The following is a 72089-nucleotide window of genomic DNA, read 5'->3' as shown; positions in this document are numbered from 1 at the left end:
AAACTGATGGAGTTAGAATAGTGGTGTATTTTGCTAACGTGTTTAGCTAATAGATTTACATATTTTGTCTTCCCTGTAAAACATTTTAAAAATCTGAAATGGTGGCTTTATTCACAAGATCTGTATCTTTCATCTGGTGTCTTGGACTTGTGATTTAATGATATTTAGATGCTACTATCTACTTGTGAAGCTATGCTAGCTATGCTAATCAGTGTGTGGGGGGTGGGGGGTGCTCCCGGATCCGGGATTGATACTCGTGAAAGGTTAAATGTCTTGGAATGGCCTAATCAAAGCTCAGACCTCAATCCAATTGAGAATCTGTGGTATGACTTAAAGATTGCTGTACACCAGAGGAACCCATCCAACTTGAAGGAGTTGGAGCAGCTTTGCCTTGAAGAATGGGCAAAAATCCCAGTGGCGAGATGTGCCAAGCTTATAGAGACATATGCCAAGAGACTTGCAGCTATAATTGATGCAAAAGGTGGATCTACAAAGTATTGAGTTTGGGGGGGTGAAGAGTTATGCACGCTCAAGTTTTCAGTTTTTTTTTTAATTTCTTGTTTCTTTCACAAGAAAAAATATATCGTCAAAGTGATAGGCATGCTGTGTAATTCAAATGCTACAAACCCCCCCCAAAAAATATATTTTAATTTTAATTTTAATACAACAAAATAGGAAAAAGGACAAGGGGGGTGAATACTTTCGCAAGCCACTGTATCTACAGTAGCTTTGATTGGACTGATCATGTCAACATCATACTTTCAAAATCTTAGCTAGCAGTCATCATCATGAATCAAGTCGGCAATCTACTGGCAAATCATTTTTAATCCTTGTATTTTGAAGAGAAATAATGAAGAGAAATTCTAGATAAAACGTATCGGTGCTCATCGGCCATTGGACAAAAAAATTACACAACAAGTTGGAAACCGCAAATTCAACAATGAGTGGTTTGGAAGGAGTCAGTGGCTAACTGCCATCATTGCAAAGCAATCATTCGCCTGCTTCTCAGTAGAGTGGCTGTGTGGTCCCAAGTCTAAGATTAAGGATCTCTTTTCGTAGTTTAAACATTCAACATTGGCCATGCTGTCAATGAAGCATGATTTGTGCCGCTCACAAAACAATTGTTAACTTGGATCTGCAAAATCAGACTTCAGTGAGTTCAAAACAACTGGGAACTCAGGAAAAAATTAGCTACGACTGGGAAAACACATTCTGAACTTTCATCCAACTCGGAATTGTAAATCGGGAACTCGGGCCTCATTCTATACCTACGACCTGAAGATCACTGACGTCATCATGATTCAACCTTTTCTATTTCTGCTTTTTGTGACTACTATCTTTTGCTGGGAAGATGTATTGTTTGTCTGTGGCTATGTACTGAGCTAACATAATCATTTGGTGTGCTTTCACCGTAAATCCTTTTGAAATCAGACATGTTGGCTGGATTCACAACATGTGTAGCTTGAATTTGGTGTCTTTCATGTGTGATTTCATGAAAGATTGATTTTTATAGTAATATATTTGAATTTGGCGCGCTACAATTTTTCTGGCTTTTGGCCAAGTGGGACGCTACCGTCCCACATATCCCAGAGGAGTTAACAAACTATAGTTTTGGCAAGTCGGTTAGGACATCAACTTTGTGGATGACACAAGTCATTTTTCCAGCAATTGTTTACATACAGATTATTTCACTTATAATGAACTGTATCACAATTCCAGTGGGACAGAACTTTACATACACTAGGTTGACTGTGCCTTTAAACAGCTTGGAATATTCCAGAATATTCCAGCTCTGATAGGCTAATTGACATCATTTTAGTCAATTGGGGGTACCTGTGGATGTATTTCAAGGCCTACCTTCAAACTCAGTGCCTCTTTGCTTGACATCATGGGAAAATCAAAAGAAATCAGCCAAGACCTCAGAAAAAAATGTAGACCTCCACAAGTCTGGTTCATCCTTCGGAGCAATTTCGAAAGTCAGAAGTTTACATGCAGCTTGGCCAAATATTCATAATTTATGTCCAAATACCTCCTTTTTGTTAGCGCGTTTAGCTCAGTATTACAAATTCATGACGCGCGATCACTAGGAACAGACGAAAAGTCGAGAAAGTTCCGCTACAGTCCGTAGAAACATGTCAAACGAAGTATAGAATCAATCTTTAGGATGTTTTTAACATAAATCTTCAATAACGTTCCAACCGGAGAATTCCTTTGTCTTCAGAAATGCAATGGAACTCAAGCTAACTCTCACGTGAACGCGCATTGTCAGCTCGTGGCACTCTGGGAGAGACCTTACTCAATCCCCTCTCATTCTCCCCCACTTCACAGTAGAAGCATCAAACAAGGTTCTAAAGACTGTTGACATCTAGTGGAAGCCTTAGGAAGTGCAACATGACCCCATAGACACTGTATCTTGGATAAGCAAAGAGTTGAAAAACTACAAACCTCAGATTTCCCACTTCCTGGTTGGATTTTTCTCAGGTTTTTGCCTGCCATATGAGTTCTGTTATGCTCACAGACATCATTCAAACAGTTTTAGAAATGTCAGAGTGTTTTCTATCCAGATCTACTAATAATATGCATATCCTAGCATCTGGGACTGAGGAGCAGGCAGTTTACTCTGGGCACGCTTTTCATCCGGATGTGAAAATGCTGCACGCTAGCCCAAACAGGTTATAATGACTCCAACCTAAGTGTATGTAAAGTTCCGACTTCAACTGTAGCTAGCTAGGTAAACAATGAATCCCAATGCATGACATAACGTTAGTTAGCGAGCCAACCAGCTGACATTAGCTAGCTATCAAGCAGTACACTAACTTGAAATGAAAATACTTTGTCAAAATTAGAGTGGAGTCTTTTGTTTAATGGCTGCAGGGGCAGTATTGAGTAGCTTGGATGAAAGGTGCCCATTTCAAACGGCCTGCTCCTTAGTCATAGTTCCTAATATTTGCATATTATTATTAATATTGGATAGAAAACACTGCAAAGTTTCTAAAACTGTTTGAATTATTTCTCTGAGATTAACAGAACTCATATTGGCAGGCAAAATCCTGAGTTGAAATCAAAACTGGAAGTCAGAAATCTGAGATTGTCTGTATTCAACAGAGTCCCTAAAGAAGTCCAAATGACATAGGAATAGGGTTGCACTGCCTAGGGATTCCACTAGATGTCAGCTATCAATAGAAATTCCAATGAGATTTCTATGGTGTTGTGGGAGAGAATGAGAGCAGAATCAGTCAGGTGTCCATCAAGCAGCCACTCGCGTAACATGCCACTTCCTCATGCAAGCCACTGCCGTTCCATGGCTCACGAAGAGAACAAAGAATACTCCGGTTGGAACTTTATTGAAGCTATATGTTAAAAACATCCTAATGATTGATTCAGTACTTAGTTTGAAATGTTTCTTCGACCGGTAATATCACATTTTGAAGTTTTTGTCCGATATGAAGCTGACCAGAATTAGCGTTTGGATATGTTTACCAAACGCGCTAACAATTGGACATAAATAACGGATTTCTTCGAACAAAACAAACATTTATTGTGGACCTGGAGTGTCTGCTGTGCTTTCTGATCGAAACCAACAAAGGTAATGAAATATTTATAATATATTTTGTTGTTTATAGTGACTCTATCTTTGCAGCTGTGACATGCTAATTTGAGCGCCGTCTCAGATTATAGCGTGCAGTTATTTTTCCTTAAATTCTTTTTTAAATCTGACATAGCGGTTGCATTAAGGAGAGGTATATCTATAATTCAATGTGTATAACTTGTATTATCATCTATATTTATGATGAGTATTCATGTTGAAACGATGGGCTATGCAAAGTCACTTGATGTTTTTGCATTTAGTGATTCTTGTAGCCTCAATGTAAACTCAGATTTTTTGATATAAATATGAATTGAATCAAACAAAACACGCATGTATTGTGTAACATGAAGTCCTATGAGTGTCATCTGATGAAAATAATCGAAGGTTAGTGATTCATTTTATCTCTATTCTGGTTTTTGTGATGCTATCATTAGCTGGGAAAAATGGCTATGATTATTTTTAGTTTTGTGGTAACCTAACATAATCGTTTGTAGTGCTTTCGCTGAAAAGCCTATTTGAAATCGGACACTTTGGTGGGATTAACAACAAGATTACCTTTAAAATGATATAAGACACATGTATGTTTGAGGAATTTTAATTATGAGATTTATGGTTTTTGAATTTGGCGCCCTGCACTTGGACTGGCTTTTGTCATATTGATCCCGATATAGGGCTTGCAGCCATAAGAGGTTTTTAAGACATGTAGTTAGCTAGCTAGCTAAACAATGGGCCAAAATCACAATTCATGACGGTACTACTCTGCATAAATCTGCAGGTACCTAACCAACCACGTTCTATGGCTATAACTAGTCAATCAAATGTGTCTAAGATACAAAGAACAAGATCATGACCATAACATTAGTTAGCAACCCAGCCAGCTAACATTAGCTAGCTAACAGTACAATTTAAATTAAACCCCTTTCTGTCAAAATTAGAAACGTGTAATATCTGAAAATGTATTTAGCTAGATTATCTTACTAGTATACATCATGGTTGGAAGCATCCACCGTCTGATGCCATGCATGGTTGCCCTTAGTTTGGCGATGTATTCCAGACTGGTGTTTTCTCCATCTCCTTAGCTATCATACTCGAATTCCACTGATATCAAAACTCAGTCCTCCACAAAGTGGAGAGCATACACATAACGTTAAACAGCGATCCAGCCAGCTAATGTTAGCTAGCTAACAGTACACTTTAACTTGACATTAGCTTTATGCAGTTTTACTAGATGATACATTTTTTTTAAAAGCTGCGTTTGACACGATTACCTAGACATACTGACCAGCTCCAATAGCCAGACGCGTGTTATATGGCAGACCATTTCAAACTCATCTCTCGGCATGTCCAGCCCACTCATTATCTCAGCCAATCATGGCTAGTGGGAATGTTGCTCGCTTTTTCTGTGGCTAAACCAACTGGGCTCGTAACTTTACATTCTTTTGTATTTACAGATGGCATACACGTTTGATATTAAGGCACATGAAAGTTCACATGTTCGAAAAGGCATTTCTGCCAAAAACATATTTTGATTAAAACAATAGCTTTCCTTCAAACAGCTCTCCTGTGAAGTCATGACTTGCGACATACGCCTAGTTTCCTGAATCGGGTCACATATGGTTAAAGCATTAATATTAGGCACTCATTCCATATGGTTAAGGCAAGGGTTAAGGTTTGGGATAGGGTTAAAACCAAATATAAAAAAAATCTGTGTCCATGACTGGGATCGAACACCCAATTCAACCTTCTGATCCATTCATCGGACTACGTTCATATCAATCAATCAATCAATTTTATTTTATATAGCCCTTCGTACATCAGCTAATATCTCGAAGTGCTGTACAGACACCCAGCCTAAAACCCCAAACAGCTAGTAATGCAGGTGTAGAAGCACGGTGGCTAGGAAAAACTCCCTAGAAAGGCCAAAACCTAGGAAGAAACCTAGAGAGGAACCAGGCTATGAGGGGTGGCCAGTCCTCTTCTGGCTGTGCCGGGTGGAGATTATAACAGAACTATGCCAAGATGTTCAAAAATGTTCATAAGTGACAAGCATGGTCAAATAATAATCATGAATAATTTTCAGTTGGCTTTTCATAGCCGATCATCAAGAGTTGAAAAACAACAGGTCTGGGACAGGTGGCGGTTCCATAACCGCAGGCAGAACAGCTGAAACTGGAATAGCAGCAAGGCCAGGCGGACTGGGGACAGCAAGGAGTCACCACGGGCGGCAGTCCCGACGCATGGTCCTAGGGCCCAGGTCCTCCGAGAGAAAGAAAGAGAGAAGGAGAAAATTAGAGAGAGCCAAGATTTTCAAAATGTTCATAAATGACAAGCATGGTCAAATAATAATCAGTAATAAATCTCAGTTGGCTTTTCATAGCCGATCATTAAGAGTTGAAAACAGCAGGTCTGGGACAGGTAGGGGTTCCGTAACCGCAGGCAGAACAGTTGAAACTGGAATAGCAGCAAGGCCAGGCGGACTGGGGACAGCAAGGTGTCATCATGCCCGGTAGTCCTGACGTATGGTCCTAGGGCTCAGGTTCTCAGAGAGAAAAAGAGAACGAGAGAATTAGAGAGAGCATACTTAAATTCACACAGGACACTGGATAAGACAGGAGAAGTACTCCAGGTAACCAACTGACCCTAGCCCCCCGACACATAAACTACTGCAGCATAAATACTGGAGGCTGAGACAGGAGCGGTCAGGAGACACTGTGGCCCCATCCGAAGAAACCCCCGGACAGGGCCAAACAGGAAGGATAGGACATCTAGGTTCATACACCATCGCCGTCCACAACACCCTAGCAAAACCCAAGCCTACTTGATGGAAATAGCGCTCACTATTGCCCCTAGTGGCCTGTTTTTAAGGCATTCTCAGGACATGGATAGATGTCCAATTTCGACGACAACCTGGCTGCTTTAATTACAATATAACAATACAATACAAAACAATTGATACATATTTATTAAAATATGTTGCATCAACTTTTATAATGAAATATGATGATTGAAGTGCTTGAACTTTATAGCCATATGTCAGTGGGATTCTGCTGTTGTCTTTGTTTATTGTGCCAATGTCTCTCCCAGTCTCCAGTGTTTCATTGTATACTTAAACTGTCAATTTGCTTATAATCACTTAATTATTTGCAAATCCAGGTTTCTTGTTCCATAGTAGAACAAGCCAAATTAAGATATTTATAAACTGTGAAAGGAAATATGTTGGTAGATGATTGTGAAAGTTCTTTTAGTTAAAATGTATTCATGTGTTGAATTGTGTAGAGTAAAATATCAGCTATATTTAATAAACTACAGTATATAAATGTTGGGTTGTTTGTACAGTATTGCAAAATTTAATACAGGTCGTTTTTTTAAAGACTGTTGGTTCAGCCAAAAGGGATAGTGGAAACTTTGTGTACTCAAGGTAAAAAAAACAAATAAATATTGATATCAGTCAATAAAATCACAAATACATACAGGTATTTAAAAACATACATTTATTAATCTAGAGTAAGCTTAATTTTTTTATTTGCAACAAGCACAGTGTCTGCAATCTTGTAATAAACTAAATACAAAGAAGTAGTTAACAATGAGGTGTCTTCTTGGGCCGGATAGGGGCGGGACATGTAGTCCCTCAGGATTTTGTAGTTCAACACTGCATCTGTGGGCACACACCTGAACACCTGAACACCTGCACAGAGAAATAGAAAATACTTATACAGGTAATCACACAATACATACCTGGACACCTTCACAGGGAATAACAAAATATACACCCAGATGAAAAGATAATACACACACACACACACACACACACACTTGGACCTGTGAACCTGGGGTTCCCAAACTTTTTTCGTCCACCACCCCATTTTGATATCTGAAACTTCTCTCGACCCAACCATTTGAAAATAATTATGTAATTGACAGCCAATGTTTACTTTATTATTTTGGGCTATGCAGTCGTTTTGCAAAACATTCTAACAGTATTCCTGATTGTCTTCTTAATAACTCACGATCGCATACTTTTAATGTGGGGCTATGACAGTCAATTGCAAATTAGTCTGACATAATAACTCTTATCTCACCACCACTGATGAGATGGGTGTGCTTCGGAGCTTCTCAAACTCAGGGGGAGTGGTCAACAGTACTCACCTCATCTCTGTTATCACATCCAACGTGGATCGATATTTGGTTTTAATGCAGACGAGAGCACTGCTGAATCCAGCTTCACACAGATATGAGCTGAAGAAGGGTACCATGAGTTTTAATGCTCTGAGGGAGAGGGCAGTTTATTCCCTTGAGTCAGGAACCAAAACTCCTCTGTAATGACCCGTGAATGCTTTGTCTGCAGCATTTGGTCACATGACAGCTTGAAAGAGGGCACTTGACTGTTGCACTTCAATCATTCCGATTCAAACGCAACAGTGAAATGCAGCCTCTTCCCATGATCTAAGGGCACTCTGGTTGAATTGTATCTGTTAGATTTCAATAATTTTAATTTAGATCTTTAAGGTTAACCACATTACAATGACTTTGAGAGCCAAAGACAATATATACATTTTCATATTATTTTTATTTTTGGGAAATTCTCCCGCGACTCTATTTTCATATCAGGCTACATGGGGTCGCGGCCCCAAAAAGCTTTATTTGGGGTTATCGTGATGTGACTATCATTAATGTGATGACTGTTCAATGAAATCAATGAACTATATTTAATTATTATGTGATTAACAATTAACTTCTCTGGGATAAAAAAGCCAGTAAAAATGCAGAGCGCCAAATTCAAAAAATTTACTATAAAAATCTAACTTTCATGAAATCACACATGAAAGACACCAAATTAAAGCTACACTTGTTGTGAATCCAGCCAACATGTTTGATTTAAAAAAGGATTTACGGCGAAAGCACACCAAAAGATTATGTTAGGTCAGTACATAGCCACAGAAAAACACAGCCATTTTTCCAGCCAAAGAGAGGAGTAACAAAAAGCAGAAATAGAGATAACATTAATCACTAACCTTTGATGATCTTCATCAGATGACACTCATAGGACTTCATGTTACTCAATACATGTATGTTTTGTTCGCTAAAGTTCATATCTATAACCAACAATCTGAGTTTAGGCGGGACGCTACTGTCTCACAAGGCCAAAAGCCAGAGAAAATGCAGAGCGCCATATTCAAATAAATTGCTATAAAAATCAAACTTTCATTAAATCACACATGAAAGATACCAAATTAAAGCTACACTGGTTGTGAATCCAGCCAACATGTCAGAATTCAAATAGGCTTTTCGGCGAAAGCAAACTATGCTATTATCTGAGTTAGTATCATAGTAAACAAAGAAAGAGAAGCATATTTCAACCCTGCAGACGCGACACAAAACGCAGAAATAAAAATATAATTATTGCCTTACCTTTGACGAGCTTCTGTTGTTGGCACTCCAATATGTCCCATAAACATCACAAATGGTCCTTTTGTTCGATTAATGCCGTCGATATATTTCCAAAATGTCCATTTATTTGGCACGTTTGATAGAGAAAAACACTGGTTCCAACTTGTGAAACTTGACGACAAAATATCTCAAAAGTTACCTGTAAACTTTGCCAAAACATTTCAAACTACTTGTCACGTTCTGACCATAGTTCTTTTGTGTTTTCTTTGTTTTAGTGTTGGTCAGGACGTGAGCTGAGTGGGCATTCTATGTTGTGTGTCTAGTTTTCACGTTTCTATGTTTGTCCTGATATGGTTCTCAATCAGAGGCAGGTGTTAGTCATTGTCTCTGATTGGGAACCATATTTAGGAAGCCTGTTTTGTGTTGGGGTTTGTGGGTGGTTGTCTTCTGTCTTTGTGTCTATGCACCAGATAGGACTGTTTCGGTTTTTCACATTTGTTGTTTTTGGATTTTGTAGTGTTCACGTTTTTTGTCATTATTAAACATGATGAACACTAACCACTCTGCGCTTTGGTCCGATCCCTGCTACACCTCCTCTTCAGACGAAGAGGAGGAAATCTGCCGTTACACTACTTTTGTAATACAACTTTAGGTATTTTCTGACTTAAATAATCGATAAAATTGAAGACGGGATGATCTGTGTTCAATACAGGATTAAAACAAACTGTAGCTAGCCTTCTGGTCATGCACCTCTAAAAACAGGACACAACAAGTGACCCTGATTCAAAATGGGCGTACTTCTTAATTTCTCAAAGGAAAAACCCTCAAACAATTTCTAAAGACTGTTGACATCCAGTGGAAGTGGTAGGAACTGCAAAAAGGTCAATTAGAATCTGTATTCCCAATGAAAATCTATTGAAAAGAGAGTGACCTCAAAAAAGAAAAAAATCTGAATGGTTTGTCCTGGGGGTTTTGCCTGCTAAATAAGTTATGTTATACTCACAGACATGATTCAAACAGTTTTAGAAACTTCAGAGTGTTCTCTATCCGAATCTACTAACAATATGCATATCTTATCTTCTGGGGATGAGTGGCTGGCAGTTGAATTTGGGTATGCTTTTCATCCAAACGTGAAAATGCTGACCCCTATCCTAGAGAAGTTAACTCATTAGTAACTTGGGGCACCACAGGAAAACATATTTAACGAGTTGCTGTCTCCCGAATTAAACTCTTATAAGATATATTCATATCTATAGATAGCAGTCACTTATTCATGTATCACACCTCATCAGTCTCATTCTGAACGTTGTTGACCTCATAAATCTGCACGAACCCTAGCCTAAATGATGATTCACAGCAACACAAATTGGCTTAATTATTTATTTACTAACTAACTAAATAATCACACAGAAACACATAAAAACACACACAGTATAGGTCATATTGATTACTAACATAATGCAATGAATGTCGCTAGTGGACTAACCCAATAGGACGGCTTGTTACACAATGAAAGGGGTGGGGAACGAGAAAGCGGGAGAGACAAAGAGAGTGGACTTATCGTACAGACATTTGGAAAATACGCTCATCGTAAATATAGATATTTAGCACCCTAACAACTGTTCATTCGGATTTAGAAATGCAACATATATTTTACGCTTAGATGTCTTTCTCTGTCGTCTCTTTGTTGAACTCGATGGTTCAATGTGGTGGTTCAATGTAAGTTTCTGGTGGTCCACCAGAGGTCACAATGTCCTTCGTAGTTGCAGGCTTCTTTTATTCTGGAGTGTTTGTTAGAATGGATACATTAGCTGTACCACACGCGGTGGGCTTTGGTCGAGTTTACTATACTACCAGTAATTAACAGCTGCAGACTGAATGTTCGGTGTAGTCTTTATCTTTTTCACTCGAGAGTTTCAGGTGGTCTTACCATTTTCTGGTGCAATTTTTAACCATTTCAAACTGTGGACTTGCCCTCACGTTCTCTGGTCTCAATGGATGATTAGTCAGTGTACAACTAGGACCACTTTACACATTGGCAGCAACCCAGTGTCACACTCGTCATGAAGATTGGACCAAGGCGCAACGTGATATGTTTCCATCCTTTTATTTGGAATAGAAAACTCAAAGGGGAAAAACAATAAAACGAACAAACAAAACGTGAAGCTCAAAATAGTGCTCACAGGCAACTTTACCTAGACAAGATCCCATAAAGCACAAGGGGGAAATGGCTACCTAAATATGATCCCCAATCAGAGACAACGATAAACAGCTGCCTCTGATTGGGTTCACACCTGGCCAACATAGACATACAATTCCCTTAGATAACCCACCCTTAACTTCTCTGCGCTACGGATCCCTTTTTACGGGATCATTTTCCTAAACAACCGCTGAATTGCAGGGCGCAAAATATTACTAAAAATATTTATAATCATGCAATCACAAGTGAAATATACCAAAACACAGCTTAGCTTGTTGTTAATCGTGTCAGATTTAAAAAAAATATGCTTAGCAGCGAAAACAATCAAAGCTTTTGTGAGTGTATCAATCAATGCTACAACAGCTAGCCCCAAATTAGCATGGTCACGAAAGTCAGAAAAGCAATAAAATGTATCGCTTACCTTTGATAATCTTCGGATGTTTGCACTCACGAGACTCCCAGTTACACAACAAATTATTTTTGTTAGATAAACATTACTTTTATAACAAAAAAACGCCATTTGGGTTGCGCGTTATGTTCAGAAAACCAAAGCCTCGTTCAGTTCGACGAAAATTCCAAAAAGTATCCGTAATGTTCGTAGAAACATGTCAAATGCTTTTTATAATAAATCCTCAGGTTGTTTTTAACAAACATAATCGATAATATTTCAACCGGACCGTAACCTATTCAATAAGAGAGAAAAATAAAATGGAGAGCTACCTCTCTCGCGCGCAGGAACTAATCAATCAATCAATCAAGTTTATTTTATATAGCCCTTCGTACATCAGATAATATCTCGAAGTGCTGTACAGAGACCCAGCCTAAAACCCCAAACAGCTAGAATGCAGGTGTAGAAGCACGGTGGCTAGGAAAAACTCCCTAGAAAGGCCAAAACCTAGGAAGAAACCTAGAGAGGAACCAGGCTATGAGGGGTGGCCAGTCCTCTTCTGGCTGTGCCGGGTGGAGATTATAACAGAACTATGCCAAGATGTTCAAAAATGTTCATAAGTGACAAGCATGGTCAAATAATAATCATGAATAATTTTCAGTTGGCTTTTCAGAGCCGATCATTAAGAGTTGAAAAACAACAGGTCTGGGACAGGTGGCGGTTCCATAACCGCAGGCAGAACAGCTGAAACCGGAACAGCAGCAAGGCCAGGCGGACTGGGGACAGCAAGGAGCCACCACGCCCGGCAGTCCCGACGTATGGTCCCAGGGCTCAGGTCCTCCGAGACAAAGAAAGAGAGAAGGAGAAAATTAGAGAGAGCCAAGATTTTCAAAATGTTCATAAATGACAAGCATGGTCAAATAATAATCAGGAATAAATCTCAGTTAGCTTTTCATATCCGATCATTAAGAGTTGAAAACAGCAGGTCTGGGACAGGTAGGGGTTCCGTAACCGCAGGCAGAACAGTTGAAACTGGAATAGCAGCAAGGCCAGGCGGACTGGGGACAGCAAGGAGTCATCATGCCCGGTAGTCCTGACGTATGGTCCTAGGGCTCAGGTTCTCAGAGAGAGAGAAAGAAAGAGAGAACGAGAGAATTAGAGAAAGCGTACTTAAATTCACACAGGACACTGGATAAGACAGGAGAAGTACTCCAGGTATAACCAACTGACCCTAGCCCCCCGACACAAACTACTGCAGCATAAATACTGGAGGCTGAGAGAGGAGCGGTCAGGAGACACTGTGGCCCCATCCGAAGATACCCCCGGACAGGGCCAAATAGGAAGGATATAACCCCACCCACTTTGCCAAAGCACAGCCCCCGCACCACTGGAGGGATATCTTCAACCACCAACTTATAATCCTGAGACAAGGCCGAGTATAGCCAACAAAGATCTCCACCACAGCACAAACCAAGGGGGGGCTCCAACCCAGACAGGAAGATCACGTCAGTAACTCAACCCACTCAAGTGACGCACCCCTCCCAGGGACAGCATGAAAGAGCACCAGTAAGCCAGTGACTCAGCCCCTGTAATAGGGTTAGAGGCAGAGAATCCCAGTGGAGAGAGGGGAACCGGCCAGGCAGAGACAGCAAGGGCGGTTCGTTGCTCCAGAGCCTTTCCTTTAACCTTCACACTCCTGGGCCAGACTACACTCAATCATATGACCTACTGAAGAGATAAGTCTTCAGTAAAGACTTAAAGGTTGAGACCGAGTCTGCGTCTCTCACATGGGTAGACAGACTGTTCCATAAAAATGGAGATCTATAGGAGAAAGCCCTGCCTCCCTCTGTTTGCTTAGAAATTCTAGGGACAATTAGGAGGCCTGCGTCTTGTGACCGTAGCGTACGTATTGGTATGTACGGCAGGACCAACTCGGAAAGATAGGTAGGAGCAAGCCCATGTAACCCTTTATAGGTTAACAGTAAAACCTTGAAATCAGCCCTTGCCTTAACAGGAAGCCAGTGTAGGGAAGCTAGCACTGGAGTAATATGATCAAATTTCTTGGTTCTAGTCAGGATTCTAGCAGCCGTACTTAACACTAACTGAAGTTTATTTAGTGCTTTATCCGGGTAGCCGGAAAGTAGAGCATTGCAGTAGTCTAACCTAGAAGTAACAAATGCATGGATGAATTTTTCTGCATCATTTTTGGACAGAAAATTTCTGATTTTTGCAATGTTACGTAGATGGAAAAAAGCTGTCCTTGAAACAGTCTTGATATGTTCGTCAAAAGAGAGATCAGGGTCAAGAGTAACGCCGAGGTCCTTCACAGTTTTATTTGAGACGACTTTACAACCATCAAGATTAATTGTCAGATTTAACAGAAGATCTCTTTGTTTCTTGGGACCTAGAACAAGCATCTCTGTTTTGTCCGAGTTTAAAAGTAGAACGTTTTCAGCCATCCACTTCCTTATGTCTGAAACACAGGCTTCTAGCGAGGGCAATTTTGGGGCTTCACCATGTTTCATTGAAATGTACAGCTGTGTGTCATCCGCATAGCAGTGAAAGTTAACATTATGTTTTCGAATAACATCCCCAAGAGGTAAAATATATAGTGAAAACAATAGTGGTCCTAAAACGGAACCTTGAGGAACACCGAAATGCACAGTTGATTTGTCAGAGGACAAACCATTCACAGAGACAAACTGATATCTTTCCGACAGGTAAGATCTAAACCAGACCAGAACTGGTCCGTGTAGACCAATTTGGGTTTCCAGTCTCTCCAAAAGAATGTGGTGATCGATGGTGTCAAAGGCAGCACTAAGGTCTAGTAGCACGAGGACAGATGCAGAGCCTCGGTCTGACGCCATTAAAAGGTCATTTACCACCTTCACAAGTGCAGTCTCAGTGCTATGTTGGGGTCTAAAACCAGACTGAAGCATTTCGTATACATTGTTTGTCTTCAGAAAGGTTTGGCTTTTTCAAGAGAGGCTTTATCACTGCCACTTTTAGTGAGTTTGGTACACATCCGGTGGATAGAGAGCTGTTTATTATGTTCAACATAGGAGGGCCAAGCACAGGAAGCAGCTCTTTCAGCAGTTTAGTAGGAATAGGATCCAGTATGCAGCTTGAAGGTTTAGAGGCCATGATTATTTTCATCATTGTGTCAAGAGATATAGTACTAAAACACTTAAGTGTCTCTCCCGATCCCAGGCCCTGGCAGAGCTGTGCAGATCTAGGACAGCTAAGCCCTGGAGGAATACGCAGATTCAAAGAGGAGTCCATAATTTGCTTTCTAATGGTCATGATCTTTTCCTCAAAGAAGTTCATGAATTTATTACTGCTGAAGTGAAAGCCATCCTCTCTTGGGGAATGCTGCTTTTTAGTTAGCTTTGCAACAGTATCAAAAATAAATTTTGGATTGTTCTTATTTTCCTCGATTAAGTTGGAAAAGTAGGATGATCGAGCAGCAGTGAGGGCTCTTCGGTACTGCACGGTACTGTCTTTCCAAGCTAGTCGGAAGACTTCCAGTTTGGTGTGGCGCCATTTCCGTTCCAATTTCCTGGAAGCTTGCTTCAAAGCTCGGGTATTTTCTGTATACCAGGGAGCTAGTTTCTTATGACAAATGTTTTTCGTTTTTAGGGGTGCAACTGCATCTAGGGTATTGCGCAAGGTTAAATTGAGTTCCTCAGTTAAGTGGTTAACTGATTTTTGTCCTTCGACGTCCTTGGGTAGGCAGAAGGAGTCTGGAAGGGCATCAAGGAATTTTTGTGTTGTCTGAGAATTTATAGCACGACTTTTGATGCTCCTTGGTTGGGGTCTGAGCAGATTATTTGTTGCGATTGCAAACGTAATAAAATGGTGGTCCGATAGTCCAGGATTATGTGGAAAAACATTAAGATCTACAACATTTATTCCATGGGACAAAACTAGGTCCAGAGTATGACTGTGGCAGTGAGTAGGTCCAGAGACATGTTGGACAAAACCCACTGAGTCGATGATGGCTCCGAAAGACTTTTGGAGTGGGTCTGTGGACTTCTCCATATGAATATTAAAATCACCAAAAATTAGAATATGATCTGCTATGACTACAAGGTCTGATAGGAATTCAGGGAACTCAGAGAGGAACGCTGTATATGGCCCAGGAGGCCTGTAAACAGTAGCTATAAAAAGTGATTGAGTAGGCTGCATAGATTTCATGACTAGAAGCTCAAAAGACGAAAACGTCATTTTTTTTTTTGTAAATTGAAATTTGCTATCGTAAATGTTAGCAACACCTCCGCCTTTGCGGGATGCACGGGGGATATGGTCACTAGTGTAACCAGGAGGTGAGGCCTCATTTAACACAGTAAATTCATCAGGCTTAAGCCATGTTTCAGTCAGGCCAATCACATCAAGATTATGATCAGTGATTAGTTCATTGACTATGACTGCCTTTGAAGTGAGGGATCTAACATTAAGTAACCCTATTTTGAGATGTGAGGTATCATGATCTCTTTCAATAATGGCAGGAATGGAGGAGGTCTTTATCCTAATAAGATTGCTAAGGCGAACACCGCCATGTTTAGTTTTGCCCAACCTAGGTCGAGGCACAGACACAGTCTCAATGGGTATGGCTGAGCTGACTACACTGACTGTGCTATTGGCAGACTCCACTAAGCTGGCAGGTTGGCTAACAGCCTGCTGCCTGGCCTGCACCCTATTTCATTGTGGGGCTAAAGGAGTTAGAGCCCTATCTATGTTGGTAGATAAGATGAGAGCACCCCTCCAGCTAGGATGGAGTCCGTCACTCCTCAGCAGGTCAGGCTTGGTCCTGTTTGTGGGTGAGTCCCAGAAAGAGGGCCAATTATCTACAAATTCTATCTTTTGGGAGGGGCAGAAAACAGTTTTCAACCAGCGATTGAGTGCTGAGACTCTGCTGTAGAGCTCGTCACTCCCCCTAACTGGGAGGGGGCCAGAGACAATTACTCGATGCCGACACATCTTTCTAGCTGATTTACACGCTGAAGCTATGTTGCACTTGGTGACCTCTGACTGTTTCATCCTAACATCGTTGGTGCCGACGTGGATAACAATATCTCTATACTCTACACTCGCCAGATTTAGCTTTAGCCAGCACCATCTTTAGATTAGCCTTAACGTCGGTAGCCCTGCCCCCTGGTAAACAGTGTATGATCGCTGGGTGATTCGTTTTAAGTCTAATACTGCGGGTAATGGAGTCGCCAATGACTAGGGTTTTCAATTTGTCAGAGCTAATGGTTGGAGCCTTCGGCGTCTCAGACCCCGTAGCGGGAGGAGTAGAGACAAGAGAAGACTCAGACTCAGACTCCGACTCGCTACATAATGGGGAAAAAACTAATCAGAGGACACCTGACTAGTTTTGAAAAATCTCGCTCATTTTTCAAAATAAAAGCCTGAAACTATGTCTAAAGCCTGGTCACAGCCTGAGGAAGCCATTGGAAAATGAATCTGGTTGATACCCCTTTAAATGGAAGAAAGACGGGCCAGGATACACAGATAAAAAAATAAAATCACTTCCGGGTTAGATTTTCTCAGGATTTCGCCTTCGTTTTGTAATACTCACAGACAATATTTTGACCGTTTTTGAAACTTTGGAGTGTTTTCTATCCTAATCTGTAAATTATATGCATATTCTACGATCTGGACCTGAGAAATAGTCTGTTTACCTTGGGAACGTTATTAAAAAAAATATATATCTGACCCCTAGCGTCAAGAACAAATTCTTATTTTCAATGAGAGCCTAGGAACAGTGGGTTAACTGCCTTGTTCAGGTGCAGAACAACAGATTTGTACCTTGTCAGCTCAGGGATTAGAACTTGCATCCTTTCGGTTACTAGCCCAACGCTCTAACCACTAGGCTACCCTGCCTGCTACCCTGCCCTGTAAGTATGTCTTACTTTACTTCAAAGTAGCCTATGGGCACAATCCAAAATGTGGAGGCAATTATTTTTTAACCTCTTTGGGCTGCAGGGGCAGTATTGAGTAGCCTAGATAAAAGGTGCCCATTTCAAACGGCCTCGTACTCAATTCTTGCTCGTACAATATGCATATTATTATTACTATTGGATAGAAAACACTCTCTAGTTTCTAAAACCGTTTGAATTATATCTGTGAGTAAAACAGAACTCATTTTGCAGCAAACTTCCTAACAGGAAGTGGAAAATCTGAAATTGATGCTCTGTTCTAGGGCCTGCCTATAAATGTGCTTGATATGTATTAGTATACATGCACTTCATACGCCTTCCACTAGATGTCAACAGGCAGTGAGAGAAGAAATGGAGTGTATAACATGATCTGAGGTCGAATAAAAGCTCTTGGCATGACGTGACACCAATTTCCTGTTTTCTGGAACGTGCGAGAAGGGACCTGGTATTGCCTTCTGAAAAGCTGTCGTTATAGACGACTAATATCTCCGGCTTTGATTTGATTTGATAAATGTGACAATATCATCATAAAGTATGTTTTTTCAATATAGTTTTATTAGATTATTGAAATTTTTTCGGGACGTTAGGCGTGTTGCTTTGTCTGTGTTTGTTCACGAAGGAGAGCTTCGCGCCACTTTGCTAGCTTTCCGTGCTAATTGACTGGAGAAGAGGACATTCTAAAACCAAACAACGATTGTTCCCGACAAAGGACCCCTTGTACAACATTCTGATGGAAGATCATCAAAAGTAGGACCCATTTTATGATGTTATTTCATATATCTGTCGAACATGTGTACTATTAGTTTGCGCCCAGATTTTGGGCACTCTCTCGCTATAACTAAGCTGGATGTCGTAATGAAGTTATTTTTAGAATTCTAACACGGCGATTGCATTAAGAACTAGTGTATCAATCAAATAATTTCCTATACAACATGTATTTTTTAGTAACGTTTATGAATAGTTATTTGGTCAGAATAGTTGAGTGTCATAAAAATATCCGTACATTCTGGGAAAAAGATGCTACGTTAGCACAATGTATAACAACTGATTTCAGCTCTAAATATGCACATTTTCGAACAAAACATAAGTGTATGTATAACCTTATAGGACTGTCATCTGATGAAGCTAATCAAGGTTAGTCAAAAATTATATATCTTTTGCTGGTTTGTTACGATCGCTAACTTTTGCTGCTGGTAAATGGCTTGTGTTTCTGGCTATTGTGGTAAGCTAATATAATGCTATATTGTGTTTTCGCTGTAAAACACTTAAGAAATCGGAAATATTGGCTGGATTCACAAGATGCTTGTCTTTCATTTGCTGTACACCATGTATTTTTCAGAAATGTTTTATGATGAGTATTTAGGTATTTCACGTTGGTGTCTGTAATTACTCTGGCTGCTTCGGTGCTATTTGTGACGGTAGCTGTGATGGTAGCTGCAATGTAAAACTGATTTATACCTCAAATGTGCACATTTTTCGAACAAAACATAGATTTATTGTATAACATGTTATAAGACTGTCATCTGATGAAGTTGTTTCTTGGTTAGTTTGGTTGGTTCTTGGTTAGTTAGGTTGGTTTTGTGCATGCTACCTGTGCTGTGAAAAATGTCTGTCCTTTTTTGTATTTGGTGGTGAGCTAACATAAATATAGGTGGTGTTTTCGCTGTAAAACATTTTAAAAATCGGACATGTTGGCTGGATTCACAAGATGTTTATCTTTCATTTGCTGTATTGGACTTGTTAATGTGTGAAAGTTAAATATTTCTAAAAAATATCTTTTGAATTTCGCGCCCTGCACTTGAAGTGACTGTTGTCATATTGTGCCCGGCTTCGGGCTTGCAGCCCAAAGAAGTTAAAGAATTCATAGGCGGCTCGTTAGTTTCAAGTTTGGGGAAGCATACAATTTATACTCCCATTTCTACCATTCTCTATGCCAGTTATGATTTTCATATGCACATTTTTGTGGAAAAGTTTCCTTTAAATAATAATGTTTTTGTTTCTCAAAATCATTGTCACATGGTTAGACATAAAAATCTGAAAAAATTGTACTCAACTAATGCGAGACTACCAGCCTCAGCCAAGTGGACACATTGATACACCGTGATACATTGGCGGCTAAAGAAATGAGCACATGGAACTCATGGTTGAGGCCAATGTAGCAGTATGCCTAGTATGCCCAGTATTGCTCTTTCACACCGAGGATTTTTGATTATCGAGGGGGAGATTTTAGTCAAGATTTTTCAAATAGATTACTGTGAGAAGCTACAGTTTTAATATATTATCATTAGCAATGAAAATCACTTTCCAACATTTCTACACAGCAGGCCAGATACTCCTATGTGTTCTCAGGACTGCACACTCAACATTCTCAGGACAGAGAAACCAGACACATGCTCATATGGAGCGTTCCAACAAAATTTACAAATCTCATGAATTATGGTTATGAAAAAAATGTTTCTCACAGGTGTAGCAGCTTGTGAACTCTGCAAACAACGTTTCCACTCTGAGAATGATAATTAATACATCCATTAACAGAAATTAATGTAACCAAATGACGGGGATTAATGGTTAATTTACTACTGGTGATATAGGTAATGGAGAATTGATCAAAAAATAAATAAATCAAAGGGCAAACAATACACACAATGAAACAATGAATGCGCAAGAATTGGCAGGAGACAGCTGAGCAATTCTGAAAGAGATCTTCACCACAAAACCCTCCCCTTCTTTTTGTCTTAACATTTTAAATTATTCTCAAGACACATTATCTTCACATATATTTTTTATGATTTTCACTGACAGCCGCAAGTCAATAATCAGCTAGGCATAACCCTACGAGCTTGTGATTTGAAACAGTACACAGCTATTTTTTAAAAGAAGCTAACGATCCTCGATTCCTCTGTGGCTAAAATCATTAAAGTATTTTGAATATTTTATTTATTTATGGTATAGACAGGAGTAATTATATCATTTTGGGAAATGCATTTCCATTTCCATTTACTTCCCTATTGGACCCAGCACTATGCCATTTCTCTCCTGTTCTATTAGTTTTCGTATCAACTTTCTATCATTGTCCAGAAGCCAAATGCACAATCCTAGTCATATTAGCAACCCATCCTAGGTGTTGCATCTGTAGATTCCTCCTATTTCTATGTTTCTAACAGAGATTTTAATCTCTGTCATATATGGGACCGCTATCAGGTATGCTGTTTACAATGGTGTAATTGTAAACAACAAAATAGCATTTTGTCAAATGTTTGAAAATTACATTTTATTGGATGCTTCGTTAAATGAGTTGAATGTTCTGCATTACCATAATCTAAATATGATGTCTGTCATTGGGTGTACGCCCTAATGGTTTATGCACCAAATGCATATGGGTCCGGTAAATTTCTCAAATTGCCGGTAAATTTAAAATCTTCCCGGTCACGTTGTCCAGCGCCACATTTTCCGAATGGAAACACTGCGTGGACTACAGGAGACAGAGGGCCGAGCATGCCACCATTCACATCGATGGGGCTGTAGTGGAGCTCCAAGTTCCTCGATGTCCACATCAATAAGTATCATTGTCCACACACACCAACATAGTCATGAAGAGGGCACTAAAACACCTCTTCCCCCTCAGGAGGCTGAAAAGATTTAGCATGGGCCCTCAGATCCTCCAAAAGTTATACAGCTGCACCATTGAGAGCATCTTGACTGGTTGCATCACCACTTGGTATGGTAACTGCTTAGCATCCGACCAAAAGGAGTTAGTGCGTTCGGCCTTGTAAATTACTGGTGCCAAGCTTCCTGCCATCCTTGACCTTGATACCAGATGGTGTCAGAGGAAGGCCCTAAAAATGGTCAAAGCCTCCAGAAACCCAAGTCATAGACTGTTCTCTCCGTTCCCGAATGGCAACCGGTACCGATGCTCTGGAACCAACAGGACCCTGAACAGCTTCTACCCCCAAGTCATAAGACTGCTAAATAGTTAGTCCAGGAAGCTATTTGGTTTACTATTTAACTATCTGCATCGACCCTTGTATATAGCCCATTTATTTATGGTATAGACAGGAGTAATTAGTCATTATGGAGACAGGAGTATCGTTAGTCATTATGTATTTATTATTACGTGTTTTACTTTCTATTATTTCTCTCATTTCTTTCTCTCTGCATTGTTGGGAAGGGCCCGTTATGTAAACATTTCACTGTTAGTCTAAACCAGGGTTCCCCAACTTGCGGCCCGTGGGACAGTTTTATATTCCCCCCCAAGTTTTCTGAGCAAAACACATTTAAAGAATGTTTATTATTATTTTCATTGTTGGACATAATAGACCTGTAAAAACACCAGGAAATCAGCTCCAATTGATTTTTATTTAAGAAATCTTGTGCCAAGTATTCCTACACATAATTGAGAGACACATGGTTGTATCGAAATGTAAGGAAGGTTTAAAATGATTATGTTTTAGTCTGTTTGGGCTTCTTGCGGTCCATTTGCAGTCTACAAATTATTTTAATTATGTTCCGGCCCCCGGACCATCTGCTTAAGAAAAAATAGGCCGCCACTGAATCTAGTTGATGATCCCTGGTGTACAGCTGTTGTTTACAAAGCATGTAACAAATACAATTTGATTTGATGTGACAATGGTCTTGTTAGAAAAGTCTATAGAAGGTGCTAAACAAAATGTTCCCTACTGCCCCCATCATATTTATTCTGCAGAACAAAATAAACAGCAATACTTACTCTTGGACATGTTTCCTATTCCCACACCTTAACAGCAAACACACAGTAATACAGTCTTCATACAGAGAGGAGTGGAAATCTGTCATAAAGTAAGCATATTAGGTGTATCAAATATTATTAACACTACCTTTTAAAGCCATGTCTATCTTTATTTCCCAAAAACATTTCAACAAAATCACATTATCTGTTTTGTATTTTAATCATTTTAAACACCTAACAAACACTTTGTACTTTTTTAAACACTTTTAACATAGGCCAGGCTCTGTTGTTACATCATATTCCAGCGTTAATGTCTTGAATTCCACCTTAGGAAGATCAATTTGCTCAACTTGTCATTGGCTCAACCATTGGCTGCATTTACCCCAAGGCAAACATGTTGACTAGATTAGCCTACACACAGCTACAAGGATGAACTTTCATGCTGGGTCTAGGACCTCATATTGAAGCTGATGGAGACCCCAACTGATGTATAGAAGAATCTTAATTTGCTGTTTCACCATCGATTTTTCAGAAATGTTTTATGATGAGTATTTAGGTATTTGACGTTGGTGTCTGTAATTATTCTGGCTGCTTTCGGTGCAATTTCTGATTGTAGCTGCAATGTAAACTATGATTTATACCTAAAATATGCACATTTTTCGAACAAAACATAGATTTATTGAATAACATGTTATAAGACTGTCATCTGATGAAGTTGTTTGTTGGTTAGTTTGGTTGGTTCTTGGTTAGTTAGGTTGGCTTTGTGCATGCTACCTGTGCTGTGAAAAATGTTAGTGCTTTTTTGTATTTGGTGGTGAGCTAACATAAATATACGTGCTGTTTTTGCTGTAAAACATTGTTGGCTGGATTCACAAGATGTTTACCTTTCATTTGCTGTATTGGACTTGTTAATGTGTGAAAGTTAAATATTTCTAAAAAATATATTTTGAATTTCGCGCCCTGCACTTGAAGTGGCTGTTGTCATATTGTGGCTGGCTTCGGGCTTGCAGCCCAAAGAAGTTAAGCAGACTTTGTTTGTCTATTGTTGTGACCTCGATGAAGCTCACATCAAATTTTATGACCAATTTATGCAGAAATCCAGGTATTTCCAAAGTCTTCACATACTTTTTCTTGCCACTGTATATACTGATTAGCATGATGGTGAAATGTATTTCCATTGACTAGTATTTCCATCAATGAATAAAAAGCCTTAATTTTGCAATGGGATTTGTGGTCAACAGTTTTATTTATCGGCTTTCGTATATATTTTTTAATCGTCCAAATGTTGGCAATTGTCAGCTAATGGAAACCTTGAGTCCACGGTCAACTTGTTTGTCTTGCTGACATTGAAGGAGTGGTTGTTGTCCTGGCACCACACTGATCAGGCCTACCACTGTGTGGTGTTGGCAACTTAATGATGGTGTTGGAGTTGTGCCGTGGGTGAACAAGGAGTAAATGAGGGGACTAAGCAAGCACCCCTGTGGGGCCCCTGTGTTAAGGGTCAGCGTGGCGGATGTGTTGTTGCCTACCCTCAGCACCTGGGTTCGGCACGTCAGGAAGTCCAGGATCCAGTTGCAGAGGGAAGTGTTCAGTCCCAGGGTCCTTAGCTTAGTGATGAGCTTGGAGGGAACAATGGTGTTGAAGTCTGCGCTGTAGTCAATGATCAACATTCTCACATAGATGTTCCTCTCATCCAGGTGGGAAAGGGCAGTGGGGGCTTCCAGCAGCAGACATAGCTTGATGATGGGCCTACAAAGTGTGGTGGTCTGGGTTTACAATTACATTTTAGCAGACGCTCTTATTCAGAGCTACTTATAGGAGCAATTAGGGCTAAGTGTCTTGCTCAAGGACACAGCCAGATGTTTCACCTAGTCAGTTCGTGGATTCAAACCAGCAACCTTTCAGTGACTGGCCCTCCTAACTGCTAGGCTACCTCACATGCACTTGCCTAACCAGCCCTCTGGAGTCTGGGTTGGTTTGTGTGACTTGCCACATGATACACAAGTTACGTGGGGCTGAGTCATCCACGGGGACAAATTTTATTAATTTTCTTGTCCATTTTTGTCGCTCCTGCAATTTAGGAAGATAATCTTTATTAGGAAGATAATCTTTAGTCCACCTCTTCCAGAACATGTCTGACATATATTACACCTGTCGCCATCTCCTTCTGTCATAACAATCCTCTGGCTTAAACACTCCTGGAGGAATAGATGGTTTGGTGTTTCGAAGAAGAAAATGGTTGGGGGTGAGAGGCTCCAAATCATTAGGGTTTTAGTGCAGGGTGTCCTGTGTATGAGCGTCATCCAGGCCCTGAATGGCCTCCTTTAGCTCATGTTCTGCTCTGACAAGGTTGGTACGATTATCCGAGCCTATAACCTTCACTTGTCCTCTCCTGGCAACAAACCTTCTGATAGCATTTATGGAAGAGTTAGTGTCCAGTGAATGTGCCACTTCTATATGTACAGCTCTTATATTCAGGCATGTAAAGATGACTCCATACCGCTTGACAGTTCCTTTGCCACGCTTTATTTAAAACAGACCAGGTTTGTTTTAAATAAAGAAACAGACTTCCACTCAGCTTTCTGCAAACAACACATTTGGAGATTACCTTGCTGAGATAGCACTAGGAATCCAGTATCTCTGTCTGAGGCGAGAGAGTGTGTAATTTCGTCCACTGTGTCCAACATCTTCATGGACATGTCTGATGATGAGTTGTGTCACATGATGGCTCTTGGGCATGATAGCTTGGTGCTTAGATTGTGCTGGCATAGCTGACCTGCTCCATTTGCCACCTACTCTCATAACACCATCTTGGAACACTGGAGACAGTTTGTGAAGATGGCTGTTCCATTTTACCACTGAGCCTTTCTTCAGAACTACCATTTCATCTGGAAACATTATCTTCTGACAAAAACAAACAATTTGCACTTCTGCATCCATCAGCTCATCCACAAAGAGTGATCATCTGATCAGTGTTTTTTTGGACCCCTTCAACTGTTTCTCCATCAGATTCTTGTTTTCCTCATCATTTTATCCCAACCTTAGATTATTTATTTTTTCCCACAGTTGGGAGAGCTCCCGAGAGGCTCCCAGTCTAAAGCACTGCATATCAATGCTGGAGGTGTCACTAAAGACCCAGGTTCAATTCCAGGCTGTTTCACAACTGGCTGTGATTGGGAGTCCCATAGGGTGGTGCATAATTGGCCGTGGTAGGCCGTCATTGTAAATAAGAGTTTGTTCCTAACTGACTTGCCTAGTAAAAAAAAAGTTAGCTTCCGTTTGTGCACTTTGAACCTTTAGGATCCATGCAACTGCTTTTCTGAAGCGGTGCCACACCGAGTAGTGAGAGATGACACCGACATTCTGTTCAACAGATACAACATTCACCACTGTGTCTCTTTTCACCTCCGGATCATCAACGGCTAGACTTTGATTTGCCATCTGTGAAATCTTGCAGAACTTCTTCTCAACAGGGGGTGCTGTTTGGACTTTGTAATAATTTCGTTCCCAAATTAAACTGCCTCGTACTCAATTCTTGCTCGTACAATATGCATATTATTATTACTATTGGATAGAAAACACTCTCTAGTTTCTAAAACCGTTTGCATTATATCTCTGAGTGAAACAGAACTCATTCTGCAGCACAATTCCTGTCAGGAAGTGAGATTTCTGAAATCGAGGTCTCTGTTCTAGGGTCAGTTTACAAATTCCCATGTAAGCTATGGGGCTACATGCACTGCATACGCCTTCCCCTAGATGTCAGTAAGCGGTGAGAATTCGAATGGAGTGGATTGCACCATCTGGGGCACTATAAAAGCTCTTGGAACGGAAGGTCCGACCTTTTCAACGGGGGGCCTGACGCAGGAGGGACATCACCATGGCGTCCTGAAAAGCTTTCGTTTTAGCAGTTCTTTATCTCCGGCTCTGATTTAATTTGATTTTTGTCTTAAAAACTTCATAAGGTAGTTAATTTAAACCGACTTATAGCAGTTTATATCAGTTTATTGCGATTTTCTGGAATTTCTTTGTCACGCGCTATCGCGAGTTGGACACCTCTCCGGCACATGGCTAGCGTTAGCTGCTAATTCTACAGGAGAAGAGGACATCTTTCAACCAAAAGACGATTGTTCTGGAGAAAGGACACCTTGCCCAAGATTCTGATGGAAGCTCATCAAATAGTAAGAAGTCTTTATGCTGTTAACCTCTTGAGCCTATGGGGGCGCCTTTCGACTTTGTAAAAATGAGTTCCCAAATTAAACTGCCTCGTACTCAATTCTTGCTCGTACAATATGCATATTATTATTACTATTGGATAGAAAACACTCTCTAGTTTCTAAAACCGTTTGAATTATTTCTCTGAGTGAAACAGAACTCATTCTGCAGCACATTTCCTGTCAGGGAGTGAGATTTCAGAAATCGAGGTCCCTGTTCTGAGGCCAGTTTATAAGTCCCCATGTAAGCCATCGGGCTACATGCACTGCATACGTCTTCCTCTAGAAGTCAGTAAGCGGGGAGAATTTGAATGGAGTGGATTGCGCAATCTGGGACCCTATATAAGACCGTGGAATGGAAGTACCGTCCTTTTCAACGGTGCGCCTGGCGCAAGAAGACATCACAATGGCGTCCTGCAAACGCTTTCGTTTTAGTAGTTCTATATCTCCGGTCATGTTTTTATTCGTTATAGGTGTTAAAGACATCATAAGGTAGTTAATTTAAACCGACTTATAGCAGTTTATAGCAGTTTATTGCGATTTTCTGGGATTTCTTTGTGACGCGCTTCCATTTGTTGGGCACCTCTCCAGTGGGTGGCTAACGTTTAGCGGCTAATTCGACTGGACAAGAGGACATCTTTCAGCCAAAAGACGATTGTTTTGAAGAAAGGACACCTTGCCCAAGATTCGGATTGAAGCTCAGCTAATAGTAAGCAGTCTTTATGCTGTTAATTAATTGTTCTGTTGTTAAAAGTAAAATGCATGAGACGCCATTTCTTGCAGTATAGCATTGCGTCATCGCAGCCTGTATTGCGCAGTAAAGTTAATTTAAAAAATGTAATTCAGCGATTGCATTAAGAACTAATTTGTCTTTCATATGCTGTCCACCCTGTATTTTTTAGTCAAGTTTATGATTATTTATTGATTAGACTAGGTGACTCTCCAAGATGGCGCCTGAAATTTTCTGGGGAGCTTCGCAACTTTTCTCATTGTATAAGCACTATTTGTGCCGCTAAATATGGACATTTTCGAACAAACTCTATATGCATTTTGTAATATGATGTTACAGGACTGTCATTCTGAGAAGGTTAGTGAAAAAATTATTATTTTGGTGGTGAATACGTTATCGCTATGTTTGGCTGGAATCAATGCTGTTGTTTGGTTTGCTACTGTGCTAAGCTAATATAACGTTATATTGTGTTTTCGCTGTAAAACACTTAGAACATCTGAAATATTGTCTGGATTCACAAGATCTGTGTCTTTCAATTGCTGTACGCTGTGTATTTTTAAGAAATGTTTTATGATGAGTAATTAGGTAATACACGTTGCTCTCTGTAGTTATTCTAGTCGCTTTGGTGAGAGTTGTGATGGTGGCTGCAATGGTAAACTATGATTTATACCTGAAATATGCACATTTTTCTAACAAAACATATGCTATACAATAAATATGTTATCAGACTGTCATCTGATGAAGTTGTTTCTTGGTTAGTGGCTATATATATCTTTATTTGGTCGAACTTGTGATAGCTACTGATGGAGTAAAAACTGGTGGAGTAAAAAAAGTGGTGTCTTTTGCTAACGTGGTTAGCTAATAGATTTACATATTGTTTCTTCCCTGTAAAACATTTTAAAAATCAGAAATGATGGCTGGATTCACAAGATGTGTATCTTTCATCTGGTGTCTTGGACTTGTGATTTAATGATATTTAGATGCTAGTATTTACTTGTGACGCTATGCTAGGCTATGCTAGTCAGCTTTTTTACTGATGGGGGTGCTCCCGGATCCGGGTTTGGGAGGAACTAGAAGTTAATTCGTATTTATGTTGAAAAATGTTAAACAATAATTCCGCCATGAATTTCGGTGCGGTCTCGCTTTAGCGCACGCTGTATGTAGTAGTAACGTTAATTTTAAAAATCTAACACAGCGGTTGCATTAAGAACTAATGTATCTTTCATTTGCTGTCCAACTTGTATTTTTTAGTCAAGTTTATGATTAGTTATCGATTAGACTAGGTGCCTCTCCAAGATGGCGCCGGACAGATTGCTTGAAGTTTGGCTACTAATCACATTGTATAACCACGATTTGTGCCGCTACATATGCACATTTTCGAACAAACCCTGTATGCATTGTGTAATATGATGTTACAGGACTGTCATCTGAAGAAGTTTATGAAGGTTAGTCAAAAATTATATATCTTTTGCTTGTTTGTTACGATCGCTAACCTTTGCTGCTGATAAATGGCTTGTGTTTCTGGCTATTGTGGTAAGCTAATATAATGCTATATTGTGATTTCGCTGTAAAACACTTAAAAAATCTGAAATATTGGCTGGATTCACAAGATCTTTGTATTTCATTTGCTGTACGCTGTGTATTTTTCAGAAATGTTTTATGATGAGTATTTAGGTAATTCACGTTGCTCTCTGTAGTTATTCTAGTCGCTTTGGTGAGAGTTGTGATGGTGGCTGCACTGGTAAACTATGATTTATACCTGAAATATGCAAATTTTTCTAACAAAACTGTCACAGTTGCGTGTATAAGTGGCAGGGAGGTCAGGTGCAGGAGAGTCAAATAGAGTGTAGAATGGAGTTTTTTAATTATAGTCCCAGTAATCTGCTCCATAACACTCATAGGAAAACATAAAACAAATATGGGTACGATGACCCGTCGCACACCTATACACAATAAACACAACACTTGACAAATAACAATCTCTGACAAAGACATGAGGGGAAACAGAGGGTTAAATACACAATAGGTAATGGATGGGATTGAAAACAGGTGTGTGGGAAGACAAGACAAAACCAATGGAAAATGAAAAATGGATCGATGATGGCTAGAAGACCGGTGACGTCGACCGCCGAACACCGCCCGAACTAGGAGAGGCAACGACTTCGGCAGAAGTCGTGACATTACCCCCCCCTGACGCGCGGCTCCAGCCGCGCGTCGACACCGGCCTCGGGGACGACCTGGAGGGCGAGGTGCAAGGCGATCCGGATGGAGGCGGTGGAATTCTTTTAACATGGAAGGATCTAAAACGTCCTCCACCGGAACCCAGCATCTCTCCTCCGGCCCGTACCCCTCCCAGTCCACGAGGTACTGAAGGCCCCTCGCCCGACGTCTCGAATCCAAAATGGATCGAACAGAATACGCCGGGACCCCCTCGATGTCTAGAGGAGGTGGAGGAACTTCACGCACTTCAGCCTCCTGGAGCGGGCCAGCCACCACCGGCCTGAGGAGAGACACATGGAACGAGGGGTTAATACGGTAATTAGTGGGCAGTTGTAACCTATAACATACCTCGTTCACTCTCCTCAGGACTTTAAACGGCCCCACAAACCGCGGACCCAGCTTCCGGCAGAGCAGGCGGAGGGGCAGGTTTCGGGTCGAGAGCCAGACCCTGTCCCCTGGTGCGAACACCGGGGCCTCACTGCAGCGACGGTCTGCGCCAATTTTCTGGCGCCTTATGGCACGCTGAAGGTGGACGTGGGCTGCCTCCCAGGTTTCCTCAGCGTGCCGAAACCAATTGTCCACCGCAGGAGCCTCGGTCTGACTCTGATGCCAAGGAGCCAGAACCGGCTGATACCCTAATACACATTGAAAAGGAGTAAGGTTAGTGGAGGAGTGACGTAGCGAGTTCTGGGCCATCTCTGCCCAGGGCACGAACTTCGCCCACTCCCCCGGCCGGTCCTGGCAATAGGACCGCAGAAACCTGCCCACATCCTGGTTAACTCTCTCCACCTGCCCATTACTCTCGGGGTGAAAACCTGAGGTAAGACTAATCGAGATCCCCAGACGTTCCATGAACGCCTTCCAGACCCTTGATGTGAACTGGGAACCCCGATCAGACACTATATCCTCAGGCACCCCATAGTGCCGGAAAACGTGTGTAAACAGGGCCTCTGCAGTTTGTAAGGCCGTAGGGAGACCGGGCAAAGGGAGGAGACGACAGGACTTCGAAAACCGATCCACAACGACCAAGATCGTGGTGTAACCCTGTGAAGGTGGAAGATCAGTCAAAAAATCCACCGACAGGTGCGACCACGGCCGTTGAGGAACAGGTAAAGGTTGAAGCTTACCTCTAGGCAGGTGTCTAGGAGCCTTGCACTGGGCGCACACCGAGCAGGAGGAAACATAAATCCTCACGTCCTTAGCTAAAGTGGGCCACCAGTACCTCCCATCAAGACAGCGCATCGTCCGACCTATCCCAGGATGACCAGAGGAGGGTGACGTGTGAGCCCAATAGATCAATCGGTCGCGGACAGCAGACGGAACGTACAGACGACCAGCTGGACACTCAGGAGGAGAGGACTCTGCACGTGACGCCCGCTCAATGTCCGCGTCCAGCTCCCATACTACTGGCGCCACCAAACACGAAGCTGGGAGTATGGGAGTGGGATCCATGGACCGCTCCTCTGTGTCATACAGCCGAGACAATGCGTCTGCCTTGACGTTCTGGGAGCCTGGTCTGTAAGTAAGAGTAAACACAAAACGAGTGAAAAACATGGCCCACCTTGCCTGGCGAGGATTCATTCTCTTCGCCTGCCGGATGTACTCCAGATTGCGGTGGTCAGTCCAGATGAGAAAAGGGTGTTTAGCCCCCTCAAGCCAGTGCCTCCACACCTTCAAGGCTTCTACGACAGCTAACAGCTCTCGGTCCCCCACATCATAGTTTCGCTCCGCCGGGCTGAGCTTCTTCGAAAAGAAAGCACAGGGGCGAAGCTTCAGTGGCACACCCGAACGCTGGGAGAGCACTGCTCCTATCCCAGCTTCGGATGCGTCCACCTCTACCATGAATGGCAAAGAGGGATCCGGATGAGCCAACACAGGCGCCGAGGTAAACAGAGTCTTCAGGTGTCCAAAAGCCCTGTTCGCCTCCGCCGACCACTGCAAGCGCACCGGACCCCCCTTTAGCATTGAGGTAATGGGAGCCGCAACCTGACCAAAACCCCGGATAAATCTCCGGTAGTAATTGGCAAACCTCAAAAAGCGCTGCACCTCGCCCTCCGGGTCGTCCCCGAGGCCGGTGTCGACGCGCTGCTGGTGCCGCGCGTCAGGGGGGGGGTAATGTCACGACTTCTGCCGAAGTCGTTGCCTCTCCTTGTTCGGGCGGTGTTCGGCGGTCGACGTCACCGGTCTTCTAGCCATCATCGATCCATTTTTCATTTTCCATTGGTTTTGTCTTGTCTTCCCACACACCTGTTTTCAATCCCATCCATTACCTATTGTGTATTTAACCCTCTGTTTCCCCTCATGTCTTTGGTCAGAGATTCTGTCACAGTTGCGTGTATAAGTGGCAGGGAAGTCAGGTGCAGGAGAGTCAAATAGAGTGTAGAATGGAGTTTTTTAATTATAGTCCCAGTAATCTGCTCCATAACACTCATAGGAAAACATAAAACAAATATGGGTACGATGACCCGTCGCACACCTATACACAATAAACACAACACTTGACAAATAACAATCTCTGACAAAGACATGAGGGGAAACAGAGGGTCAAATACACAATAGGTAATGGATGGGATTGAAAACAGGTGTGTGGGAAGACAAGACAAAACCAATGGAAAATGAAAAATGGATCGATGATGGCTAGAAGACCGTTGACGTCCACCGCCGAACACCGCCCGAACAAGGAGAGGCAACGACTTCGGAAGAAGTCGTGACAAAAACATATGCTATACAATAAATATGTTATCAGACTGTCATCTGATGAAGTTGTTTCTTGGTTAGTGGCTATTTATATCTTTATTTGGTCGAATTTGTGATAGCTACCTATGCAGGAAAAAAATGGTGGAGTAAAAAAAGTGGTGTCTTTTGCTAACGTGATTAGCTAATAGATTTACATATTGTGTCTTCCCTGTAAAACATTTTAAAAATCAGAAATGATGGCTGGATTCACAAGATGTGTATCTTTCATCTGGTGTCTTGGACTTGTGATTTAATGATATTTAGATGCTACTATTTACTTGTGACGCTATGCTAGGCTATGCTAGTCAGCTTTTTTACTGATGGGGGTGCTCCCGGATCCGGGTTTGGGAGGAAGTAGAAGTTAATTTCTGACATTTTAACACAGATGTGCTCTCAGTCCAAAACACTGATGCTTCGAGTGGTAACTCTGTTCTCATCATCTTGTCTACACATACAGCAAATTTGGTGGCTGTGAGCCCCATACGTGGTACGGTGACTGGTTTTAATGGTGCGACCCTGGCCTTACCCATGATGAAATCACAGCGAACTTCACTCTTTCTGTTCTTCAACAACAGGTAAGGGACAATATCATAACCATTCTCACTGGCATCAGCAAAGTGATGGAGATGAGCTGAAACTGGTAATCCAAAATCACTGGGATTGATGCATCTTCTGAATTCGCAGTCTGACAGCTGGTTCAGATCCATCAACCAGTTACACCATCTTAGACCCAGAACTTCAGGGATGCTATCGTCCCATCCAAGTTTTATCCTGCACAGCTCTTGCAAAATCTGTCTTGCAAGGAATGAGGAGTGCAAGAATACTGAGCGGGTCGTAAACAAAGCTCACCATAGAACGAATGCCACTTCTGGTAAGTGGTTAGTCCTGAATGGATATTTTGAACTTTAGTGAGTCCTATTCCACGCACCATCATACTCCAAGGGCTCTTTCTACTGGTAGTACAGTGCATTCAGAAAGAATTCAGACCCCTTCCATTCTTACACATTGTTACGTTACAGCCTTATTCTACAATGGATTAAATAAAACCTTTTACACTATTATTTAAACAATTAAACATCAATCTACACTGAATACCCATAATCACAAAGTCAAAACAGATTTGCATTTTTTTTTGCCAAAATCAAACACTCTGAATTTTGAATGGACAATCTGACAATGCTTAGTGAGTTTACGAATACCCAGAGGGCACTTTGACCGCACTCTGACAATCCAGATTGAATTTGCAAACACACCCGTAGTATAAACCAGCCTTTAGTCTTGAAATCTGTGGTTGTTTAGTACATGGCCTCATGTGAATCAACTTCTTAGGGCTAGGGGGCAGTATTCAGAAGTTCGGATGACTGACGTGCCCAAAGTAAACTGCCTGTTACTCAGGCTAGGATAGAAGCTAGTATATGCATATAATTGGTACTATTGGATAGAAGACTATGAAATTTCTAAAACCGTTAAAATAATGTCTTTGAGTATAACAGAACTGATATGGCAGGTGAAAACCCGAGGAGAATCCTTCCGGAATTTTGAGGTCACCACCCATTCAAATGGTTGTCTATGGGATATTCAAAGGAAATCCTCCCAGATTGCAGTTCCTATGGCTTCCACTAGATGTCAACAGTCTTTAGAAAGGGTTTACGGCTTGTTTTTGGAAAAATTTGCTAGAATTTGTAGTTTTTCAAGGTGGCTCTCATTTGGACTGTAGTCTTGTGGCGCGTGTGGATGAGGGCGCACACTTCGTTAATTTTCTCCGGTGTTGAACATACTAATCTCCATCTTAAATTGTATAATTTATTTACCTATTAGTGTACCTGAGGATGGGTTAGAAACGCTGTTTGACTTGTTTGGATGAAGTTTATTGGTAACTTTTGGGGTTGCTTTGTCTGCATGTTGAACGACTGGAACGGGTGGATTACTGAATCAAGCGCGCCAAATAAACAGACTTTTTTGGGATATAAAGAAGGACTTTAGCGATCAAAACAACCATTTGTTGTGTAGCTGGGACCCTTGGGATTGACAACAGAGGAAGATCTTCAAAGGTAAGTGATTTATTTTAGTGCTATTTCTGACTTTTGTGATGCTTCTGCTGGTTTGGAAAATATTTTTAATGCTTTTGTATGTGGGGCGCTGTCCTCAGATAATTGCATGGTATGCTTTCGCCGTAAAGCCAGTTTGAAATTTGAGAAAGCGGCTGGATTAACAAGAAGTTAAGCTTTTAAATGATGTATGACACTTGTATTTTCATGAATGTTCAATATTACGATTTTTGTATTTTGAATTTCACTCTCTGCAATTTCACCAGATGTTGTTGAGATGGGGCGCTAGCGTCCCAACTAGCCTTAAGAAGTTTTAAAGGGATGGGTGGGGCTTGGGCTTAAGAGGGTGTGAACGATGCTGAATGGGTGTAGACAAAACAAGCTCTCTAGTAGGTGTACCAAAACATTCAAAGGCCATTTTCTCAAAAGTGAGTTTACAAGTTTATCAGTTTTCAAATCTGAATTACTTTCCCATTGTTCCTCAACTGCGGTGTAATATATACCATTTTCTAGCTCTGAGTCTTTACTGTTATCCATTTCAAATTTTGCTACATAGCCGGTCGGTCACATATTTAATTCAGTGCAGAAATGTGTAGGCGGCTTAATTTACCCTGTCCCGCAACACAACTTACTCCATACCCGGGGTTAGTTGTGCCAAGAGACCACTTTGTTTTCAAAAGCTATGTTTTCAAATCTGTAATGTTTACATGAATTCTGATTATTTCCAGGGATACACAACATCATGAAATATGTATATGTCTTTGTTAGAAAGAAAATTATATTTCCTTTGAAGGAGTGATGCTGAATGTTAAAACAACTCAACTTACCCCACTTTTTCTTATTAATTTGAATGACCTGAAACACTCTTCTCTGAGTGACAGGGCAAAACTCCCAAACTGGTAGCTCTCTCTGTCCATCACGGCCATTACCATGTCCGCGTCCTCCACCACCACCTCCATCTCACTGTCCCGCTTACCCAGCATGCTTCTGTCGTTGATGTTGGCTGAGCCTGCCAGCAGACACACAGGATGAACTTATAAATTGTGCTTGGAGTGCCACTTTAGTCTCCTTAGCACCTCATTTAACACCTGATTTGCTTACCTATCAATAGGTGGTCCAGGTATGTCATGACATAGCACAAGCGGAGGGTAAACCCTACTCCTTGAAGTTTGCAGTTGTATCTAAAAATCTAAAATGTTCTCAAAACGTATCCTTTAATGTGTGAAATTTACTCTACTTATACTTCGGATATCGCTTTCAACAGGAAAAGTTTTTAAACATCTCTGGGGGCTAGGTGTTGATTTGGGATTTAGGGTGCCTTTCACTAGGTATCTGGATGTTGAAGAAAATGACTTTCATCTCATATTACGGGTACACCTCATCTCTTTTCATGTATCTGTATGGTAAGTGTCTTTTTATGAGGAAATTAGTTAACTACGGGACAGATGTTCTGGGTGAAAGATGTTATTTTAATGGCTTCCAGAACACATTTGCAGCCAAACACTGCAGCATAGCCTGCAGCTGGAACATGCTCTCTGCTATTTTCCTGGGTGACACTGCCATCTACTGGGCAAATGGTGTACTTCTATCTTTTTCAACAGCAAACAAAAGTCTAAAAACGGTTGCACAGGACCAGTACTTTGTTTGTCTTCCTGAGAGTGTTGTGAAGTTATTTGTCATGTGATGTTTTGTAGTGTATAGGGTTAGATGCAGTCCAGCTTACTGATGATGATCATATCGCTATTCACTATGCCCATGTTGTCTTGTGTTGTTTTGATTTGATTTTATATTATCTTACTGACCGATGATGATGGTGTGATTGTTCACTATGACCAGTTTGTTGTGGTTATGTTATTTTATGTTGTGTTGTATAGTATTGTTGTTACAGTATATTATTTTACTGACCGATGATGATGGTGCGATTGTTCACTATGAGCAGTTTGATGTGGTTATGTTATTTTATGTTCTGTTGTATAGTATTGTTGTTACAGTATATTATCTTACTGACCGATGATGATGGTGCGATTGTTCACTATGAGCAGTTTGCTGTGGACATAGATCAGCTCAGTGACTAGTCTGTCGTCCAGGTCAGCATGAGTCCTCAGCCCACAGAACAAGATGTAGTTGATCCAGCAGGCTTCCACTGTACACACACACAGATGCACACACAGGTTGTACTATTTGCTCTCTCCTGTCAAAGCATCCAACATCTAGACCCCCTCACACGGCAACACTTGGGGGTTAGATTTCAGCTAATTGACTAGGGTTCTATTAATACTGCTGGCTGCAGCGAGGTGTATGAAAGCCCTTAATGCAGAGCGTTGTTAGTCAGAGAATTAGCCCATTTAAGGCATGGGATCTTTATTTCTATTTACAAAAGGGCCAGTGCTGCTCAGTTGACGCTATACATATGCAGGTTGTGTGCACTGTCGATAATGAGTGTTCAGGGGGCAGTGAGAGAGGGGCCGTGTTCAGGGGGCCGTGAAATGAATTGGCAGCCAATGGGACGTCTAGTTACTCACACATTTCAGTCTCTCGATGTGATCTCCCCAGCACATGGTCCTGTAGGGAAGAGAAGAAACAAACATCACTCAACATTGTCCACTTAGCTCAGAACTGGCTTATCAAAGCTTTCTTTTCTCTCTTTTCTCATTTTCGCACTGCGTGGGAGACGTGATGTTTTTGTGTGTTCCTTAATCGCCTTTTAAGCGTGAGATGAGGTAACTGTTGTTTTTAGCATGGCCATTGTAATTTGCCTGTCTCTAAGGCAAAGGCGCGTGTCCAGTGCTTATTTAGAGCTTAATTGAGGCAATTAGGGAAGGAGTGTGTGAGAGGGTGTGAGATTGTGTGAGCAGTGATTACCTGTAATTAAAGTACATGATGGCTTTGATGGCTTGGCCCCCTTCTGAGGAGATGTCGCCTTCGTAGCTGGGTAGCAGAGGCATCACTATGTACACCCGGAACCGCCTTTTCTCCCTGAACACACACACAAGCAAGATACATACTGTAGTAAGATACAAGAGTAGTCCTATAAATCTACCCTAATAATCCTCACTAATCATGGAACTGTTATTACAACGGTCCAGTCGTCGTGAACTGTGCACCAGGCTCCAGGGTTAAACTGCTACCTATGGTCTGTGTTCCATAATGATTCAAATATCCTACATGTCACAAATTATTGCACAACTTGTAATAAGCTAGCCTAATATGATCCTCAGGAACAACAACACGAATGTGACAGAGGAAATAAAGGTAAACTAACAATGGAATGGAATGGAGCTAAATGTAAGGAAACTAACACTAAAGTCAGTGACAGTTATAAATGGATGTGGGTATAACTGACGGTGCCGACTGATAGTGGCTAATATTTAACATGATACAAGTTGTAAAAAACACAGTGAAAAGACTGGACATTTAATTAAAACATTGTAGAAATCATAAATCAACTGGGTGGGATTGGCGCTATACTGTCATTTGTACATGGCTACCAAAGCATATCACTTGGGTCTCCAAATTTCATGACAAGTTATAATGTCAGCATTTCATAACCTTCAATGTGGAAAAGATAATATGTTGATATGCTTCAGTTTGCTGGCATATGACTGGTTTCACATTTCTCTCCAGCAATCATAAGGTAAAATAGATCTACATTTTTTAAAATGTATATTTACAATCCCCATATCCAAAGGGCTACTCATTTATAGTGGCGGCCCGGCCAATAAAATAAAATAATTGTATTAAAAATAATATATATGAAATACATATATATATATTATATAATTCATGGATAACGTTTTAGATTATCATATAAGTGCAGTAAATTTGTACATTTTCCTGTTTCAAAAATATATTGTTCAAAACAAGCTGTTCAGTTACTTACTACCCTGTCCCTCAGTGACTGCTAGCTCCACCTCGATTGTTTTGCCAGCTATTTGCTATGAGGGGGAAATGCCCCAATGAAATCACAGGATTTAATAGCATAAATTATAACAACACAAAGTAAATGGACCATCCTGGGGATGCTCAAATGTGCGTCCGCTCAGTCTGAAATTCTGGGTGTGCTCTAGTCTCCTCCTCCCAATGAGTCTCTCGCGCCAGATGGCTTACTTCTGCATGTGAGACTTGATCTGCTCTATCAGGTACAGACGGCACTAAAGCAAAAAGCCAATTGCAATTAACTTGTAAATAAATGGTCATAACAGTCATGGGAGCCTGGGACTTGATAAACCGAACAACTTCATCCGACAAGAGTCCAAGGACAGTGGGATACACTAGCTAGAACCTCTGCTTGATTTTTTGTCACTATATTGTCACTATATTTATTATTTTTAAAACAGCAACTGCGGGTATTGTTTGTATTAAATAATCATTACTAGAACAAATTATTATACTGTACAATAATTGATACATACAGTATGTTGTACTGGAGCCAAAATAATGTAAATTTCAGCGTGAACATGAACCGTCAACAGCAAATCGTTAAAAAGAAAAACATTAAAGAAATTTGTTTCATTTGACTATATACTGTACAACACTGGATGGCATGAAAGACTGCAAAAATAATGATAATAATTTAAATTCAGCTTGCAGGAATGGGTACTAAACTCAGCAAAAAAAGAAACGTCCCCTTTTCAGGACACTGTCTTTCAAAGTTAATTCATAAAAATCCAAATAACTTCACAGATCTTAATTGTAAAGGGATTAAACACTGTTTCCTACCATAAACAATTAATGAATATGTACCTGTGGAACGGTCGTTAAGACATTAACAGCTTACAGATGGTAGGCAATGAAGGTCACAGTTATGATAACTTAAGACACTAAAGAGGCCTTTCTACTGACTCTGAAAAACACCAAAAGAAAGATGCCCAGGGTCCCTGCTCATCTGCGTGAACGTGCCTTAAGCATGCTGCAAGGAAGCATGAGGACTGCAGATGTGGCCAGGGCAATTAATTGAAATGTCCGTACTGTGAGACGCCTAAGACAGCGCTACAGGGAGACAGGACGGACAGCTGATTGCCCTTGCAGTGGCAGACCACGTGTAACAACACCTGCACAGGATCGGTACATCCGAACATCACACCTGCGGGACAGGTACAGGATGGCAACAGCAACTGCCCAAGTTACACCAGGAACGCACAATCCCTCCATCAGTGCTCAGACTGTCCGCAATAGGCTGAGAGAGGCTGGACTGAGGGCTTGTAGGCCTGTTGTAAGGCAGGTCCTCACCAGACATCACCGGCAACAAACCTACCGTCGCTGGACCAGACAGGACTGGCAAAAAGGGCTCTTCACTGACGAGTCGAGGTTTTGTCTCAACAGGGGTGATGGGCGGATTCGCGTTTATCGTCGAAGGAATGAGCGTTAAACCAAGGCCTGTACTCTGGAGCGGGATAGATTTGGAGGTGGAGGGTTCGTCATGGTCTGGGGTGGTGTGTCACAGCATCATCGGACTGAGCTTGGTGTCATTGCAGGCAATCTCACCTCTGTGCGTTGCAAGGAAGACATCTTCCTCCCTCATGTGGTACCCTTCCTGCAGGCTCATCCTGACATGACCCTCCAGCATGACAATGCCACAAGCCATACTGCTTGTTCTGTGCGTGATTTCCTGCAAGACAGGAATGTCAGTGTTCTGCCATGGCCAGCAAAGAGCCCACTGAGATCTGCCATGGCCAGTGGAACTTGTTCAGTTTATGTCTCAGTTGTTGAATCTTGTTATGTTCATGTAACGGATGTGAAATGGCTAGCTAGTTAGCGGGTACACAAATATTTACACATGTTAAGTTTGCTGAAAATAAACACAGTTGACAGTGAGAGGATGTTTCTTTTTTGCTGAGTTTGGAACGAGTGGCCGACTTCTCCATGGCCAGGAAGAACAATCTCATCTGCTGAGAGATACGATTATATTAGTTTGTTATACAGGAAAAGTAAAAACAATACAATCCTCACAACACTACAAGACAATCACACCAAACATAAATAACTGTAGAGGAGCAAGTAAATGAGTAGAGTACTAGTGTGCAAAAGCCAATAAAGTGACTGGGTAGTATTGTGTGTTGACTGTGACCTGGTGTTGTTGAATGTCCGGCAGGGGGCAAGAAGGCAGGGGGCAAGAAGGATTGACAAACAAACACAGATACAAACACAAACTACTAGGTCATCATTCTTACCTTAGCTGAGTGATCCATGGTGACGACAACGTTGAATCCATCGCTGGCCATCAGATCCATGTCTATTCCCTTCACCATCAAATCAAATCAAAAATGTATGTATTTATATATCCCTTCGTACATCAGCTGATATCTCAAAGTGCTGTACAGAAACCCAGCCTAAAACCCCAAACAGCAAGCAATGCAGGTGTAGAAGCACGGTGGCTAGGAAAAACTCCCTAGAAAGGCCAAAACCTAGGAAGAAACCTAGGGAGGAACCAGGCTATGAGGGGTGGCCAGTCCTCTTCTGGCTGTGCCGGGAGGGTGGAGATTATAACAGAACATGGCCAAGATGTTCAAATGTTCATAAATGACCAGCATGGTCAAATAATAATCAGGAGTAAATGTCAGTTGCCTTTTCATAGCCGATCATTAAGAGTATCTCTACCGCTCCTGCGGTCTCTAGAGAGTTGAAAACAGCAGGTCTGGGACAGGTAGCACGTAGCACATTACAATTGATCATTCAATTAAATTTGCTTTTGCAAGCTCATCTCCCACAGTACTAATCCAGTATTGACGGAAGTCCCACCTTCGCGTGAATCCCATGTGGGATAAGTGACCCCTGGTGGTAAAGAATCGTCAGTAATGAAAAAAATATACAGTATATATACATATATATATATATTACATGTGACAGCAACCGTACGCTCACATTTGTAACAAGGGGTTACACTTAGGATAGCCATCCAATCTAAATTGATTGAATATCGGTGTCTCATTTAAATTATGAGATATTTAAAACTTTTTCACATTAACCTAGATGGAGCAATGCTTTAAGGTTAATTCAAGTTTATTTCTCAGATAGCCTATACAGGTATGATTGATCCTTAACAGTGATTAATTATTCATGTATTGGATGGTTCATTAATGTCTTTAAATAGATTTTAAAACGTTTTCTCAGTTTCCAACAACTCAAAACCCAAACTTTGAAAAAAAAAACTTTTTAGCAATAATGTGCAAGCAATCAGAGGGGGTGGTTCCCAGTCCCCCGCTAATTAGTAAACCCTCACCTATAAAAGGATTGATCTCAGCAGCGATACAAACCTTAACTATGCCATCTGCGGAAAAACAGCAGAAATTGAGGAAAACGCTCTCCAAAATCAACTATTGGGCGTAGGCATTGTAAAGGTTCACGCCAGTTTAGCCCTGATGTATCGCCATCAGAGATTGACATCGGTCTAGTACCGCAGTGCAGAAGCACGAGCAAGAAACGGTTGACATGAAGAGACAGGTGGAGAGAACCAGGACACCAATGACAAAAACAGAAGAGGTAAACATTCTGCTTGCTGAGGAACAACGTAATTTAATAGTAATTTTAAAAAATGATGACGATGAACGAGCACAAACTCTTCAACAAAATAGTTTTCTACAGTAACAAATTGATTTAACAAAACTAAATAAGTGTAGGCCATGCCAAACTAGATGAATCTGTTGAGTTATCTACAAACAGGAGTGTGCAATTTGATAACCCGCATACAGTTTTGATGAATGTTACTCAAAGCAATAATATTCTAGTCTAAATGCTGCAGACCAAAGACGATTAGTTAACCTCTCTAGGATAGGGGTCAGCATTTTCACGTTTGGATGAAAAGCGCGCCCAGAGTAAACTGCCTCCTACTCAGTCCCATATGCTAATATATGCATATTATTATTAGTATTGGATAGAAAACACTCTGAAGTTTCTAAAACTGTTTGAATCATGTCTGTGACTATAACATAACTTATTTGTCAGGCAAAACCCCGAGGACAAACCATTCAGATTTTTTTTTTTAGGTCACTCTCTTTTCAATGCGATTTCATTGGGAATCCAGATTTCTAAGGGACTTTTCTGCAGTTCCTATCGCTTCCACTGGACGTCAACAGTCTTTAGCAATTAGTTGAGGTTTTTCCTTTGAGAAATGAAGAAGTAGCCATGTTCAGAATGAGGCTCCAGTGAAGTGTACTGTTTGTTAGAGGCGCATAACCAGAAAGCATGCTACACATTGTTTTCCTCCGGGATTGAACACAGATCATCCCGTCTTCAATTTTATCGATTATTTACGTTAAAAAATACCTAACGTTTTATTAGAAAAGTAGTTTGAAATGTTTGGACAACGCTTACAGGTAACTTTTGAGATATTTTGTAGTCACGTTGTACAAGTTGGAACCGGTGTTTTTCTGGATCAAACACGCCAAATAAATGGACATTTTGGATATATATCGACGGAATTAATCGAACAAAAGGACAATTTGTGATGTTTATGGGACATATTGGAGTGCCAACAGAAGAAGCTCGTCAAAGGTAAGGCATGAATTATATCTTTATTTCTGTGTTTTGTGTCGCGCCTGGAAGGTTGAAATATGATGGTCTGTGATTGTTAGTTGGGGTGCTATCCTCAGATAATAGCATTGTTTCCTTTCGCCGTAAAGCTTTTTTGAAATCTGACACGTTGACTGGAATCACAACAAGTGTAGCTTTAATTTGGTATATTGAATGTGTGATTTCATGAAAGTTGAATTTTTATAGTAATTTATTTGAATTTGGCGCTCTGCATTTTCACTGGATGTTGGCCAGGTGGGATGCTACCATCCCACATTTCCCAGAGAGGTTAATGAACACAATGTCTAAGTTGGATGACAAATCAGCAGAATTCATTGAAGTCATTGACCAAATGAATGATGAGAGAACTCAGGTGTTGAAGATGAAATTATTGATATCTAAGTAAGCGGAGGAAATATCATCACTGAATCTCTAGATAAGTATGAGGCCGAACGGAGCAAGTGCGACACTCGTGTGTCTAAAATCAGTACTCTAAGCGCCCAAATGGACTCTGCGATGCAGTAGAATACAATCCTTAGTTTACAATCTAGAGGAATTCCAGAACGTTCATGCGCTACAGCGTGACTACCCAGTCAAGCAACCGGAGCTCGGTACTCAAAGGAGTGAAGATGATAGAAGGTTTCAGACTTTGCCTCCCTCGTGTCCCTCAGTCTTCTCCTCTTGGCCATTCGGCACAGAGTATTATGGCGCCTCTTCGCAAACAAAGCCGAAGCTTGGCTTCTCCTCTTCTTCTTCTCTCTTCAGGTTCGTTCATCTACAACAGCAACACGTACAAAACGACTACGTCAAACAAGCTCGGAATGAACACCCACCAGCTTACTATCATAGGCTTTGTTCAGCTTACTTTGGCCAACTCACTGAAACAGGAATGGAAGAGCTGTTACCATTCAAACAAATGTTTCTGTCGAACATGTATCCCACCTTCATTACCTACTTGGGCCCTACAGCCCACGTTGGCTTGCCTATTTTACAGCTCAGAGAGCTTGCGAGCACAGCTTTTGAGGCATCAAAGTATGCAACGCTAAGGGCCCTGACATCTCAGTTTCGAAGACTGACCAAGAGCACTCACTCCAGTTAGAGGGTGCATCATCAGGTATTGGAGCGTTGAGAGATGAAGCACAACAACGGTTTCTACCAAGAAACCATGATACCAATACCGACCGCAGTCAAAATAACTGTAAAGTACGTCGCCATCGAAACAACTACCATTACAATCGACCTGATTGCTACGTTCCTGCACCCAACCCACACAAAGTGTCAGAGCACAAGGGCAACAAAGGGTTCATGGATGATCAAAACGTAGACCAATATAAAAGTTCTACTACATGGAGAACTAAAGTGAGAAAAGTCACTAGGACTAGACGTGGAATTGACGGACTAGGACTAGACGTGGAATTGGAACAGGTCCGCCGGAATTAACGCCCTTAACAAGGACGTTAGTAATCAAATTACTCCTGCTCTCAATCGAGACCCTATCCAGGGCCCGCTCAACCAAGAAACAAGCCCACAGGCTTTTTCTATAGACTCTGATACAAAGGTTGCGAAGAAAAAGATAAAAAGCTTCGCAAAAGCCAAATCCACTCAAAATCCGATAAGTCAATCTGTTTTCACCATGAACAGAAATGACATATCACTTTGTTGAAAACAACCCCTCCACTTTGTGGGGAATATGTCCGCTACACGCATTTCAAAGAGAACATACCTGAAAACAGTCCCGGAGGACTGCTTAACCTGTCATGCGCTAATTGATTCGTGTTCGACAATATCGCTCTTATCCCTAAAACGCTGTTCAATGATCTCAAAAGGGATATGAAGCCAACTAAACATTGATAAAAAAGGAATGATGCAACAATACACTTTGCGGTTTCACTCAGACTACCTCGCCTCTCACATTGAGACTCATGCTGAAACTACACTACCAGGACGTATCGCTTGTTCACCCTGTGCATGTTACTAGCCTCGAATTTGAACCCCTGCTACTTGGAGCAGACTTGGTGCATCGTTTTACTCCCACTGGTGGATTGGATAACCAACCAAGTATGGTCACTGGTCCCAGTCCACTAACCACACTGTCTCCTCCTAAAGCCAGCTGCAACGCAGTCATCCACGAGGGGTAACTGTCAACAGCATCACTTCAGAAAAATAAGTTTCGAAACCTCTTGGTGCAGAATCGTATCCAAGGAGATATTACGATATCTTGACACATTCCATCAGCAAACCTGATTGACCATTCTTTTCATGATTTCGAGCCAGCAGTCTCTGTGAATGAGCACCTTCCCTCCTCCTTGCAGTCGTGCAATACTATAGTTGAGATGAAACCCCTAACCCTAACTCTTAACCTCTCTAGGGTATGTGGGATGGTAGCGTCTCACCTCGTCAACAGCCAGTGAAACTGCAGGGCGCCAAATTCAAAACAACAGAAATCCCATAATTAAAATTCCTCAAACATACATGTATTTTACACCATTTTAAAGATACACTTGTTGTAAATCCAGCCACAGTGTCCGATTTCAAAAAGGCTTTACGACGAAAGCAAACCAAATGATTATGTTAGGTCAGAGCCAAGTCACAGAAAAACACAGCCATTTTTCCAGCCAAAGAGAGGAGTCACAAAAAGCAGAAATATGGATAAAATTAATCATTAATCTTTGATGATCTTCATCAGATGACACTCATAGGACTTCATGTTACACAATACATGTATGTTTTGTTCGGTAAAGTTCATATTTATATCCAAAAATCTGAGTTTACATTGGCGCGTTATGTTCAGTAGTTCCAAAACATCCGGTGATTTTGCAGAGAGCCACATCAATTTACAGAAATACTCATAATAAACATTGCTAAAAGGTACAACTGTTATGCATGGAATTTTAGATCCACTTCTCCTTAATGCAACCGCTGTGTCAGATTTTAAAAAAACTTTATGGAAAAAGAAAACCATGCAATAATCTGAGTACGGCGCTCAGACGACAAATCAACCCAAAGAGATATCCGCCATGTTGTGCAGTCAACAGAAGTCAGAATAACATTATAAACATTCACTTACCTTTGATGATCTTCATCAGAATGCACTCCCAGGAATCCCAGTTCCACAATAAATGTTTGTTTTGTTCGATAATGTCCATCATTTATGTCAAAATTCCTCCTTGTTGTTCGCGCGTTCAGTACACAATCTAAACTCACGACACGTGTGCAAGTCCAGCGGAAAGTATGGATGAAAAGTCCATAAAGTTCCGTTACAGTCCGTAGAAACATGTCAAACGATGTATAGAATCAATCTTTGGGATGTTTTTAACATAAATCTTCAATAATGTTCCAACCGGAGAATTCCTTTGGAACAGGAGCTACCTCTCATGTGAACGTGCATGGTCAGCGCATGGTCAGCTCGTGGCACTCTGGGACAGACCTTACTCAATCCCCTCTCATTTGCCCCCACTTCACAGTAGAAGCATCAAACAAGGTTCTAAAGACTGTTGACATCTAGTGTAAGCCTTAGGAAGTGCAACATGACCCCATTTCTACTGTATCTTGAATAAGCAAAGAGTTGAAAACCTACAAACCTCAGATTTCCCACTTCCTGGTTGGATTTTTTCTCAGGTTTTAGCCTGCCATATGAGTTCTGTTATACTCACAGACATCATTCAAACAGTTTTAGAAACAGTTTCAGAGTGTTTTCTATCCAAATATACTAATAATATGCATATCCTAGGATCTGGGCCTGAGTAGCAGGCAGTTTACTCTTGACATGCTTTTCATCCGGACATGAAAATACTGCTCTATACCCCAAAGAAGTTAACCCTAAACTGAAACCCTTAACTCCTAACTCTAACCCTAATTGTAAACCGAAACCAAAGCCTAAAATAGCCTTTTTTCTTGTGGGGACCGGCAAAATTAAATGCTCCTTGTTTTACTATCCTTTGAGGACTTCTGGTCCTCACAAGGACAGTACAACCAATTACAAACACATGTGTGGACACAGACACATAAGCACACATTGTAAACCCACATGTGAAAACACACATCATAAAAACACAAATGCAAATGCAAACACACACACACACACACCTGTACGCTCGTAGGATCCTCTGTGTCAGTGCATCTCCTATGCTGTTGTGAATGGTTCTGTCTGCACAGCTGATGAAAAACTGGTTCTGGAAGAGAAGCTTTGGTTATGTACCAAAAGTGGTTGACTGATGAAGGGCCAAAACATTTCTTATTGTAAGACCACACCGACATCGCACTGCACTTGACATCGCATTGCACCGACATCAGCTCAAGGATAAATTACCTTTAAAAGTCAAGTGCAGTGTGATGTTTGCGCAGTGTGACTTGTTTGAATCCCAGCTTAAGACAAGTAAGTTTTCATACAACCTCATTTGACCTAGGTAAGCAGTCTTATAGCTAAAGTATGACGGTCACCTCTACAGTATGTAGATTAACTGTTTGCTGTTCTGGATGGCAGAGATGTAGGCCAGGTATATAGACTCCTTGTGGATGTTAGATCCTATAGACCACTGGCCTATCAACCTCAATACCTAAATGCAGAGAAATACATTTTTCATACCTTTAAAACACACACACACAGTTTCATAACACATGCTGATAGTACAGTATATTCGTATAGTTTTGTGTGTGTGTTCTCCCTACATGTACATTGCCCTGTGTATGTTTTCCCAGGAGTGGCGGCAGCTCCATGGGGGCAGAGAGAAACTTGGGCATCAGACAGGGTTAAAACGTTATTCAGAGTGCTTCCTCACCAACTACAAGCACACACACACACACCCAGGTAAGCAAACACACACACACACACACACACACACACACACACACACACACACACACACACACACACACACACACACACACACACACACACACACACACACACACACACACACACACACACACACACACACACACACACACACACACACACACACACACACACACAAAGAGACAAAAAGAGAGTTGATTAAGACCAGACATCAGAGCATTGCGTTGACTGTGAAAATCATCCCCAGAAAAAGGCTACTAATTACACAGGAGAATAGCTATGTGATGTCACAGTTCCCTTTGACTCCAATATGCTGCCCTTACATCCACTTAGACAGAGGATCAGTGTGTGGTGTTCAGAAGTCACTGGCCTTCTCTGTCTACTTTAACAGTGGGTCTGATTGCAGTGAATGCTGGGTGTACGAGGGTAAACTCATCCACTAACTGTGCTCTTAATGTTCTAGAATCCCTATTGTCCACACCAGACACAACTCTTTAACTACTGTGTCTGGTGTCTCTTGATGAGCTTGACCAAATCAAGGGAGAATGAATGAGGTCAGTAAAATGGTGTACTCATAAGAACAGTATTGTTCTTCAGGGGGCAACTAACTGCTAGTCTGGGTGCCCGGCTGAGCGATTAGCATTGTTTGGTGCAAAGCAGATTTACTTGGTAAAACAACCGCCACATCTCTCAAATTCTGCTTTTAAGAAAGGAACGACAAAATGTAATGTACTGTATGTGCTATTCTTTGTTGAATTGTTGAATTTATAAGAGGTTAAACTAGCCTTTTAAAGTGACAATGCTTGGATTTCAGCTTTATCCAAGTTTCCTTATTTCCTTATCAACATTTCACTTTCATTATCAGAAGCTGCATTCTCATCTTTCGTCATTTTCAAAACATTCATTTAATCTCTTATTTTTTCTCCCTCCACAAATTTGTGGCTGATAAGTAAGGTGGTGGGGGTGCAAATTAGCCGTCTGTATCTCATGTCAACATTCACCACAGGACCAAGGCTAATCCCAGCCCTGTGTTTTTAAACAGATGGTTACTAGTACAATAAAAAGTAGCAAATTATTTTAGCAGCAGGCGTCTCAGGCAATTAACAACTGGCATAATGTGTTGATTAAATATCCATTCAGTCTCAATGAAGAGAGAAACGCTCTCCTTCTCCGCCTAGACTGTTGCTGGCACACATCCGAGAGCCAGCTACTCAAACTACGGTGACCTTGATGCAGAGAGAGACAAAGGTAGACTTACCAAAGACAAAAATAACCATTTCAGATACTGTGTTAATTCGGTCTTTGTTTATCGAGGTCAGTCAAGTGTTGGTCTAGTTGGTTTTATGGAGAGACAATAGAGAGGGATGAAGAGTTTAACACAATAAACAAACTGGGTCTTTGGGTTGATTAGGTTGCATGTGTTTTTTTAAGCACATGTTGAATCCACCTATTTCAAACCAAAATGAAACGACAAGCATCAACGTCTCACTTATTTAATGTTGAATTCACATTAGTCGATAACCTGAATTCAACAAAACTGGATGTTGAGCAGATGTCTGGTTGTAACTTTTTTCCGATCGTTCTACTGTTCTATAGAGTGCTGTTATTTGGATTCATGTCAATTTATCTTTTATGTAGAAACCTTAACAGGCTTAACATGTGTATCTTTTAGTGGGATGGTTATTGTGCATTAATTATGTTTTAGGCATCAACTAATCTATAGTAACAGACACAAACCAGCAGACACAAACTGAGGATTATACAGTCGGGAAAATACTAGAAGTCTTTATAGTAACTGATACTGAGGGCCTACAGTTTATACACAAATTTACTGTACAGTACATCTGATACGGCTTCATGTTCATATCTCTGATTAAATTATTTTCATTTTGAAACTGTGCTTTCTTTGTGAGACCAATGAATGGAGAAAATGACTTCGGGCCTTGTTCCCTGATCAGCAGTAGTCAATTGCCACCCCAATTGACTACCCGGGGCAACCCAATGCAATTGCACTTTGTCTTTGAGCCAGAAATTTCTCATTTTCAATCAAACACATAATCAGGGCCATTCATCTGGCTGTGGTCCCCCTGTATTCTCCTCTTTCTCTCTCTTTCTCCCATTCGCACCTAGCTTCTCCCTTTCTTTAATTACTCGGGAAAAAACTCTACTCCTCTGATCCCCAGCCAAGCCTGAAATATGACTGGCGTTATTCTAAAGGAAACCATACAGGCTCAAACCAATTCAATTACCTGACAATCAAAGTAGAAAGGGCCTCAAATTGCCCTGAAATGGGAGCGAGGTAGAGATGGTGGTGGTGGTTGTATGGGTGAGCGAGGCTGGTATGGAGAGCAGGGCACAAAGACTAACTGCAGGGGGTGCTAAGCTCAAGCTAATAAATATATCCCTCTATTGAAGAAGGACTGGAGAAGGACTGGAGCACTCAGAGAAGTGGGAAACAAATCAACAACCTTATAGGTCATTTAGATAGCATGTTTGTCCCCGACTGCAGCACTTAAGGTATATTTAGTTCATCATTTCACGTTTTTCGACTATGCTTCATGTGAAATTTCCGTGCTATTATTTCAAAACTGTAGGGATTAAATGGTGTTTGTATATGAGAGTGCAGAGTGTGAAAATGAGAATTGATGAGGCATTTGCAGAGCTAATATCATATATAATGCATTGTCTTAAGCTTTTGGAAAGTTGTAAACAACATAAGAAATGATAGTTTCCTGTACATGAAATAAATGTTTTATATTATGTTATTATTATTATTATATATATATATTTGAATTGCCTTCGACTTCAAGACTTCCATATCATAAGATATTGTGAAGAGAAAGATATGACAACCAAAAACAAACAGTATGTAAAGAAACAATGTTATTTTGTCTTACCTTTGTAAAATTCCGTCTCGGAATGAAATGCCTAGCGATATCTCGGGCAGCTCTGCCCTGCACCGCCACCCCAATATCATGCCACGGCATTTGAGGGTGTTTTGAACCTGTCGATAAAGTCTTCAACAAAAGCAAACAAACAAACAAACAAGAACAAATCAAAACATAACTTTGTTAAGCCTACCAGGAATATGCCTACATCTGCATTGTTAGGAGCTAGTAAAATAAGCATTTCACTGCACCCGCTTTAACATCTGCTAATCTGTGTATGCGACCAATAAACTTTTATCTGATTTTGATTTGACACACACAGACACAATTGAGCCTGGGTGCATTGTGATTGTGCATTCACACAAAAGAAGAAAACTACCACTCCTTCCCCACCACCCACCCCAACTCAATAAGGAACAAAACATAGCCCCTCGTCCTATGTGTGGGGGGGGTGATCAAAGATTGGCTTTAATCTCAGTCATTCCCTGCCTGCCCATGTTTCCCCTTTCCTTCGTCTGGAAATGGCAGAATATTTTAATGTATGTATCTGCCAACAGTCCCCTCCCCCTGCTGTGTCTTACCTAGTTATTACTGTGTGAGCCCTAGACCCACAGCTTTATAAAAGCACAGATGCCAGGGCTGGGGGAACGGAGAGGTATGCTTTGTCCCAAATGGCAGCCTATTCCCTATACAGTGCACACATTTTGACCAGGGCCTACAGGGCTCTGGTCAAAAGTAGTGCACTATATAGGGAATAGGGTGCCATTTGGAATGCACATGTTGCGAGCAGTGGAGAGAGAACTGACAGCAACCCCCACTGGCTGCAGAATGGGATAGTTTGGGAGAACTCAGGTGCAAACTGACAACTTCGATTTTTTGTTTTTATGGTTTGTTTCTTCTTTTGTTTGTGAGGGGTTATTTTTGTTGTTTGTTTCTTTGGGCCATTTGATGATTTGGGATTGATCGTATGAAAGAGAATCCAGTTGTCGTATAGTTCGTTTTTAAAAAATGTGACCTTTTGCTGTTTCAGCAATTGTAAAAAAAAAAAACACACACACAGACACACACAAATTAAATCAAAACTAACTCAATGTCCTTCATGGTTTGTGGCATGTTCCAGGTTAGTCTATGCTTGACTAGGCACAGCACTATGCAGTGTTTTTGGATGAGGTTAGAAAACAACATTTTGATATTTGGAATGTCAAACTGTGTATATCAGAATACGGGCCGCAACTGAAATGGAGGAATGTAGAACAGTCCAGGACTGAACAAAATAATGGACACCAGGGTTCGGGTAAATAAGAAAATAATTTGTATTTGTATTTGTAGATGTTCTGATGCTCATTAGTGTTATAGTCACTCATACTAGTACTACAGGTTTACTACCTCTAAAATGACCCTTTCCCCTTTTCCTAAATTGAAGCAGAGTATAGGTGTAGTACTGTCAAAAGGCTTGTTGAGCTTGACCAATTCTTTGAAAATGAAGCTGCAGTAGTCTTTGCCATGCCAGAACCTGGTTTCTCCACACAACTCATTGTTACTGATGTGACTCCTTAGGGAGCCTGTCTCTGAAACACACACACGCACAGATCACACACTAACACAGGGTCAGGATCACAGGGCTAAAGGACCAACACTCAACACATTAAGTATTTATTAGCACAGGAGTAGTGTAGGAGTAGAGATGTCGACTCACCATAAGGTAAGTGCAGATACTTGATAACTAATAGTGGTATTAGAATAGAAGCAGTAGTAGTAGCAGTACTAGTAGTGGTATTAGAATGTAGTAGTAGTAGTAGTGGTGGTGGTATTAGACTAGTAGCAGTAGTAGTAGTAGTAGTGGTATTAGAATAGTAGCAGTAGTAGTAGTAGTGGTATTAGAATAGTAGTAGTAGTAGTAGTAGTAGTAGTGGTGGTGGTAGCAGTGTTAATAGAATAGTAGTAGCAGTAGTAGTAGTGGAGGTGGTAGCAGGGTTAATAGAATAGTAGTAGTAGTAGTAGTAGTAGTATAATAATAGCAGTAGTAGTGGTAATAGTAGTATTAGAATAGTAGCAGTAGTAGTGGTAATAGTAGTATTAGAATAGTAGCAGTAGTAGTAGTAGTAGTAGTAGTATTAGAATAATAGTAGTACAGTATAAGTAGTATCAGTAGTAGTAGTACTGGTAGTAGTAGTAGTAGTAGTAGTGGTATTATAATAGTAGTAGTATTAGCAGTAGTATTAGAATAGCAGTAGTAGTGGTAATCGTAGTATTAGAATAGTACCAGCAGTAGTAATAGTAGTGTAATATCAGTAGTTGTGTATTAGTAGTGCATGATGTACTATAGGGTAAGGGTCAGGAGTAGTGAGGTTGTAGTAGTAGTGGTAGTAGTACTAGTAGTAGTAGTAGTAGTAGTGGTATTATAATAGTAATCAATTAAAATCAAAGTTTATTTGTCACGTGCGCCGAATACAACAGGTGTAGGTAGACCTTACAGTGAAATGCTTACTTACAGTCGCTAACCAATAATGCGAAAAAATGTATGTGGGTGTGTGTGGGTGTGTGTGTGTGTGTGTGTGCGCGCGTGTGTGTGTGTGTGTGTGTGTGTGTGTGTGTGTGTGTGTGTGTGTGTGTGTGTGTGTGTGTGTGTGTGTGTGTGTGTGTGTGTGTGTGTGTGTGTGTGTGTGTGTGTGTGTGTGTGTGTGTGTGTGTGTGTGTGTGTGTGTGTGTAGATAAGTAAAGAAATAAAACAACAGTAAAAAGACATTTGAAAATAACAGTAGCAAGACTATATACAGACACCGGTTAGTCAGGCTTATTGAGGTAGTGTCACGTTCCTGACCGGTTTTCTGTTATTTTGTATGTGTTTTACGGTCAGGGCGTGAGTTTGGGTGGGTAGTCTATGTTATGTGTTTCTATGTTTGTTAAAGGGTGACCTGATATGGTTCTCAATTAGAGGCAGGTGGTTTTCATTTCCTCTGATTGAGAGCCATATTTAGGTAGGTGTTTTCACATTGATTGTTGTGGGTGGTTGTCTCCTGTGTCTGTGTTTGTCGCGCCACACGGGACTGTCTCGGTTTGTTTGTACGTTCGTTCTTTTGTGTAGTCATTTTCCTGTTCGTGAGTTCTTCGTTGTATGTAAGTTCGCATGTCCAGGTCTGTCTACGTCGTTTGTTATTTTGTTAGTTATTCAAGTATAGTTCGTTTTTGTCTTGTTTAAATAAATTCATCATGTCCTATGACAAGGCTGCATTTTGGTCGAATCCCTGCTCCTCCTCTTCGGATGAAGAGAACCACCCACCGTTACAGAACCACCCACCAACCAAAGACCAAGCGGCGTGGGAGAGCGCTACAGCGAAACCAGGATTCGTGGACATGGGAGGAGATATTGAATGGAGAAGGACCCTGGGCTAAGGCAGGAGAGAATCGCCGCTCTCGGGAAGAGAGGGAGGCAGCTAAAGCCCAGGAGCGGTGGTTTGAGGAGGCAGCAAGGAGACGTGGCTGGAAGCCTGTGAGTAAAGGGAGAGTGGCGAAGTCAGGTAGGAGACCTGCGCCCACTCCCTGTACTTACCGTGGAGAGCGAGAGTACGGGCAGACACCATGTTACGCAGTAGAGCGCATGGTGTCTCCTGTACGTGTGCACAGCCCGGTGCGGTACATACCAGCTCCTCGTATCGGCCGGGCCAGATTGAGTATTGAACCGGATGTCATGAAGCCGGCCCTACATATCTGGCCACCAGTACGTCTCCTCGGGCTGGCTTACATGGCACCAGCCTTACGCATGGTGTCCCCGGTTCGCCTACATAGCCCGGTGCGGGTTATTCCACCTCCCCGCACTGGTCGGGCGACGGGGAGCATACAACCAGGTAAGGTTGGGCAGGCTCAGTGCTCAAGGGAGCCAGTACGCCTGCACGGTCCGGTATTTCCGGCGCCACCTCCCCGCCCCAGCCCAGTACCACCAGTGCCTACTCCACGCACCAGGCTTCCAGTGCGTTACAGGTAGTATGTACATGTAGGTATGGTTAAAGTGACTATGCATATATGATGAACAGAGAGTAGCAGTAGCGTAAAAAGAGGGGTTGGCGGGTGGCGGGTGGCGGGACACAACGCAGATAACCCGTTTAGCCAATGTGCGGGAGCACTGGTTAGTCGGGCTAATTGAGGTAGTATGTACATGAATGTATAGTTAAAGTGACTATGCATAGATGATAAACAGAGAGTAGCAGCAGCGTAAAAGAGGGGTTGGGGGGGCACACAATGCAAATAGTCCGTTTGGACTTTAACCATTTGGTTACCTGTTCAGGAGTCTTATGCCTTGGGGGTAAAAACTGTTGAGAAGCCTTTTTGTCCTAGACTTGGCACTCCGGTACTGCTTGCCATACGGTAGTAGAGAGAACAGTCTATGACTGGGGTGGCTAGGGCCTTCCTCTGGCACCGCCTGGTGTAGAGGTCCTGGATGGCAGGCAGCTTTGCCCCAGTGATGTACTGGGCCGTACGCACTACCCTCTGAAGTGCCTTGCGGTCGGAGGCCGAGCAATTGCCGTACCAGGCAGTAATGCAACCGGTCAGGATGCTCTCGATGTTGCAGCTGTAGAACCTTTTGAGGATCTCAGGACCCATGCCAAATCTTTTCAGTTTCCTGAGGGGGAATAGGTTTGGTCGTGCCCTCCACGACTGTCTTGGTGTGTTTGGACCATTCTAGTTTGTTGTTGATGTGGACACCAAGGAACTTGAAGCTCTCAACCTGCTCCACTACAGCCCCATTGATGAGAATGGGGGCGTGCTCGGTGCTCCTTTTCCTGTTGTCCACAATCATCTCCTTAGTTTTGGTTACGTTGAGGGATAGGTTGTTATTCTGGCACCACCTGGCCAGGTCTTTGACCTCACCCCTATAGGCTGTCTCGTCGTTGTCGGTGATCAGGCCTACCACTGTTGTGTCGCCTGCAAACTTAATGATGGTGTGGGAGTCGTGCCTGGCCATGCAGTTGTGGGTGAACAGGGAGTACAGGAGGGGACTGAGCACGCACCCCTGGGGAGCTCCAGTGTTGAGGATCAGCGTGGCAGATGTGTTGCTACTTACCCTCACCACCTGGGGGCGGCCCGTCAGGAAGTCCAGGATCCAGTTGCAGAGGGAGGTGTTTAGTCCCAGGTTTCTTAGCTTAGTGATGAGCTTTGAGGGTACTATGGTGTTGAACGCTGAGCTGTAGTCAATGAATAGCATTCTCACATAGGTGTTCCTTTTGTTCAGGTGGGAAAGGGCAGTGTGGAGTGCAATAGAGATTGCATCATCTGTGGATCTGTTTGGGCGGTATGCAAATTGGAGTGGGTCTAGGGTTTCTGGGATAATGGTATTGATGTGAGCCATTACCAGCCTTTCAAAGCACTTCATGGCTACGGACGTGAGTGCTACGGGTCTGTAGTCATTTAGGCAGGTTGCCTTTGTGGTCTTGGGCACAGGGACTATGGTGGTCTGCTTAAAACATGTTGGTATTACAGACTCAATCAGGGACATGTTGAAAATGTCAGTGAAGACACTTGCCAGTTGGTCAGCACATGCCCGGAGCACACGTCCTGGTAATCTGTCTGGCCCCGCAGCCTTGTGTATGTTGACCTGTTTAAAGGTCTTACTCACGTCGGCTACGAAGAGCGTGATCACACAGTCGTCCAGAACAGCTGATGCTCTCATGCATGCCTCAGTGTTGCTTGCCTCGAAGCGAGTCTACACTTGTAAGACATCCAGACACAATGTGTGCCTGACTCCCTCCGGAGGTGGTCAGGAATATCTCAAAGTGTTGGTCTCCAAGTTTTGACTGTAGTCAACAGCTAGTTTCTGCAGTTGATCTGCACCAACTTTATCCTGCAGCCATCGCCTGCAATGTGAGAGGCTCTATTGTCATTCAATCAGTACGTGTTTTGTATGACCCATGCAAACTTGACCAAAGGCATGACTGAAGCAGGAACCAATTTGCTGAGATTCATGTGGATATATACAAATAAATGTGATATTTGAGCCTCTCTCTCACTTATTGATTGTACACACATAATATTATATTATGATTTCATTTTGTGAGTGTGTAATATGGGGGTTAGACACTGTACATGTTCATTTCAACAAACATTTTATAAACATTGGCAACACTACCATTTTGATATGAGCATTGCTGTTGGAAAACGACATTAGTGTCCGACTTTCGGCTGACACAGATGCACCTCGCCCGACTTAACTCTTCGACTTTCATCTACAGTTGGAGGCTTTAGCCTTACCACTCAAACACGACCAATATCAGTGGCGATGCTCATGGCAACGTCATGTTGCTGAGTCTACCTATAAATTCCAAAGTCAATCTCAATGTGACACTCCATGTTCAGAAGCTTGAAAACCCACTTAGACAAAAAAGCATAAAAACCACACTCAAAAAATTGGTCTCTTGGCTCAACTTGCCATTGGCTCAACCATTGGCTCAATTTACCCCATGGCCAGTAGCTCAACTTACCCCAAGGCAAACATTTGGACTATATTAGCCCATACAGCTACAAGGATGCACTTTAATTCTAGGTTTAGGACCTCATATAGAAGTTTATAGAGACCCCAAGTCCCAACTGATCTACTTTTTAAAATGATCTACTTTGGTTTTAGATACAAGCGTCATGAAACCTCTAACACAATAAATTAATTTGACTCTGAAAATCAGTTGTTTTAGACCTAACTTGCTTACAACTTTTTCCATGTGGTTTCTTCCTTCACAGACACCATGACATGATGACCTCTTCCTAAATAGTTGATCAAATTATTAATTTTGAGTATGCTTTCCTAGAAACAAGGGTGGCTTAACTTACTCCTTTGGCTCAACTTACCCCACTCTCCCCTAATGTAATTGTATAACTCACCATAAGGCAAGGGCAGGGAGTAGTGAATACATAGAGAGTCAGACTCACTGGAGTGCAGTGAAAGACTTGTTGTGCCATTCTCTATAAAACAGCATCCTCAAGCTGAGGCTGGCATTGCTACTGCAGTTCTCTGAGATGGAGAAGATACAGAGATAGAAATACATTTCTGGAGATACATAGATATACACAGAGGCTCAAAGAGGCACATACTGTGTACTGGACAAAAATATAAATGCAACAGGTAAAGTGTTGGTCCCATGATTCATGAGCTGAAATAAAAGATCCCAGAAATGTTCCATACGCACAAAAAGCTTATTTCTTTCAGATGTTTTGCACAAATGTGTTTACATCCCTGCTAGTGAGCATTTTGCCTTTGCAAAGATAATCCATTCACCTTACAGGTGTGGCATACCAAGGAGCTGATTAAACAGCATGATCATTACATAAGTGCTCCTTATGCTGGGGACATCTAAAATGTGCAGTTTTGTCACACAACACAATGCCACAGATTTCTTAAGTTTTGAGGGAGCGCACAATTGGCATGCTGACTGCAGGGATGTCCACCAGAGCTTTTGCCAGAGAATGTAATGTTAATTTCTCTACCATAAGCCTATTCCAATGTTGTTTTAGAGAATTTGGCTATACGTCCAACCGGCCTCACAACTGCAGACCACTTCTTCACCTGCAGGATCGTTTGAGACCAATCATCCGGACAGCTGATGAAACTGTGGGTTTGTACAACAGAAGAATATCTGCACAAACTGTCAGAAACCATCTCACAGAAGCTCACCTGCGTGCTCTTCGAGGGTCTTGACCTGACTGCAGTTCGACGTCGTAACGGCTTCAGTGGGTAAATGCTCACTTTCGATGGCCACCGCCACGCTGGAGAAGTGTCCTCTTCACATATGAATCCCGGTTTCAAAGGTACCGGGCAGATGGCAGACAGCGTGTATGGCGTCGTGTGGGTGAGTGGTTTGCTGATGTCAATGGTAGTGGTGGGGTTATCGTATGGGCAGGGATAACCTGTGGACAATGAAACACAATTGCATTTTATCGATGGCAATGTGAATACACAGACACCGTGACGAGATCCTGAGACCCATTGTCGTGCCATTCATCTGCCGCCATCACCTCATGTTTCAGCATGATAAGGCACGGCCCCATGTCGCAAGGATATATACACAATCCCTGGAAGCTGAAAATGTCCCAGTTCTTCTATGGTATGCATACTCACCAGACATGTCACCCATTGAGCAGGTATGGGATGCTTTGGATTGATGCGTATGACAGCATGTTCCAGTTCCCCCCAGTATTCAGCAACTTCACACAGCCATTGAAGAGGAGTGGGATAACATTCAACAGACCACAATGAACAGCCTGACCAACTCTATGTGAAGGAGATGTGTCGTGTTGCATGAGGCAAATTGTGGTCACACCAGACACTAACTGGTTTTCTGATCGACGCCCCTACCTTTTTTTAACTTCTTATGGCTGCAGGGGCAGTATTGAGTAGCTTGGATGAAAAGGTGCCCAGAGGTGCCCACAGTAAACTGCCTGCTGCTCAGTCCCAGTTGCTAATATATGCATATTATTATTAGTATTGGATAGAAAACACTCTGACGTTTCTAAAACTGTTTGAATGATGTCTGTGAGTATAACAGAACTCATATGGCAGGCAAAAACCTGAGAAAAAAATCCAACCAGGAAGTGGGAAATCTGAGGTTTGTAGGTTTTCAACTCATCGTTTATCGAATACACAGTGGGATATGGGTCATGTTGCACTTCCTACGGCTTCCACTAGATGTCAACAGTCTTTAGAACCTTGTCTGATGCTTCGACTGTGAGGTGGGGCCGAAGGAGAGGGGATTGAGTAAGGTCTATCATGACCTGTACATGCGCTGACCATGCGCGTTCATGTGAGAGCGAGCTCTGTTCCATCGTACTTCTGAAGACAAAAGAATTCTCCAGTTGGAACATTATTGAAGATTTATGTTAAAAACATCCTAAAGATTGATTCAATACATCGTTTGACATGTTTCTACTGACTGTTACGAAACATTTTGACATTTCGTCTGCTTTTAGTGATCGCGCTTCGTGACTTTGGATTTGTTTACCAAACGCGCTAACAAAAGTAGCTATTTGGACATAAATTATGGACATTACTGAACAAAACAAACGTTTCTTGTTGAAGTGGGAGTCCTGGGAGTGCATTCCGATGAAGATCAGCAGAGGTAAGTGAAGATTTATAATGCTATTTATGACTTTTGTTGACTCCACAATTTAGCGGGTAACTGTATGGCTTGCTTTTGTGGCTGAACGCTGTTCTCAGATTATTGAATATTGTGCTTTTGCCGTAAAGCTTTTTTGAAATCTGACACAGTGGTTGCATTAAGAACAAGTTTATCTTTAATTCTATGTAAAACACGTATCTTTCATCAAAGTTTATGATGAGTATTTCTGTTATTTGATATGGCTCTCTGCAATTTCTCCGGATTTTTTGGAGGCATTTCTGAACATGGCGCCAATGTAAACTGAGGTTTTTGGATATAAATATGAACTTTATCGAACAAAACATATATGTATTGTGTAACATGAAGTCCTATGAGTGTCATCTGATGAAGATCATCAAAGGTTAGTGATTCATTTTATTTCTATTTCTGCTTTTTGTGACTCCTGTCTTTGGCTGGAAAAATGGCTGTGTTTTTCTGTGATTTGGCGGTGACCTAACATAATCGTTTGTGGTGCTTTCGCTGTAAAGCCTTTTTGAAATCGGACACTGTGGTGGGATTAACAAGAAGTGTATCTTTAAATTGGTGTGAAATACTTGTATGCTTGAGGAATTGTAATTATGAGATGTCTGTTGTTTGAATTTGGCGCCCTGCACTTTCACTGGCTGTTGTCATATTGATCCCGTTAACGGGATTGCAGCCCTAAGAAGTTTTAAGGTATCTGTGACCAACAGATGCATATCTGTATTCCCAGTTATGTGAAATCCATAGATTATGGCCTAATGAATTTATTTAAAAGGACTGATTTCCTGATATGAACTGTAACTCAGTAAAACCTTTAACATTTTTGTGTGTTAAGTTTATATTTTTCTTCAGGATACATAGAGACACATAGAAGTACAGAGGCACAGAGAGATACTTATAAAACATACTGTGAACGGGCTGATTGACTGACAGACAGACAGATTGACGAACGGAAGAGCAGACATACAGATGGATGGACGGACAGAGAGAGACACATAAAGAGATACCAAAAAAATACAGGTTCCTCTCACTTGAATCGGAGCAGTGGTGGTAGAGGCTTTGGAGAGGTACACAGTCATAGGCTGCCCTGTTGGAGGTGGGTAGTGGGCAGGATTTGTCTTTCATAGACCTCCCCTAGCTCTTCCACTGTACGAGGGCAAAGACCTCCATAGCACCCACACTGCTCCTTCATGCCGGGCAGGGCATCTCTTCCATTGCTCTCTACTTGATTTCTGATCCTGGGGTGGGGGGCGCTTTCATAGGTCTCCCTTTGAAAGGCAACATTACTGTCACCATTCCCGGGCACTGTTACTACAGGAAGGGCAAGACACTCCTTTTCAAAATACCCACTCTGGGGCTCCCTGCTAGGGAAGGGGGCTTTTCCATAGCTCTCCTCTTGGTGGTCAATGCTAGGGTGGCCAGCGTTGGCATCCACATTCCTTTGTTGTGCATCTATAGACGTCTTTCTCTGGGCAAGGCCTCTGTAACTCGGTCTCTGGGGCTGCCAACTGGGGCTGCCAACAGCGCTGTGGTCATACCCAGGACTCATCACCAGAGGCAGGGTGAGGCTCCCATAACTCTGCCCCTGGGGGGTGAGGCTCCTATAGCTCTTGCCCCCCCTCTCCCCCGATGCTCTGAAGGACTATGTCTACTGTGACTCCTCTTCAGGTCAGTGAGAATATCCCCCACCTCGCTATACTTCCTCTCATCTTCCTCCTCCTCTTCCTTGGCAATAGTAGCCGATTGCTGGGGAGAGACACAGAAAGAGTCCTTGATAAAATCTTTCAAGGTCATTAAAAAGCTTTGAACTTTGACAGGGTAGCACAGTGTAAGAACGGAGAGGTAAAGGGTACAAAATCCCACACAATTCTTGACAGTATTTATTGGGATACTTTTTGTAGTTTTAGTGAGGAAGTATCCTGAGCTTGTCAAGCAAAATCAAGAAGTATGAGCAATACAACAATATAAATACAGTAGTGGAATAACATTATAATATACAGTATGCTGTGATATAATACATAATACATGATCTCGTACGTCCATATAAACCATGCTATGATAAGCAGAGTGACTGATATGAGAGAGTAACGTGGGTAAGGGGGACATTGTCTCTCACATATGAGTGCTAATGGCTCATAAAACATCACTGTCGCCTCAATTTGACAAGTTGCAAATGTCAGCGCCGTATTCTCCTGGAAGGCATCATTTTATTAAGTGCAAATATTTCTATGATCCGGAGGAGACACTCTCAAAGGTTAGACCAACAGCTGTAACAGTTTCATATGTATTAGCCAATATTTTACAGGCAGGGAGGCCCCCCGAGTTGATGGATACAAGCAGTCAACCATGAGAGAGAGAGTGAGAGAGTGAGAGACGGAGAGAGCGAGAGAGAGAGAGAGTGAGGAGTGAGAGAGAGATACAGAGAGACAGAGAGAAAGAGAGAGAGAAAGGGGTGGTGTATAGAGGGCCAGATAATTTCTCCATTTAGTGACTGTGGTAATTTGTTGACTCACTCATCCATGCAGGGTCTTTATGTTTAATGCAGGCCTCCCAAGGAAAGAGAGGGTTGAGGTGGGAGAAAGAGGAGGAAGATGAGGGAGGGGGGAACATGAGGGAGAGGAGAGAGTTAGCTGCCCTTCAAAGCGGACCCTAGAGGCTCTCTAATTGCCATTTTACATTAGCCCTCGACCCACCTGAATATACGGGCCCCAAAATTGATCCCCATAATAGGAAAATTAACTGCTGAGATTCTGTCGGTGGCCAGGTAACTGGAAAACAAAAATACTTCTCTCCAGAAATGATTTAAATCACTAACAAATCACAGCAGAAATACTTTTGACATATACTGTATATATACACATATGCAGAAGAATAGACACTGTAACGGAAAACTGTAAATTATACAAGAAACGTGTGTATTAGCAATTGTGAAATGTTTTACTGCAGCATACTGCAAATTATGATACATTGTGGAAATAATTGCTGTGTTTTCGAATGGTCCTGTAATTCTACCCCACAGAATACAGTACCGTACCATATATTTGGAGTGCCCAAAACCATTTGACCACTAGTGGGTCCATGGTATTATTGTTGCGGGTGCATTAACATATTTTGAGGCTTGCCTTGTAAGAGGATGTATTTTTTGCACCCGTTAGTGAGTGCTGTAACAATTTAACATATGTGGTAATAGTGCCCCATCATTTTAAAATGTATAGGGGACAGACTGGAGTGACAGTAAGTCTTAAACATTTAAAACTCCTTGAGTCCCATCGTATCGCCTGCACGTTTTGGACTTCTAACCCCTGTGATAAACGTGGGCTAAGCTAGAGCATTTTTTGTGAGACAAGGGCGGATCCCGACGGGTTCGGGGGCTGGGTATTCTCACAAAAACATCCGTAGAGTCAAATTATTTGAGCAATATGACTCTCACAAACACGTACATGCAATCTGTTTTGCTCTTTGACATTCACAAGGCACACAAGAGTAGTTAGAAGTTAAGGAGTTCGTCTACATAGAAGATCACAGAAAATACCAGGACATAGTGTCTATAATACTGTAAGAAGTTCTTCTACATAGAATAGCACGGGAAATACCAGGACATAGTGTCCATAATACTGTAAGGGGTTCTTCTACATAGAAGATCACAGAAAATACAAGGACATAGTGTATATAATACTGTAAGGGGTTCTTCTACATAGAAGATCATAGGAAATCGCAGGACATAGTGTCTAGTATACTGTAAGGAGTTCTTCTACATAGAATATCACAGAAAATACAAGGACATAGTGTCTATAATACTGTAAGCAGTTATTCTACATAGAAGATCATAGGAAATACCAGGACATAGTGTCTATAATACTGTAAGCAGTTATTCTACATAGAAGATCACAGAAAATACCAGGCCATAGTGTCTATAATACTGTAAGGGGTTCTTCTAGATATAATTTCACAGGAAATACCAGGACATAGTGTCTATAATACTGTAATAAGCTCACATAGTTGCTGTCACAAACTCCAAACTCCACACAGTTGTCACTTTCTAGTTGGACTTACATTCACACTGAGCAAACTATTTATGTACTGACAGCATTCTTGTAAATTCTTTTTAATCAGGTTTTTGCATGGCAGACTATATTTATTTATTGACATTTGTCAATAAAACTCTTGAATGAAACTGTTTATGTCAAATAGTTTTTGTTCTACTTGTAGCCCTGGTTGCCCTGAAAAGAAAATGGCAAGATATATATAAGCTAAATACAAGGACTTCACATGCAGATAAATGAAAGTAGTGAAAAAACGCTTATTTTTGCTGGGGTCCTTGGGCCTGATGAAGTTTTAATGGTTGAGCATTTTGCCATGTTCTTTTGGTCTATTTTGCCCTATAGTCACTGCCAGTTTGGAAGCCTTTATGAAGGCATTAGAAGTGCAAACATTCATTGAAATACTATAATTGCCAATCCAATGGAAAATACTGTGAAATACAAACCCCATCAATTAATTAATTTAATTCATTCATTCATTCATCCATTACGATTTACGATTATAGTAGAATTTACTTTTTACAGTATAATACATTCAATTTGACTGTATTGTCTTACTGTTTGTCATTTAATAGTACTTGCTTTGATACTGCATTGAAATTACAAGGTGTACCGCCATCTGAAATACAGTAACTGACTTGCCTTTAAGTTACTGTCAAATTTACAGCAACCTCTTTCCAGTGTATGGATGATTTTAGTGTACTGTACGTACATTCGTAATCAAAGTAGTTTTTGTTTTGACACTGAAACATGCATCTGCTCGTCACTCAGTCATTAGCACACCTTCTCACTTGCACTATCTATCGATTTACTAGGTGAAATAAAGGTAAACAAATAGATATACCGGTAAAGTACAAATGGAACGTCTCGAGAGCCATACATGAAACCTGCTTGCAAATCTCCCATTGACATCAATGCATGAATTACGGTAAAGTCTGAATTGTGTGGAGATCTCGCAAAAGCGACCATCCACTTAGATCCCTGTTAAAAATTTGGTGGCTACGGCACTGTGTTTTCATCAGTCAGCTGTCAGGCAGGTGCGTGTCTTATGGTTTGACGTGTGGCAAAGTCTGACGGTCATCCCCCACACCCAGCTGTTGTGGAGATGCCACCCATGCAGCACTGCTCCAGACCCAGACCCCAGATGGTGGTCAGACCTGTGTGGACAAACGTTGGTGCCCCACTGTAAGCCACCGGCAAATAAGTATTCCTCAAGTGTATTGGGAAAATCAGATGAAGACTGAAGTCTGTCAACCAAATCTACTTTGATGAAGGAAAGACCAGTGACCATCTGTCCAAAACAATGGTTATCAGTCCGAAACAATGGTTTGTTTCATGAGCTTGGCTAGGTTTGAGCTACTTAGCTATGGCTACACTACAAAAAAAGGTGCTATCAAGAATAAAAATTGTTTTTTGGCTGTCCCCATAGGAGAACCATCTGAAGAACCCCTTTCGGGTTCCATGTATGGTTCTATATGGAAACCAAAGAGAGGGTTCTACCTGGAACCCAAAAGAGGTGTTCGTATGGGGACAGCCGGAGAACCCTTTTGGAACCCTTTTTTTCTAAGTGTAGGGCAAGGACTAGGATTGGGATGGGCTGGGTTGGGATGAGCTAGGCTAGGCTAGACTAGGATTACTCTGGCGCAGTAACCTTGGCGAATACCTGAAGACAAAGTAGTTGATGTTGAGGACATCAATAGGCTAGTACAGTCTCTAGCCACACAGAGGACCAGAACGGTAACACATATTCTGGTGGAGCTGGGGGAGAGGGCTGGGCTGGGGACTCCTCCGCACACTGCCCACATCAGTGAGTCTGTGCTGGGAGTCATCCCAGTACCCGTAGGCCAGATAAATGCCTCCCAGGAAAGCCAGCGATTGATCAATCCCCACAGTCTTTTTGTGGTGCGCCCACAACAGGGCAGTAGTGGGTTCATGGTCAGGGTGCCCAATCACCTAACAGAGACAGAGAATAAAGGTTCCCCAATCAGATCTAGGCACACCTGATTGAGCTTTCCATGCCACAATGGAATAGTACCAACAGTGCAAACCCCACCCATCTTGGACTATAGGCAGGCAAAAGTGTTTGAAAGAAGACAAATGGTATTTGAACCCAGGTCTGACCTTGATTATGGTTGCAGCAGGTTAAATGATTAAGAAACATTTAATTCTAATTTCTGAAGTGCCAGAGTATCTTTTGGACTGCATCTACTGCATCGATGTCTTTACGTGAGGTGGTGACAGTGTAAAATTTTCTTTAGCAAAGAGGGCAAAACAATTACTATCATCTATCGCATCCATTTATTAAAGTGTCCAGTGATTGGGTCTCAATGTAGGCAGCAGCCTCTCTGAGTTAGGGATTACTGTTTAGCAGGCTGATGGCCTTGAGATAGAAGCTGCTTCTTAATCTCTCGGTCACAGCTTTGATGCACCTGTACTGACCTCGCCTTCTGGATGATAGCGGTGTGAACAGGCAGTGGCTCGGGTGGTTGTTGTCCTTGATGATCTTTTTGCCGTTCCTGTGACATCGGGTGCTGTATGTGTACTGGATGGCAGGTGTTTACCCCTGGTGATGCGTTGTGAAGACCTCACTACCCTCTGGAGAGCCTTGCGGTTGAGGGCGGTGCAGTTGCCGTACCAGGCTGTGATACAGCCCGACAGGATGCTCTCGATTGTGCATCTGTAAAAGTTTGTCATGGTTTTGGGTGACAAGCCAAATTTCTTCCGCCTCCTGAGGTTGAATAGGCACTGTTGCACCTTCTTCACCACACTATCTGTGTGGGTGGACCATTTCAGTATGTCTGTGATGTGTACGCCGAGGAACTTAAAACTTTCCACCTTCTTCACTGCTGTCCCTTCGATGTCGATAGGGGGTGCTCCCTCTGCTGTTTCCTGAAGTCCATGATCATCTCCTTTGTTTTGTTGACGTTGAGTGAGAGGTTGTTTTCCTGACACCACACTCCGAGTGCCCTCACCTTCTCCCTGTAGGCTGTGTCGTCATTGTTGGCGATACTGTTGTGTCGTCTGCAAACTTGATGATTCATTTGGAGGCGTGCATGACCACGCAGTCATGGGTGAACAAGAAGTACAGGAGAGGACTGAGCACACAACGTCTATCGTCTAATCAATATATATTTACTGCGCTTTCGAAAGAGGAATATATTCAACCTTTCTTACATAAAGAAAGCCTTCTCCGAGCCAGAAAGGCCCATAGGGAATAAGCATATCTCCTGTTTCTGTAGCGTGAGGCAGCTTGATGTACAAGTATACCCCGGGCCTCCCAGATGGCGCAGCAGTCGAAGGTACTGCAGTGCTTGAGGCGTCACTACAGATCCGGGAGACCCATGACGCGATGCACAATTGTCTCAGCTTCGTCCGGGTTAGGGGAGGGTATGGCAGGCCCGGGATGTCCTTGTCCCATCGCACTCTAGCAACTCCTATGGCGGGCCGGTTGCACATTGGTGCTGCTGGCTTCCGGGTTAAGCGAACAGTGTGTCAAGAAGCAGTGCGGCATGGCTCTCGACCTTCGTCTCTCCCGAGTCCATACGGGAGTTGTAGCGATGGGACAAGACTGTAACTACCAATTGGATATCACGAAATTGAGGAGAAAAATGGGTAAAAAGTAAATAAGGCCCCCTTGACAGGATGCTTTCCCCCAATCCATCTTCTTTATGCTGAACGCTAAGCAAGGAGGCAATCGGTCCCATCTTAAGAGTCTGGTATGATTCGACTGGTGATCAAACCCCCAACCTTCCAAACTAACGGCAGACATACTAACCACAAGGCCATTGAGTTGTTACTTCTTTCCCCATACACTTCTTTCCACTTCTTTTCCAAGAATTGTCTGTCACAGTGTCAAGCACTCCCTCCCCCTCTCCCCTACCAAAAAGCATCAGTTCCATAGACTACTCGAGAGATGACTTGTCCCTCCAGATCAAATGTATCCTCTTCCTTCACAGGTGTCTGAGTCATGCCTGCCCCAACGTCCCCGAGAGAGTGAATGCCACATCACAATACGTCATGACACAGGCTGGCAGAGGGCAGTGCCCTGACAGGTTCTGCCATGCAGGCCTGTGGGTAGAGGGAAGGGAGGGGAGGGGTTGGGGATGGATAATTATATCAAGTGACGAATACCCACGGAAGGCTCTCTTTTAGGGACATGGAGGGGGATCACTTTGTTTGGACTCGGACCCCCCACTGGGATTTGTAATGGGATAGGTATCCCTCTCGGAATGTGGAAGGAATGCTATGTGTGTGCGTGTGTATTGGCCAGATGGAATTTGTGGGATGGGTTCAAGGGGAAGGGGTCGACAAAAAATCTGGCGGTGGTGGGTTTGTTTGTATTGTAGTATTATTGGTCCTTGCTGCTTCTTTCACACTGGTGTTGCTCTCGAAAGCATTCCGCCTGAGAAATGCTCTTGTTGCCATGGCACCCCGGGACCTGGCATGATTGACACCCTGTCACATTATCTTATGACAGCACTGGCAGAGAGCTGGGAAGTATCACACACACGCACACGCACAGGCAAACGCACACGCACACACACAAAGGAACTCCGACACACACCAGCTGGGAATTAGAGGTATTCCTGGACCCTGATGGTGTGTGTGTGTGTCTGTCTGTGTGTGTGTGTGTGTGTGTGTGCTCCAGGTACAGGATTCTCAAAACACTTGGGAAGATATGCAGATGTGGTGGTGGTGTGTGTCTATTTGTCAAAAACAACTGTTGTGCGATGTCTAATGTTAAGGAAGTCTCAAGGTTTTGCTCGCCTGAGGTAGACTACCTCATGATAAGCCATGGACTACACTAGTTTTCATCTATGTTTTTCATAGCTGTCGATTTACCACCAGAAACAAGAGAATACTCATCAAGAAGCGGTGCACCTAGTGGCAGGGGACTTTAAAACCTTTTCTCAATAGGGGGGCGCCATTTCGACTTTGTAATTTTTTTTCCTAAATTAAACTCCCTCGTACTCAATTCTTGCTCGTACAATATGCATATTATTATTACTATTGGATACTCTCATTGCAACTCCCCTCCAAGTCTCCGACCACTACCTTGTATCCTTTTCCCTCTCGCTCTCATCCAACACTTCCCACACTGCCCCTACTCGGATGGTATCGCGCCGTCCCAACCTTCGCTCTCTCTCCCCCGCTACTCTCTCCTCTTCCATACTATCATCTCTTCCCTCTGCTCAAACCTTCTCCAACCTATCTCCTGATTCTGCCTCCTCAACCCTCCTCTCCTCCCTTTCTGCATCCTTTGACTCTCTATGTCCCCTATCCTCCAGGCCGGCTCGGTCCTCCCCTCCTGCTCCGTGGCTCGACGACTCATTGCGAGCTCACAGAACAGGGCTCCGGGCAGCCGAGCGGAAATGGAGGAAAACTCGCCTCCCTGCGGACCTGGCATCCTTTCACTCCCTCCTCTCTACATTCTCCTCTTCTGTCTCTGCTGCTAAAGCCAATTTCTACCACTCTAAATTCCAAGCATCTGCCTCTAACCCTAGGAAGCTCTTTGCCACCTTCTCCTCCCTCCTGAATCCTCCTCCCCCTCCTCCCCCCTCCTCCCTCTCTGCTGATGACTTCGTCAACCATTTTGAAAAGAAGGTCGACGACATCCGATCCTCGTTTGCTAAGTCAAACGACACCGCTGGTTCTGCTCACACTGCCCTACCCTGTGCTTTGACCTCTTTCTCCCCTCTCTCTCCAGATGAAATCTCGCGTCTTGTGACGGCCGGCCGCCCAACAACCTGCCCGCTTGACCCTATCCCCTCCTCTCTTCTCCAGACCATTTCCGGAGACCTTCTCCCTTACCTCACCTCGCTCATCAACTCATCCTTGACCGCTGGCTACGTCCCTTCCGTCTTCAAGAGAGCGAGAGTTGCACCCCTTCTGAAAAAACCTACACTCGATCCCTCCGATGTCAACAACTACAGACCAGTATCCCTTCTTTCTTTTCTCTCCAAAACTCTTGAACGTGCCGTCCTTGGCCAGCTCTCCTGCTATCTCTCTCAGAATGACCTTCTTGATCCAAATCAGTCAGGTTTCAAGACTAGTCATTCAACTGAGACTGCTCTTCTCTGTGTCACGGAGGCGCTCAGCACTGCTAAAGCTAACTCTCTCTCCTCTGCTCTCATCCTTCTAGACCTATCGGCTGCCTTTGATACTGTGAACCATCAGATCCTCCTCTCCACCCTCTCCGAGCTGGGCATCTCCGGCGCGGCCCACGCTTGGATTGCGTCCTACCTGACAGGTCGCTCCTACCAGGTGGCGTGGCGAGAATCTGTCTCCGCACCACGTGCTCTCACCACTGGTGTCCCCCAGGGCTCTGTTCTAGGCCCTCTCCTATTCTCGCTATACACCAAGTCACTTGGCTCTGTCATATCCTCACATGGTCTCTCCTATCATTGCTATGCAGACGACACACAATTAATCTTCTCCTTTCCCCCCTCTGATAACCAGGTGGTGAATCGCATCTCTGCATGTCTGGCAGACATATCAGTGTGGATGACGGATCACCACCTCAAGCTGAACCTCGGCAAGACGGAGCTGCTCTTCCTCCCGGGGAAGGACTGCCCGTTCCATGATCTCGCCATCACGGTTGACAACTCCATTGTGTCCTCCTCCCAGAGTGCTAAGAACCTTGGCGTGATCCTGGACAACACCCTGTCGTTCTCAACTAACATCAAGGCGGTGACCCGTTCCTGTAGGTTCATGCTCTACAACATTCGCAGAGTACGACCCTGCCTCACGCAGGAAGCGGCGCAGGTCCTAATCCAGGCACTTGTCATCTCCCGTCTGGATTACTGCAACTCGCTGTTGGCTGGGCTCCCTGCCTGTGCCATTAAACCCCTACAACTCATCCAGAACGCCGCAGCCCGTCTGGTGTTCAACTTTCCCAAGTTCTCTCACGTCACCCCGCTCCTCCGCTCTCTCCACTGGCTTCCAGTTGAAGCTCGCATCCGCTACAAGACCATGGTGCTTGCCTACGGAGCTGTGAGGGGAACGGCACCTCCGTACCTTCAGGCTCTGATCAGGCCCTACACCCAAACAAGGGCACTGCGTTCATCCACCTCTGGCCTGCTCGCCTCCCTACCTCTGAGGAAGTACAGTTCCCGCTCAGCCCAGTCAAAACTGTTCGCTGCTCTGGCACCCCAATGGTGGAACAAACTCCCTCACGACGCCAGGTCAGCGGAGTCAATCACCACCTTCCGGAGACACCTGAAACCCCACCTCTTTAAGGAATACCTAGGATAGGATAAAGTAATCCTTCTAACCCCCCCCCCCTTAAAAGAGTTAGATGCACTATTGTAAAGTGGTTGTTCCACTGGATATCATAAGGTGAATGCACCAATTTGTAAGTCGCTCTGGATAAGAGCGTCTGCTAAATGACTTAAATGTAAATGTAAATGTAGAAAACACTCTCTAGTTTCTAAAACCGTTTGAATTATATATGTGAGTAAAACAGAACTCATTGTGCAGCAAACTTCCTGTCAGGAAGTGAGAAATCTGAAATCGGGCACTCTGTTCCAGGGTCAGTTTATTAATTTGCATGTAATCTATGGGTCGACATGCACTGGCTACGCCTTCCCCTAGATGTCAGTAAGCAGTGAGAATTGGAATGGGGTGTCTAGGTAGATCTGAGGCCGTACAAAAGCTCTTGGAACCGGGTGTGCAGTCTTTTCAACGTTCGTCATGGCGCAAGACAGACCTCAGGATTGCATTCTGAAAAGCTCTCGTTATAGGCGTTAGATATATCCGGCTCTGATTTTATTCGATATAGGTGTTAAAAACATCATAATGTAGTTATTTTAAACCGAGTTATATCAGTTTATATCAGTATATTGCAATTTTCTGTATTTTATTTGTGCTGCGTTATGGTGAGTTGGACACGTCTTCGCCACATGGCTAATGTTTGCTGCTAATTCCAAAGTTGAAGACGACAATCTACAACCGAGCAACGATTATTCTGGACAAAGGACAACTTGCACAAGATTCTGATGGAAGCTCATCAAATAGTAAGAACTATTTATGATGTTAATTCGTATTTCTGTTGAAAAATGTTAAACTATTATTCCGCCATTAATTTCGATGCGGTCTCGCTTTAACGCACGCTGTATGTCGTAGTAACGTTAATTTAAAAAATCTAACACAGCGGTTGCATTAAGAACTAATGTATCTTTCATTTGCTGTCCAACCTGTATTTTTTAGTCAAGTTTATGATTAGTTATTGATTAGATTAGGTGCCTCTCACAAGATTTCTCCCGACATTTTGTTTGCAGTTTGGCTACTATTCTCATTGTATAACCACGATTTGTGCCGCTAAATATGCACATTTTCGAACAAACCATATATGTATTGTGTAATATGATGTTATAGGACTGTCATCTGATGAAGTTTTGAGAAGGTTAGTGAAAAAATTAATATCTTTTGGTGGTTTATACGTTATCGCTATGTTCGGCTTGAATCAATGCTGTTGTGATGTTTGCTATTGTGGTAAGCTAATATAACGTTAAATTGTGTTTTCGCTGTAAAACACTTAGAAAATCTGAAATATTGTCTGGATTCACAAGATCTGTGTCTTT

At 42.3% G+C, this 72089-nt stretch overlaps 1 protein-coding gene across 1 annotated transcript; it reads right to left on the bottom strand.

Annotated features, from left to right (window-relative positions):
• Positions 1-31496: 31496 nt before the first annotated feature.
• Positions 31497-58456, bottom strand: LOC139547136 (phospholipase D1-like). Its single transcript, XM_071356165.1, has 8 exons — positions 58450-58456; positions 58144-58238; positions 47116-47221; positions 46752-46842; positions 37020-37133; positions 36676-36719; positions 36166-36300; positions 31497-35166 (listed from the first exon to the last, which is right to left on the bottom strand). Exons 1-8 carry the CDS (start codon positions 58454-58456, stop codon positions 34976-34978), a joined length of 783 nt encoding a protein of 260 aa, XP_071212266.1. The 3' UTR covers positions 31497-34975.
• Between the last annotated feature and the right edge of the window lie 13633 nt (positions 58457-72089).

Source organism: Salvelinus alpinus, chromosome 20 (genome assembly GCF_045679555.1).
Source record: "Salvelinus alpinus chromosome 20, SLU_Salpinus.1, whole genome shotgun sequence".
In the NCBI taxonomy this organism is placed as follows: domain Eukaryota; kingdom Metazoa; phylum Chordata; class Actinopteri; order Salmoniformes; family Salmonidae; genus Salvelinus; species Salvelinus alpinus.
Note: the sequence above shows the minus strand (reverse complement) of the source record. Positions and strands in the feature narration are given on the sequence as shown.

Excerpts from the sequence above, each read along its gene's own strand:
- LOC139547136 (XM_071356165.1), bottom strand. Across the intron at positions 37,134-46,751 it reads AGGATCCTACGAGCGTACAG|GGAGAAAAGGCGGTTCCGGG; the intron begins GTGTGTGTGTGT and ends GTGTGTGTTCAG. Across the intron at positions 36,720-37,019 it reads ATCATGTACTTTAATTACAG|GACCATGTGCTGGGGAGATC; the intron begins GTAATCACTGCT and ends TCTTCCCTACAG.